Source organism: Leopardus geoffroyi, chromosome B2 (genome assembly GCF_018350155.1).
Source record: "Leopardus geoffroyi isolate Oge1 chromosome B2, O.geoffroyi_Oge1_pat1.0, whole genome shotgun sequence".
In the NCBI taxonomy this organism is placed as follows: domain Eukaryota; kingdom Metazoa; phylum Chordata; class Mammalia; order Carnivora; family Felidae; genus Leopardus; species Leopardus geoffroyi.
The window spans coordinates 92289519-92361607 of record NC_059332.1 but is presented as its reverse complement, the minus strand read 5'-3'; the positions used below and the strand labels follow the sequence as shown (position 1 = coordinate 92361607).

At 34.6% G+C, this 72089-nt stretch overlaps 1 non-coding gene and 1 pseudogene across 1 annotated transcript; one reads left to right on the top strand and one right to left on the bottom strand.

Annotated features, from left to right (window-relative positions):
• The first annotated feature begins 36427 nt into the window (after positions 1 to 36427).
• Positions 36428 to 50097, top strand: LOC123609936 (annotated as a pseudogene).
• Positions 39568 to 39674, bottom strand: LOC123609981. The gene has a single exon (XR_006718023.1). It is a non-coding gene; the product is annotated as a U6 spliceosomal RNA (small nuclear RNA).
• Positions 50098 to 72089: the final 21992 nt, after the last annotated feature.

Genomic DNA, 72089 nt, shown 5'->3' with positions numbered 1-72089 from the left:
TTATAAATCTTGCCCCATTTTTTAACAGCATTGTGATGTTTGTCCAGTGACTTAATAGGTAAATATGTCAAAACAAGGAAAATAGCATTATGTCATTACAGGCTCATTTTGATGAATAAAAAATTAATGTATATAAAGAATGTAGCCCAATGCTCATCAAAAAGAAACACTTAAAAAATAAGCAAATAGAAGTTCCTATATTATTAAGCAACTGTAAAAATCCTGGAATTAAGTTTTTAATTACATCAAGATGAATGATAGTATAAACTAAGGCTTCTGGGAAGTCCAGTTTTATTGAAGTAATCCATAGCAAATATTTCATTATGCTCTGAACAATGAACTATAAACACGATTCATTCATTGATCTTACCAATACTATGGTTCCTTCTATGAGAAGCCATCATGTACACACTCCTATGGTGTTATGAATTAAATTGTGTCTCTCTCCCACCACCCCAAAATTAAATTGAAGTCCTAAAACCCAGTGCCTTAGAATGTGATCTCATTTGAAAATAGGGGTCTTGAAAATGTAATTAATTAAATTAAAATGAGGTAATAATGGAAGAAAGTGGTCTCCTAATCCAATATGTCTTGTGCCCTTCTAAGAAGACAACTATGTGAAGAGAGAGGCAGATACCACACAGAAAGAATGCTACATGATGATGAAGATGGACTGGAGTCATGGAGCTGCAGCCCAGGAAATGCCAAAGACTCACAGCATGCCACCAATCTAGGAAGAGGCAATGAAGAACTTCCCTACAGTTTTCAGAGAGAGCATGGCCAAGGAGACAACTCGATTTTGGATTTTTACCTTCCAGAACTGTGAAACAATACATTTCTGTTGTTTCAAGCCACATGACTTATAGCGCTTTGTTTCATCAGCTCTGGAAAACTCATAAATATGGGAAGCTGTTCTGTGTGAGGAGCACCTCCATCACAAAGGACAATTCCAATTCATTTTCATAAAGATAGATAATCTATGGGAAGAGGTTGGTCAATGATGTGTGATGAGAACAAGTAAGCAACAATGAATTATAGTAATTGAATTCTCAGAAAATTCCAGAAGAATGGGACGTATGATGGTAATAGCAAAAGCTGAACTTGGAAAGGAGAAACTTGGGGTACCTGGATGGCTCAGTCGGTTAAGCATCTGACTTTGGCTCAGGCCATGATCTTGTGGTTCATGGGTTTGAGCCCCGCATTTGGCTCTATGCTGATAGCTCAGAGCCTGGAGCTTTCTTCAGATTCTGTCTATCTCTCTCTCTCTCTCTCTCTCAAAAATAAAAGCAAGTTAAAAAAAACATTAAAAAAATTTTAAAAAGTAGAGACTTGAGATCCTAAAGAATAATACATTAGCTGAAGTAATAACTAAGATAAAATTTTAAATAAGTTACATCACAGAAATAACATAGACAAAGTAGAGAGAGGTAAAGTCACATGTTAGTTGAAGGGTTAGCAGAAAGACCAGGCTAGAGCTATATGTGAAAGGAACAGCTGGATCAGATTAAAAGCAATATTGCTTGAATGAACATTGGCAGATTCTAATTACTGAGGTTCCAGGATTTCTCAGATTTTAGAATGACCCTTTAATCTCATACTCTCTGGGGCATAAAGTTCCTGTTGAATTAGCCTGATCTGGGTTTGATTACTCTCCACATAAATCCTTATGATAACTATTCTTTTCCTGACTTCTTAGCTGAATAATCTACATTTCTTGTGGAATAGAAAGTTAGTACTCGCAAAAGTAACTGTTTTTCTAATCAACATAGAAGTATTTTTTTAAACACTGATTTATCTTTGCTTTCATAAGTCTTTATATTTGTTCTTCCCTGCTCAATCCTCCTTTTGTGTCTTCCCTAAATCTTTTCTTCATCTATAAGACCGCAGAGAAGCAAAGGGCTGGGAAAAAGCTCACGTGTTAAAGTGAGCTAAGATGAATCCCATGATTAAGAAGTTAGGTATAGTAGGTAGTCAGAAGGAGACACACACACAAAGAATGGGGGTAGACGTGGAGAATGGACATAATAGAAGTAAGAGATTGGGAGAGTTTAAAAGATAAGAGATTGTGATAAAAGGAAATGGGTATTGGCTTAGGGATAAATAATTGCTCTTATAAAAGTAGTAAAATTGTACTGTAAGCCAAAAGTATATATTGTTAAAATTTTTAATCTTTCCAGATTCCTTTATGGGTATATCATTAATAATACATGGGTATGGATAAGCAATATATATCATACATACAAATATGATATATTGGACTATACTTGTGAATATATATTGGAGATACACATACACATATATAGGAAGCATTTATCTGCCCAGTGTAGTGGAGCAGAGTGTTATAAATATCGGTAGAATCAAAATGTATGAATTTGAATATTTTTTCACAACTTTCCAGCTATATGACTTGGGGCATTATTTACATTCTTATTGCTTCAGTTTTCACATCTATAGAAGCGATATATAACATTATCTAAATAATATATTTGTACTAAAAATTAGAAAGAATAAAGCATACATTATTCCTTAGAGTAATCATTCAACAAATCTTACCTCAATTTTAACTACATATATCTGGACCTGCTGCCATCTTTACACAGCGGGATAATAGAATTTAATTTAACATACTGTAAGCTTAAAGTTTAAAATCCATCTAAAATCTGATTTCCTAAGGTTTTCGCTGATTAAGCCATTATGTTGCCCTCTATTTGATGTAATAACGCTTGACTGAAACTCTTAGACTTAACTGCTTAAGATGTAGAGTGACTTATTAGGCTTTAGGAGTTCTTTACTTCATGTATGTTAATGAACTTCCATTGAAGAGAGGTAACATTAAAAATGCTATATAAGAAATCAAGTGATTTTGCTTTTGTTTAGGGTTTAAAATGACACAGGAGGGGCACTTGGGGGGCTCAGTCAGTTAAGCGTCTGATTTCGGCTTAGGTCATGATCTCACGGGTTCGTGGGTTTGAGCCCCTCATCGGGGTCTGCGCTGACAGCTCAGAACCTGGAGCGTGCTTCAGATTCTGTGTCTCCCTCTCTCTCTGCCCCTCCCCTGCTCGCACTCTTTCTCTCTCTGTCTCTCAACAATAAAAATTGTTAAAAAACATTTTTTAAATGACACAAGGGAAAACCATTTCTATCTTAAAATTGATTTTAAAAACTGGAAAACCTTCAAAATCATAATTTTTTGAGCCTATTGGAGTGCTAAAGTCACAAGTTTACTAGGTGAACTGAATTCCAAATGATGACAAGCCTCTCTATGGAAAGAGACATGCAGACCTTTTCACTTTAGGAAGATCATGGAAGGAAGAAGGGCTGAGTGGTCTAGGAGTTCCAGAGAGAAGAAGGGTGTGTGCCAATTGCCACTATTTGCAAGACACTTTCCTCTTAGACTTTATTTACATTTGTGCCACTGAACAATCCCATTATTTCCTATTGTAGCTAATAGTTTACTTCCAAGGTTTACATTGCTGATCACTGAATCACAGAATATTTTCTAATCATGCTCCATTTATTTTTTTAAGTGATGTTTATTTCTGAGACAGAGACAGAGCATGAGTGGGGGAGGGGCAGAGAGAAAGGGAAACACAGAATCTGAAGCAGGCTCCAGGCTCCAAGCTGTCAGCACAGACTCTGACCCGGAGCTTGAACTCACAAACCATGAGATCATGACCTGAGCTGAAGTCGGTCCCTCAACCAACTGAGCCACCCAGGCGCCCATGCTACAGTTATTTTTACATCATCCTGTGTTGTGATCCAAGGAGATTTTAGGAATTGAGGCTTAAACTTTGAATCATTATTAGCTTGCAGCTAACAAACTCAAATTTTCAAGTTTATTTTTCATCAGGTAGTGAAATAAAAACACTGGAATTTTATGATAGTAGTTTGTAGACTTATAAATGTTACGATATTATTTTTAGGTCATAAGAAGAGGGCATGGTCTGATAGAGGACAGATTTGGGCATTAGACAGATTTGGTACAAAGCCTTACTCCCATACTCATTGTGTGATCTTTAAAATATTACTCTAATTTTAGCTCATGGAGTCTCATTTTCCCAATCTATAAAATGGGATTAATAAAATAGACCTTATATGTGTTGAAGATTCAAGATAATATATGAAAAGTCATTATATAAATGGTGGTCATTATAAATTCTAGTTTTATTTGTCAACACTACATCTATTGTTAATAATAACCTTTGGATTTTCAACTTTTTGTTTATGTTAAAGGATTTGTGACAGAGTTGGAGAGAATTATTTTGTTAAAATAAAATTATCTGTTAGTATTTTATATGTCAATTAACATTTCTAATATTAGCATAATTTCCTGTCAGTAACCTACATTATCATCATCATCAAATCTGTCCCCAGTAGCCTAATGGTAAATCCATAATTATCCATAAATCTGCATGAAAGCCTAACTATGTAGAAGCTATTAATATTTTATTAGCAACATAGCTGCAGCTGTCTTTACAAAAATTTGATTTTAAGAAAAGTTTTTGAAAGATTTTTCTCCATTAAACAATTAAGGATATATCTATTTTCATTTTTTAAAATATGGTTTTTAACTTCAGCTGTGTCATTGGATTCAGAAAGGAACATTCAATCATGTTTAATGGAAATGACTTATTAAATATTGTAGAGAGATGACTTTGATGATACTTTCATTAATTGAAGGTTGCCATAACAACTGAAGGTCCACATTCACCACCTCACAGTTACAAAGGGAACTAGCTGTCCTATATCACCTTTATTATAATTCTTAATACTTGCACATGTGTGGCATGCCTAATTTATCTCAAAATGATATTAAGGTGAAAAGGACATGACAAGAATGCAAATACAGGGATTCATGTCCATTTTTGTTAGCACAAAGTATCACAACTTAACTAATTTTTTCTGTGTCTGAATATCTTAGAATGTATTTACTGTTTTCAAACAAATTACTGTACCAAGCAATACTCCTCAAATTGCATCTTTGTGAGATTTTCTAAAATGTTATTTATAGGGGTGCCTGGGTGGCTCAGTCGGTTAAGCGTTCGACTTCAGCTCAGGTCATGATCTCACAGTTTGTGAGTTCAAGCCCCATGTTGGGCTCTGTGCAGACAGCTCAGAGCCTGGAGTCTGCTTCAGATTCTGTGTTCCTCTCTCTCTTTGCCCCTCCCCCACTCATGTTCTGTCTCTCTCTCTCTCTCTCTCTCTCTCTCTCTCAAGAATAAATGAAACATTAAAAAAAACATTAAGAATAAAAAAATAACATTAAAAATAAAAAATAAAATGTTATTTATACATTTATTTATATATATCAGATAGATCTTTTTATCCTATGTAACACTTGCACTAGTCAAGCAGTAAATACGTGTTTGTTGAATGAATATCACAGTAGAAAGTAAATAAAGGATTTAAACAAATACAAAAAGTTAATGTCCTCTAGAAAGAAACATAAAGTAGGGTTGTAGTAGTATGTATGTAGGTCAGTCATCATATATATTATATGTATATGTATTACATCATATGTATTATTATATGTATATGTAATACATCATATGTATTATATGTATATATAATATACATGTATATATATTATATATATTATTATATATACTTATATATAATTATAATATATATATATATGTATATATATAATATATTAGATACAATATATTCTGAATCCAAATTCTCATTTGGACCAACTGATTTAAAATGTAACTTCAGCACTTTCCAGGGCTCTTTCTCCTATCCTTTGTATTAATAATCATATTTGATTATACAAAAAACTAGCTAGTATTTTTATGGAATAAGAAATTTTCACTGTCGTTCTATTTTAGTATGGTCAAAGGCCTTGCTGTTACTCACAATATTTACTAGCTGCTATTAGCAATCCAGAGTTGTCCCATTACTATACTATTCATTTAGTTGGATTTTATTGATATTTTTAAAATTCTAGGTAGGAAGGCAATATTAGTCATTCACATCTTTGCTCAAACATTGTAACAGGACCTACATTCATCTGAACCACCAGACCTACCTACCTTGCCTTAATATTTGAACTAATTTTCCTCTGCCACTATAGTTTCAGACATACTGAAAAACATATTCTACTTTTTTCTGCCTTAATTCCATCTTACATGCATTTCTTCGATGTACACTGTCCTCATCTCAGTGTGATAGAGGCTTTATCCAGGCATATGTAGCTAAGAATGTGGGGTTCCCTTCCCTCACAGCTTCCAGTCTACAGGGATGGCTCTTATGGGAGGGGCAGGTGACAGCATGTCTTATCACCCTCGGTCCCATGTTGCAGAAGCATTACTGTAGGAAAGTACAGCTGAGATGTATGAGGCTTTCTTCTTTCACCCAGCTTCTACTTGTAAGGTAGAAGCTCTAACCTAGACAAAGCAGGCCAAGAACACCAGGCTTTGCTTGGTCTCAGTCTATCTGACTTTTAGGAAGGGAGTTCCAATCCAGAAAGGGCAAGCTGACATCAGGACTACCGTTACAACTCAGTGCCTCACTAGTGGAGCAGAATAGTCACTCTGAGGGGAAGCAGGCAAGAAGACAAGAGTTCTTAATCCTGGGATCAGATGTATCTGGCAATCTTAATGCAAGTTCAATTTTTTTCCACATGTTCCTTTTATAATGTCATTCAACTCAGACTACTCAGTCTGGGTTTCCAGAAACAGTTCCTCCTGGTTTCTTTCTAGTATTCTAACAATCTTTTTAAATTTCTTGTTTCTTCTACCTGTTGACATTTTTATTGCTAATGAGAAATGAAATTTCTTATTTTGTTTATACGTTCATGGATCCAGAGCATCTATTAAATACAGATAAATTGTGTACCATTATGTTTTCAAGGAAAAGAGAAAAAATGTGTTTGAAATACTTTTCAGTAGTATATGTAACACATTAAGCAACATTTGTTTAATTTTCTAGGATGGGTAGCACAAAAATTCTGAATACATTTATTATAGCTGGAAATCAAGGGTTTGTATTGGTTTTGTTTTACCTACTAATATGTTTAATTTTTAAAACTCAATCTTAGTGTAATTTATTCTATTAGTCGGCTCAGACTGCCCTAACAGAATACCATAGATGAGGTAACTTAAACAACAGAAATATTTTCTCACAGCTCTGGAGGCTGGGAAGTCCAAGATCAAGATGCTGGCAAATAGGTTTCCTCTGAGGCCTGTTTTCTTAGCTTGTAGATGGCTGCCATCTCGCACTGTGCTCAACAGCCTTTTCTTTCTGCATTGGTGAAGAGAGAGATCTCTTCATTAGTCTTCCCACAAGACCACCTATAGGATTATAGCTCCACCCTTATAACCTCGTTTAACCTTAATTACTTCTTAAAGGACCCATCTCCAAGTACAGTCACATTGGAGGTTATGGTTTCAACAGATAGATTTGGGGGAGGCACAATTTAGCATTTATATTGGGCTTGTACTGTGAATATGTACTGGCATATTCAGCCATTGCAACAGTAGAACTCTATTTTGATACTTTATTTTCATTTCCTTGAAAATGTTTATTGGTGACATTTTCTAGTTTCATGTAGTTTAATATTTGACCTCGCTTTCCTTTTAGGATGGTTGCCAAATGGTCTATAACCTCTGCTATGACTAATTTTATAGTCGCTTTCATAGCAAAGTCATTATCTACTAGCAGTTTCTGAACGATTTTCCAAGGATATTTCACATGTTGAGCCTGTAAACATTCCAGTGTGATGTTTGCTTCCAATTTCATTGTAGCATTTTCAAATATGACTGCATAAAATAGATTGGCTAAGACTGAATTTAATACACAACTTTAGTTTTTGCTTTGGCAAGTAGAATAGATCACAAATGGCAGAAATCTAAAACATATTTTCCAAATAGTAGATAGTAGCCTAAGGATACTATGGAAATGATCTGAATTAAAATATTTAATTTGATGCTAATGTAGTTTATATGTGCAAAATGTCAAATGTTTTAATGATGATAATAAATGCAATATTGAATTGTTACTATTTTCCTCTAAACTGCTGCAACTGATATTCACTGGAAATATCAACAGGAAATTTTCAAAAATTGTTTCATTAAAAGAGTTTTATTACCACTACTAGGAAATAGAAATAAAAGCAATAAAAAGATAACATGGCAAGAAGATAGAAGAGAACAAGCTGCTTTGGGAAAATTTGGGGGTAAATTAATTTATAAATAACATGAAGATAATAAATCTGGCTTTTGATCATTATAATTAGCAAGATATTTTTATTAAAGAATGACTACATTGCTTAAATATTAAATAGTTGCAGCTAAAATATTTAGCATCTATAAATTTGATATTCCAATACTTTTTTCCTTAACTAAATTTGTGATGCTAATTAGGAAATTATTATTTTTCAAATGTGTTGTCATGAGTTACAAATGTTTTCAAGGAGATAATCCATGTTATCTATTCAGGATAAGTGACAGCTCTTTAGTTTTGCCATTTATTGTATCAAAATGCATTCAGACTGATAAAAGTAATCCATTTTAACCTTACTTTGTTATTACAACTTAAAACTGCGTCCTCCATGGCAATGAATCAAAATATATACTTTAATGTTAGAAGCAAAAACATCTTCACATGACTTGATGTTTTAAAACATTTTTATACATTACTATTTTTAGTGTTTTCAACTTGCTGCTTTTTATAATAATTTTTCTTAGTTTGGCTCATGAACATGACAAACATAAATATAACTTGTTCTGTACTGGAATATTCAAAGAAACATATATAGCCTGTTTTGATCAAACCAAATTGCAAGAAGACATTTCTCTTTACTCTAAATCACGTGTTTGTTTAAGTTCCCTTTCATTTCAAAAGGTATAATTTCTTATTCCAACCTTCAGTGAAGAGGGACATGAGTTGGAACCTGATTGCTAACTACTTACTTTCTGTGGCTTACTTTCTAGTTAAGTGTAGGAGGGCCATAAAGTCTACATTGAGACTTATATCCCTATACCTGGACCTTAATAGAAAATAACAGTTGTTCCATAAAAAGAGCAAAATATAAGGGAGATAGAACTATATCACATGGAAGAAGGAAAAAAGGGCATACCCTCATAATTCTTCATAGATGAAGGAGCCAGTAAGCTTCTAACAAAAGAAATGTAGTTTTAAAGCAGGAGATATCCTAAATCAAAACCCCAGATATTTTGTAGATACTGACATGTGGGTTCAAAACTTATATGATCTTGGTATTTATATGATCTTTATATGATAATGCATTTATTATACAGATATCTATATTTATAAAGATCAAGAATAGCCAACATAATACTGAAGACCTAAGTTAGAGTACTAACACTACCTGATTTCATTACTTATAAAGCTGTTGTGTATCAATACAGCTTGGAATTGGTGAAAAAATAGAGAAATCAATAGAATCAATTTAATAGCCAAGAAATAGAGTGGCACAAATTTAGTCGCTTGATCTTTGGAAAAGGTACAAAGGCAATTCAATGGAGAGAAGACACTCTCCCAACAAATGGTAATAGGAAAATTGGAGACCATATTCAAAAATAAGAATGACAAACAGGCGGAATGCAACTTATACAAAAATTAACTTCAATACGTTATAGCTGCAGTAAGCAACAGATTATAACAGTTATGAAGTATTCACTATTAAATAGTGACATCTATTTTTTGTTTGTTTCTAATTATATATATCCAGGTTTGCCTAATCTATGGATATTAAATGAAAAGTCAGTGATTAGATTTGTTAACTCTATTGTTTTACCAATGAATTGATTTGTCATTTATTTTTGAACATGCACTAAATCAAATTTACACATTTACCTCTAAATATTTTCCTGATATCCCTTGAATTTAACTATTAGTCATTTTTTTTGCCATTTAGTTTTAATAATGTTTAATTTCCATTATGATATTCTTTTTTTACCCATCATTGATTTTATTATTTTCAAACCATTTACTTCTGTTTTTAACATTATTGCAATTTTATTGAAATATTTCATTTAATTGACTTGAATTATGTATTTTCATTGTTTTTCTCATTGTTCTTTGTCACTTTCATTTTTTCAGGTCCATGATAATTATGGTAATTATTGTTTCTAAATTTCAAAATATGGAAAGGGCTTATTTACCTAAGGTATAGCTGTTTTAGAAAATTATCAATGTAAATGTAATTAGGAATATCAAATCAGTTTAATAAATATAGAATTATGAGCACACATATTAATATGTCATTTAAATTGCTATACCTTTCATGACTTCTGTTGTCTATTAATATGTAACAATAGAGACATATTAAATATTTTAAGTGCAATCAGATTTACCAACTCACTCTTGTGATTTGGTTTATTTTTTTCCAGCTTTATTGAGATATAATTGACACATAACCTCACTAATCATCAGGGAAATGCAAAATAAAACCACAGTGAGATTTCACCCCACACTTGTTACAATGGTTGTCACCAAAGAGAGAAGACTTAATAGGTGTTAGCAAGGGTGTAGAGAAAGGGAACTCGTATGCCCCATTGGTAGGAATGAAAATTGGTGCCATCACTATGGAAAACCGTATGGAAGTTCCTCAAAAAATTGGAAGTATAATTACCACATGACCCAGTAATTCCATTTCTGGGTATTTATTGAAGGGGATAATATTATTATCTAAAAAATATATCTACATCTTTATGTTACTGCAGCATTATTTGTAATAGCCAAGACATGGGAACAACCTAAGCATCCCTCAAAGGATGAATGGATAAAGAAAATATGACATATATTGATGATTAGTGATGTTGAACATCTTTTCATGTACCTTGATTATTTCTTCCCTTTTGAATACTAACATATTATGTTTCACATTTACTGTTTCAGGTGCAAAAACATTTGTAGCAAACATTTTGGTAAGATTGGGAAGGAAGGAAGGAATATAGGAGTTAGTATGTAGTAAAGCCTTTTCAGTTTATGGAATTATGTACTATTGTGTTCTAAGCAAAAAAAGGTATTATCAGGTGATAAAGATTTTAACTGTAGGGAGAAGAGATCTTTATGTTGTGATAATTTCTATACCAGGTCTGGATGTGAATCTTCTTTGTATAGAAATCTATGGACAATCTGCTCCCAATTCCTACCCATTCACACAAAGGTAGCAGACAGGCACAGATCACAACAGTCTCATTTATGGGAAACAGGACAATTCTGAAATCCTCTTACTCAGAACAGACTGTGAAGACTGCAACCCTGTAGCAGAAGAATGATCCTCGATTCCACGCAACTTCTGCTTTGTGTGCTTCTTTGTTCATTTTTCTGTGGTTCCTCTGGGGGAACTCCTTTTTCCACTAACTGTCTCAAACTGGGCCATGGGAATGTGTACTTTTTGAATGGCCTGCATATATGTTTTTTAAGTTTTATTTTATTTATTTTGAGAGAGACAGAGAGAGAGAGAGAGAGAGAGAGAGAGAGAGCTCAAGTGGAAGAGGGGCAGAGAGAGAGAGAAGAGAGAGAATTCCAAGTGGGCTCCATAGTGTCAGCATAGAGCCAGAGGTAGGGATTAATCCCACAAACCATGAGATCATGACCTGAGCAGAAATCAAGAGTCAGATACTTAACCTACTGAGCCACCCAGCTGCGCCTGGCCTGCCTATTTTAATTTGTTTTAAGTGTATTTATTTATTTTTTGAGAGAGAGAGAGAGGGAGGGAGAAGAAGGAGAGAGAGAGTGCACATGAGTGGGGGGAGGAACAGAGAGAGACAGAGAGAATCCTGAGCAGGTTCCACACCATCAGTGTGGAGCCCCATGCAGGGCTAGAACTCACACCATGAGATCATGACCTGAACCAAAGTTGGACACTTAAGCGACTGAGCCACCCAGGCACCATTGCATATTTTTTCAGATTACTTCAGCTTGAAGGAAATGGGAAGGCCAAAGTGCTAAGTCTTAAAGTCACAACCACAACTACTAGCCTGTTGTTTCCTAGAAATACAATTCTCACACAAATATTGTAGAATTTATATCTCCTTGATTCCTGGCATCTGCATTTGACAGGAATGACCCTTACAGTTGTCTTCACACCTTAGTTCTTCTATGGTTCTCCTATTTTCTTGCTGCAATTTCACTCTTTGTCAATTTAAATAGGACTACCTTGATGCTGTTAGGATTTTGTGGGAGAGGCTTAATCAAACATTTGTCCTGAAATATTTTATTCAGTTAAAAAGATAATAACAGATAATCTAACAGATTATCATGATTTTTGTCTGATATCAGTTCTTTTTTTTTTTAATTTTTTTTTAACATTTATTTATTTTTGAGACAGAGAGAGACAGAGCATGAACGGGGGAGGGTCAGAGAGAGAGGGAGACACAGAATCGGAAGCAGGCTCCAGGCTCTGAGCCATCAGCCCAGAGCCCGACGCGGGGCTCGAACTCACGGACCGCGAGATCGTGACCTGAGCCGAAGTTGGACGCTCAACCGACTGAGCCACCCAGGCGCCCCTGTCTGATATCAGTTCTGATTCAACTTTACTTATTTAAAATTTTACTGGGTGTTTGTCTCTCAAAGATATTCTCAATAATTTGGGGGAAGCTTAGGGGTCTCAAATCAGTTGGCTTTTTCAGCTTTGAAAAGCTCTAAATTTCTGCAATTTTCTATTCCATTTCATTTTTTCTTTCAAAACTACCAATTATTTCCTTGACTAATATTTATTTCTCTAACACCTTTCCAAGTACAGCCAATAATAAATATATCACTTATATTCTGTTTGCTGAACCCTTTTTCCTATAGATACAGATTCAGAAGGTGAAATCTATGACTTTTAAATTCTCTCAAGTAATAGTTATGTAAAATGTTTTGCCACTGTACAATGTGGATTGCCTTTTTTCCCATTTCCGAAATGCTTCTTCAGCATCTATTTTCTATTCACAATTTTCCTAATTATGACCCTTATTTCTTAAGAGTTACATTATTCAAATGACCTGATTTTTTAAACAAGAAAATAGTGTGTAATATATATTTAAAGACTTATTTAATAACTGTTGAGTTAAAATTTAATACATTACATAGAGACCATTATCAAAATGTATCAAATGATTATCAAAATTTCAGTAAGGTAAGGTAATTTCTTCCATAAACATCAGATGCCATATCTTTATCTTTGTTTTTTATAGAATGAACTAATAAATTCTACATGATGATTGCTCATTTATAGCTCTAAGAATACAAAAGACAATTTTAAAAAATTCTAGTAAGTAGTTGAAGTAGATTAGATTGCAGGAAGAAGAGTGATAAAATTCTTGAACAATTTTAATCTTTGTAATAATGTACATGACAGTAGTTGAGTGGTAAAAGTGAGGAAGTGGATGTGTTTTTGACAACAAAGAGTTGGCAATCACTTACTGAGCCTGACCACAAGTAGAAAGCTCCAGCATCCAAAGGTTATACAGGCCAAGAGCCACAAGGATGTCAGGAGGAGAAACAGCATAGATTCAGCTAAGCAGGAAATACATATACTGATTACGTCTTAATCAGTGAAGGTACAAGCTCATTCAGTGTGTTTGTTATAACCAGTAAGTTAGTTACATAATCATTGTAGGAAAAGATATCAGGGGTAATTAAAAGTTAAGCTATTGATAAAATATTTTTAGATTCTCATTATCTATTTTAAAAGTTATCATTGAACTCATAAAGAGAACAGATTGGTGGTTGCCAGAGGTGGAGGTGGGGGAGGGGGTGAAATGGGTGCAGGTGGTCAAAAGGTACAAATTTCCAGTTACAAAATAAATAAGTTCTGGAACTGTAATGTATAGCGTGGTGACTATAGTTAATAGTACTGTATCGTATATTTCTAAGTTGCTAAGAGAGATCTAAAAAGTTCTCATCAGAAGGAAAAAAAAATGTAACGACGTGTGTTGATGGATGTTAAGTAGACTAATAGTGGTGATTTTTTGCAATATATACACAAATGCCAATTCATTATATTGTACACCTGAAACCAATATAGTGTTGTATGTCAAATACATCTCAATTCTGGAAAAAAAGTTATTAAAGTCTGGGATGCATATCAACTATGGGTGGGTATTAAGTGGTCAAGACTAAAAAAAAAATAGTAAGATATGGAGATAATGAAGCAGATGTATCATTATAGTAGTCACTATTTTTATTTGTAGCATTCATCATTTTAAAACACTTTTTTCTATAATAATGTTTTAAACATATAATTAAAACATAATAATGTTTTAAACATATAATTATGTTTTAAACCAAATGATCATATAAACCAAATGATCCATTAATTTTCTTGATTATCATAAATAAAAATAAAACACATGAGGCATTTTTTATAACTGAGGTATAATTGACATAGAATATCCTATTAGTATCAGATGTACATTATGGTGATTTGATAGTTTTATGCATTATGAAATGATCTCCACAATAAGTCTAGCTATCATCTGTCACCATGCAAAGTTATTCCAATATTATTGGCTGTATTTTCTATGCAGTACGTTATATACCCACGACTTATTTATTTTATAACTGGAAGTTTGTACCTCTTAATCACCTTTACCTATTGCGTCTGATTCCAAACTTTTCCCCCACCTGGTAAACAACGATTTGTTTTTTTGTATGTATGAGTCTGTTTCTGCTTTGTCTCGTATGTACATTTGTTTTATTTTAAAATTTCAAATATGAGTGAAATCATATGGTATTTATCTTTCTTTTTCTGACTTATTTCATTTAGCATAATACTCTCTATGTCTATCCATGTCACAAATGGCAAAATCTCATTCTTTTCATGGCTGAATAATATTGTAAACATACATTCCACATCTTTATCCATTCAACTATCGATGGACACTTAGGTTGTGTCTATATCTTGACTATTGCAAATAATGCTGCAATGAACATAGGGGTGCATATATCTCTTTGAATTGGTGTTTTCATTTCCTTTGGATAAATATTCAGAAGTGGAATTGTTGGAACATCTGGTACTAGGAAACTCCATATTATTTTCTATAGTGGCTACACCAATTTTTTACATTTTTACCTACAGTGTACAAGGACTTCCTTTTCTCACATCTTCACCAATTCTTATTATTTTTGTCATTTTGAAAATGGCCAAACAGACAGATGTGGGGTGATCTCTCATGGTCATATTGATATCATCTCCCTGAGTATTAGTGATGCTGAACATCTTTTCATGTGCCTGTTGGCATGGGTATGCTTTCTTTTGGAAAATGGTATGCTAGTCCTCTGTCCATTTTTTAATCAGGTTGTTTGTTTTTTAATAGTCAGGTGTGTAAATTCTTTATATATTTTGGATACTAACTCCTTATCAGATGAATGATTTGCAAATACATCCTCTCATTCAGTAGTTTGCTTTTCCATTTTGTTGATAGTTTCCTTTCTTGTGCAAATTGTGTAACTTGATGCAGTTCCATTTGTTTATTTTAGCTTTTGTTGCCCTTGGAAACACAAAGCTGGAACATAATAAAACACAAAGAAGGTGAGAAAGGCGGAGCCTAAATATATGCCAGGAACCACTAGATGTTTTATTCATATTATGGCATATAATCTCAAAATATGATTTATTATTATTATTCTATAACATTTTCCACAAATATGTTCAACCATAAATTAATTAAGTGCTCACACCTCTGGGAAAATTGCTAAGAGTTATGATATGAAATCAAATCACAAATATATACATACATATTGTACCACTTAAGGTCTCTATTGTGAGCTTATAAAATATTTCCAGCTGGTAGGTAATGGTAGTGTGCTATTATCAAACACTAATATATTAAACAATGACACCTTTAGTACATGTTCCAGTGGCACAATAAGCCACTCTTATATAATAAACCCCTCCAGTTTTATTGTAAAGCCGGGAGCTGTTTCACTATTGTGAAACACACGAAGTAGAACATTTATTGCTATTATGCCAAATAAATGAAGTGAAACAACAAAGAGGCCTTTAAATGAACTGTGTTTTATGGCTAAAGCACACAGAAGATTAAATGAAAAACCAACTTGGAATTCATTCAGTCATTTTACTTATTCGTTTGTCTGTGTGAGAGCACAGTCCATTCTGAACAGGAAGAGAACCCCTAAATTCTAGTGCTCTCTTTATTATGGCAAAATTATGAAAGAGTGTAAACCAAGAGTGAAGAAAATAGGCATAGTATATAATCTGAATTTTTTAATTTAAATACAGAGATGGACAGGAATAAAAATTGGTTATTTTCCAGCTTCATACGGATACAATATAGACAAAGAGGTTTAGATTTCACTGGGAAAAATGCTAATATTTCAGTATAGAGCACAACCACAAATAACATATTTTTAAATACCCTATTTAAATCCCAAATTCTTGGGGCACTTGTGTGACTTAGTCCATTGGACGTCTGACTTTGGCTAGGGTCATGATCTCACGGTTCATGGGTTCTAGCCCTGTGTCAGGCTCTGTGCTGACAGCTCAGGGCCTGGAGCCTGCTTCACATTCTGTGTCTCCCACTCTCTCTGCCCTTCCCCTGCTTGTGTTGTGTCTCTGTCTCTCTCTCTCAAAAATAAATAAACATTAAAAAATTTTTTCAAAATTAAAAAAAAAATTCTTAAAACTTTAGTTTCCAAACGTTTAAAAATGTAATTTCTTTGGGGGAGGGGGTAAACTGTGATTTTTTTTAATATCTTGATAAATATCTTCCTATTTCCTTAATTCATGTCCCATATTTTTTGCATTATTCTTATTAGCATAAAAGGTGCATGCTCCCATAAAATAAAGTTGCTAATATGGGAATATTAATTTGTGTGGACCTGTGTCAATGTTGACGCTAAAGAAAGCAGTATATACTGTCATAAGCAGTTGGAAAAAATCAATTGTCAGACATATTTAAAATCTGTACTGGGGCGCCTGGGTGGCGCAGTCGGTTAAGCGTCGGACTTCAGCCAGGTCACGATCTCGCGGTCCGGGAGTTCGAGCCCGGCGTCAGGCTCTGGGCTGATGGCTCAGAGCCTGGAGCCTGTTTCCGATTCTGTGTCTCCCTCTCTCTGCCCCTCCCCCGTTCATGCTCTGTCTCTCTCTGTCCCAAAAATAAATAAACGTTGGAAAAAAAAAAAAAAAGAAAGGTTATTTATTAAAAAAAATAAAAATAAAAAAAAATAAAATCTGTATGATGTGAGGATGGGTTTCAATGCTGTTATTGAGCTCTCTTTATTTATTTATTTTTAACCTTTATTTATTTTTGAGACAGAGAGAGACAGAGCATGAACGGGGGAGGGTCAGAGAGAGGGGGAGACACAGAATCTGAAACAGGCTCCAGGCTCTGAGCCATCAGCACAGAGCCCGACGTGGGGCTTGAACTCACGAACCGGGAGATCATGACCTGAGCCAAATTCGGACGCTTAACCGACTGAGCCACCCAGGCGCCCCTTGAGCTCTCTTTAAAATATAACAACCATAAACCAGTTTTCTGGGACCATAGCATTATCTATACATGAGGCCAGCAGCAGTGCTCATTAATATCTCTGCTGATTATTCTCTAATCCTTTTCTTTCACAATAACAAAATTAAAGCAGAAATTTGTGGGCCATGAGGCAGCAAAAAACATCCATTCTTCTCAGTGCTGGCTGGGGTTTGTTGTATCTGTAAGTCTGTTTAACCCCTCCCTTTCCTGAGCCACTAGCCTTCATAAATGCACAAGAATTTGAAAAAAATGAAAGAAAGAAAGAAAGAAAGAAAGAAAGAAAGAAAGAAAGAAAGAGAAGAAGAGGAGGAAGAGGAAGACGGGAGGTAGAAAGAGAGAGCAAAGGAGAAGAAGGAAGAGGTAGAGGAGGAATGGGGCAGAGGGAGAAAGTAAGGGAGGAAGTGAGAGAGGGAAGGAAAGGGAGAAAGGAAAAGAATGAATGTATCTAATCCCATTGCTAATTGTATATTTTTCTTTTCTCATTGCTAATAGTCTTGGGGGAAATGTGGTTTATTTTAAATATCTCCATTCTTCTTTCAATTCCTTTCTCTTCCCACTGTATAATTGTCCAGGATATCTATCAACCTCCCTCCCATGGAATTTGTCATTACTTTGGCTTTGGGTACAATATATTTTCCTAGTTCTTTGCCTTATTTATAGTAGATGCTTCCATCTCACTCAGTGTTTCATATTCTGATCTAAGGTTGATCAAAATAGTCGATCAACTTTATTCTCACCAGTGTTTGTATACCCCGTATGAATAGTAAACAGGTTTTAAATTTTATTTTGATGTTTATTTATTTTGGGGAGAGAGACACACAGAGTGAAAGAGGGGAAGAGGCAGAGAGAGGGAGACACAGAATCCGAAGCAGGCTCCAGCCTCTGAGCTGTCGGCACAGACCCTGACACTGGGCTTGAACTCAGGAACCGCAAGGTCATGAACCTGAGCCGAAGTCGGACGCCTAACCAACTGAGCCAGCCAGGCACCCCAAAACAGGTTTAAATCTTTCCCTTTTGTTCTCTTTTTTCCATATTTTTTTTCTCCTAAAATAAAGAAGAGCATATATCCTGAAAAGAGTAGTCTAGTACTGGCCTCATTGCTGGAATTTTTCAGTAGTAATTTAGGTAAAACAGTGTGAGGATTATGTACTTGTCCTATAGGAGCTAGAATCCAATCAGGGTTGTAGAGATGTACCTTATCCACTAAGTGACTGCAAACATGCCAGTTGAATAATTAAAAAAATAACTTGGCATTTTGCCCACCGAAAATCCACCTTAATATGGATTCTGGGTTCTCATTACTTCCATGAGAGCTCTATATGAGCCCAAATCTAGCAAAAGGATATATATTATTTGGAATAAAGACACTACAGTTTTCTGGGGACTCCCAGGGAAGGAATAAAAAGGGAAAAATAAAGGGAATTGACTTTTCCTTTATCTAGATTGCTTGAAAATAGGCTATTTTAGAGGTCTCCATTCTAAAATGGTATGGGTGGGGTATTTTCAGCTGAGCCTGATGTTTACAGCATACCATAAAGTGTTTGGAAAAAAAAAAAAAAAAGATACAGCGTGAATGTGTGTGCTGTACATGAGCCGAGGGAGAGAGCAAAAGGGAAAGAGCCATGGAGAGAATAAAAACCACATGCTACAAAATTAAAGCAATGTCTGAATCAGGGAAGGGGGTTTTTGGAACTTCTTGTACTATTCTTGCAACTGTTCCATAAATTTGGAAATAAAATGACAACAAAAATTTATCAACACATAAAAGTTTTAAAATATGGAAGGAAAAAGAAAAGCCACGATGACTTTGGAAAAATGAAGAGGACCGGATCATTTAGGGCTTTGTGTCCCTTCCCCCCCACCATGGGCTGGGCTTAGATTTTACTCCGGCTTTATGAAAGTCATTAACTGATCTGTAGTGAAACCTGATTTGATGGACGAGTTTCAGATCATTGAGCTACAACTTAGATGCAATTTGGGGGGGGATGGGGTTTGGCTATTTGGTTTTCTATTGTTTTCATTTTTCCCTAATAATTGCTATCAGCTGTGTAACATGCACCTTTTTTCCCAATGGAAAGCAAGTTTACTTGTTGACATCTAACTAGTTTATAGGTTTTCAATTGCTTTTAGTTTTTACGGCTGTGCACTTAGCAAAGTTTCTTCCTGCCTGCAGGACAGGCTCCAAAAGAGTTGAGTACAGGATTGGAGAAGTCTCACATTTTCCATCCTTCCCCTCTTTGTTTGATTTTCTGCTCTAGTAGCTGAGAGAAAGGATCTGAGAACGAAGGCAGTGCCTTGTTGGCAGCTTTTGGGGGATACTTGTGTTTGTTTTTTAGAATCGGTGTTTCTAAATGATAGCAACAATATATCCATGGGAGTGAACAAGCTGACCCCTTCAGGCTACATCTCCTTGCTTAGTTTAGGTTTTAGTGCATGGCTAAGAATTTGACTTTAGTTCTCATTTAAGTTGTCTTTGTTAAGCCAGCTGGATATTTTCATCATTAGTTAGTTATATTTAAATATATTTATCAATTTTAACTGAAAAGCACTGGTTTAGAAAGCAGCATAATTAAAATAGGCATTTGCAGGGCCCCTGAATGTCTCAGTCAGATAAGCATTCCTCTTGATTTTGGCTCAGGTCATGATACCACCGTTTGTGAGTTCAGACCCATGTTGGGCTCTGCACTGGCAGTGCGGAGCCTATTTAGGATTCTCTCTCTCTCTCTCTCTCTCTCTCTCTCTCTCTCTGCCCCTCTTCCACCTGTGCTCTGTCTCTTTTTCTTGAAATAAACATTTAAAAAATAAATTAAGTAAAATAGGCATTTGTTCACATAGATCTTTTTTTAAAGTTCAAAAACATTTATTATATATAAAAATAAGACCATGTCTAACATATCATATATACAATTATGGATACAACTGATAGGAAAACATTTAAATAGTAAGAAAAGTAACAAAATTATACTGAATTTATATTATGAGAGAACATATGTAGATGGTTGATTTTTTTTTCTTGCTATTTTTTTCCTAGAATCCTTTGTTTCAAACAAAATGTCACACGGAATGCAATCTAAAATAGATGAAATATACTATGTTCTGGTACTATGTTATTGGTGGTTAGCCTGAAGCCCCACCTCTTCAACCCTTCCCAATATCCATCACCTGCACACATGCCTCAAATCACTTCAAAGCTCTGCAGAATAATCTTCAATACTTGTCTAGATAATACTCAGTGTTTTCCATAGCTCTCCTTTTTCTTTCTTAGAAAACATGTCTAAAAATTAGTGTAATCATTGATTAATGTGATATTATAATTAAAATAACAATTTTATAAAAACAAAATTGCCATTGATATTATATTTAAGAAAAGCATGATATAAAATGTTTGCAATAGGACTTCAATTTTCTAAAAGAATAGAAATATAAAATATATTGAAGTAGACAAAAATATTAGCACTTTTGTTTCTGTGTTGTGCGATTTTGGAGTGCGTTTTACTGTATTTTGAAATGTGTATGTTTTTTCAATTATTTCGTAATATGTCACATAACCAAAACAATATCAGGAAAATAATGTAAACTTAGATCACTCTCAAAATCACTGTGAAACTTGTGTTTAAATTTTATTTAAATTCTTTAACCCACGGGGACCTGGGTGGCTCAGTCGGTTAAGCAACCAGCTACGGCTCGAGTCATGATCTCACAGTTTATGAGTTCAAGCTCCACATCAGGCTCACTGCCATCAGCACAGCACAGAGCCTGCCTCAGATCTTCTGTCCCCATCTCTCTCTGCCCCTTCCCAGCTTGCACTCTCTCTCAAAAATAAATAAACCTAAAATATATATACATATATATAAATAATAAAAGCTTAAGTTAAAAAAAAAAACTCTTTAACCCAAACTTTATTCTAATAAAATTGGTTTTGGAATTACAAAATATTATAGTTGAAGGACACAATGTAGATCTTCTACTTAAGGCTGTATAAAATCAGTGCTTTTGAAAACATTGCCATGTCCTTATATAATGAAACACTTCAGGAAATACCACATAGTATCCTTTGATTTTAGATATTTATAATCACATTAGAATTTTAAAGGATAAAAAATTAGAGATTTTTAACTGTGCTTCATCAATTTTCCAAATTTGTTTTCATTTGACACTCGTACTTTTTGGTAGACAAGATGTGGTATTAGTAATATTGCTATAAACTGTTCATTTTATAGGTGAGAAAACTTAAATAAAAGAATGAGGTTCCCTTTTACCACTGTGGCCTGGGTTAAAAAGAAAAATATGTATTTTAGCTTTTTAGCTACATTTTTTTTTACACTTTTACACTTTTTAGCTACAATTGTGTACCACGAAGGAAAATTGATAGATAACTAGACATCTTTTTTTTACTAAAAAAAGAAAAAAAAATGAGGCTCCCTGCCAGAGATTACATAATATGGGTGGAATAGGAATTAGAACAGAGGCTTTTAAATTAGGGTGTATAGTCTGTAGATACAGTCTCATGCTTAGTACTCAGCGCCAGCAGTTCCAAAAAATCTAGGGCCACCTGGGTGGCTCAGTCAGTTAAGCCTACAACTCTTGATTTTGGCTTCGGTCATGATCTTACAGTTTGTAAGCCCCTCATTGGGCTCTGTGCTGACAGTGCAAAGCGCTTGGGATTCTCTCCCTCTCTGCCTCTCCCCAGCTTGTGTGAGCTCTCTCTGTCTCTCAAAATTAATACATAAACATTTAAAAAGAATCCAGATCCTGAATATTTAGGACTTAATTGAAGGGACACCAAAAAGTTTATTGTATTTAGACAAATAGTTCAATTTTATTTAAAAAGTTTATTATATTTGCCACAGGCATCAGGAATTATCACAAGTTCATATACTGTCATCCTATTTTGAGTATTAATCCTAAAGAAATGGCTTTCATGCTACATAAATAAGCAAGAGTTGGTAATTGGGAAAGAGAGAAAGAAAAAAAGGTGAATATAAAAATCAATTTAAAAATAATTATAAAGAAAGCTTATAATGTACCTGCATATGTGCTTAATTCAAATATATTTTTCTTTACCTTATTCACAATATTTCTTTATTCAAATATTTTTAACTCAAATTCCAGAAGGACATTCAAGAGACTGAGATGGTCCCTTTATTTTTTTCTTTTTTTTTTTTTTTTTAGCAGTGTTTGATTACATAGATACCATGATGTCCTAAGGAATTTTGTTCCTGACATCTACCATTTTATGGGAAGAAGATCCCCACATGCTTATGAAGGATTTCATAGCTTATATTTCCCTGTAAAATCATCATTTATATTCACTTTTGTTTAATGTAAATAATGCTATCTTAATGATGTCTTTACCTTCAAAACAAATGGTTTTGAAAAAAATAATTCATATAAGGAAGAAAATATATGAAAAGAAAAAATGTTGGATGAACAATTTAGATAAAATTTGTCTGTTAAGAATCAAATTGAATATAAATTGACAGAGCCATTGTTAGAGTAATCTTCAGTTTGTGTTATGGTTCAGTTGTATTAGTTAGATAAAGTTACTATGACAAATGTATATTGGCTTAAATGTAATACATACTAATTTTTTACTGATATTGCCATCCAGTTTTGGTGTTATTGATCAGTGGGTGGCTCTATTCCACATATTGACTCAAGGATACAGATTTCTTTCTCCATGCAGTCTTTTTTTTATTTCTCAGTGCCCTATTATCAGCACGCAGCTGTGGGGAAAAGACAACTGTCCCCTAAAAGTCTTAGACTGAAAGAGCACATATGATTTCTACTCATATTACAGCAATAAGAACTACTCACAAGGGGAGTACTAGCCATGGGAACTGGAGGCTTATTCGTATAGTCCTTGGCTGGACGGACACTTTTTCGCTATAATTGTAACCATGAAGGGAAGATTGCAAATTGGTAGACAACTAGACACACTTACCACTAAAAATATATACCAAGTTATGCATGATAATTGCAAACAACCCTTAATAAACATTGGCTTTTTACTAATTATGGTTATTTATGTTCTAAAAAGCTTAACTGACACCATGAACCATTTTTTCTAAGTTTCAGATTTTCAGATATTAATAACAACATCTACCTAAAATGCATGTATATGTGCATCATAGCATATCTGGACTAAAGTAGAAGTTATTGATCGTTCCTTTAAATGGTGCCTAAATGGACTTATGTGTGACCTTCCTAGCCTCATTTTTCTTTACTGTGGACAGTCACCCTTCTCTGAACAGGCCATTACTCTCTCACAAATGTACAGGATGATAAAATGAATTCATTTTCTTTGCCTGATAAACTCCACGTTACCCTTAAGTAGACCACTCAACTATTACCTACTCTATAAAACATTCAATGGCATTAGACAGAATGGATGCATTTCCACACTGCACTCCTACAGCACAAAGCATTAAGTAACTAGTGGCAAAACCTAAAAGAAATTAACCTCCTAAAACAACTCTTTCTAAGGAATACTGCTTAATAGCACTCACTGGGGCAGATTACATTTTTCAAAAGTGGCCACAGGAATATTGTGATCTTACATAATCTTACAGAAATGGGGCAGAATCTGTGCAGAATTCTGTGCTTCAAGGACTATATAGAAATGATGTTGTATTACTTCCTAGTTTAGGTCATAAAGATGGTATGGCTTCTCCTTCCCTCCCTCTCTCTTTCTCTCTTGAAGAACATTTGTCCCTGGAGATCAGCCACCATTCTGAGAGAAAACCCTAAGTAGTCCTCCCAAAGAGAACATATGAAATGAGAAACTGGAGGGGTGCCTGGGTGGTTCACATGGTTAAGTGCCTGACTCTTGATTTCGGCTCAGGTCACGATCTCACAGTTCATGGATTGAGCCCTGCTTTGGGCCATGGGCTGACAGTAAAGAATCCTGCTTGGGATTCTCTGTCCCTATGTCTTTGCCCCTCCCTGGCCTCTGCGCACATGGGTTCTCTCTCTCAAAACAAACAAATAAGTTAAAAAAAAAAAAAAAAGAAGAAGAAGAAGAAAGAAGAAACTGGGGACTTCTAGCCAATAGCACTAACACTTAGACATGTGAGTGACATTGACTTCAGATGATTCCAGCCTCCAGGCTTCAAGTCTCCTATCTGTGCCCCAAGATTTTGTGGAATAGAGACAAGCAACCTTGCTATACCTTGTCTGAATTCCTTACCTTCAAAAATATGAGCATAATAAAAAGTTGTTTTAGGGGCACCTGGGTGGCTCAGTCGGTTGAGTGTCCAATTTCGGCTCAGGTCATGATCTTACCGCTTGTGAGTTTGAGCTCCGCATCCGCGTGGAGGGCTATGCTGACAGCTCAGAGCCTGGAGCCTACTTCGGATTCTGTGTCCAGCGCTCTCTCTGCCCCTCCCTCGCTCATGCTCTCTCTCTCTCTCTCTCTCTCTCTCCCTCTCTCCCTCTCTCTCTCTCAACAACAAATAAAACATTATTTTTTTTAAGTTGTTTTATGACACTAGGTTTTGGAATAATTTGTTAAATAGCCAGAATTACTGATATACCCATTTTAGACACAAAACCAGATAGATTGACACGCTTTGGATACTTATTAAATATCAAGAAGAATTAGAGATATTATGGGATCAGTAAAGAGCTTAGCTAAGAACGACTAACACATACAATGGACTTAAGCCATAAACACATTACAATATTGATAATATAAGTATAAAATATCCCAAATCAACAAATTTAAAATCTTTGTGTTCTAATAATAATTTATCTTCTCAATAAGGAATTAGCAAAAAATCCCTAATGTGGTTCATCAAATGAATATGTCTTTATTCTGATCACATTCAGGTATTTTCTAAGTTTTGTTCCTTCTCTATATGTCCATTCTTTGATTTTTTTGACCACGTGTCAATTTATATTGGGATATCCCTCTCATGTATAAGACCCATATCCTCAGTCTTCATTAATAAACATCACAAAGTTCACTAAAAGTACCGTTTCAATCAATTAATTGCAAGCAAACTGACTGACTGCCTCTAACAGTTTCTGTGAAATAGCTGGCCACTTACTACCAGTTAGCCTTCGAGTGGTTCTCCTTTATATCTTTGTGACCTGGCGGCTTTCAGATCTTAGTTCTAAGCCCAGGGTCAGGATACCATGTTCTGCCTATGCTGTGCTGATAGTCAGGATTAACTCTCATTCTGTTCAGCAATGAAAAGTACCTTCCTGTGTTAGAGGCTAATGATTGACTTTCCCGATTGGACAGCGCAGAGATGCTGACCCTGTCTATAAGGCATTGTTAAATACCTGTCCTGGCTGAGGAAGCTTTGGAAGCCATCTCTTTCACTCAGTCACCTCCTCTGCAGTAGGGATCATCAAACCCAATTATTTTTTATTTTGTTGTTATCCACTTGGCTAGAATCTCAGCTTCGCAAGAGCAGAAAGCCTGTCCCATTATCATGTCCACAATGCTAAGAACAATGTCTCTTATACAGGAGATACTCACTAAATATTTTAAAATGAATCTTTCATATGGAAATCATAAAGTTAAAATTAGCATCTGGTAATAGCACTGTTCTTTTAATTCTCCCCAATATATTCAGTCTGTAGTTGTTTTTTTTTTCAACGTTTATTTATTTTTGGGACAGAGAGAGACAGAGCATGAACGGGGGAGGGGCAGAGAGAGAGGGAGACACAGAATCGGAAACAGGCTCCAGGCTCTGAGCCATCAGCCCAGAGCCCGACGCGGGGCTCGAACTCACGGACCGCGAGATCGTGACCTGGCTGAAGTCGGCCGCTTAACCGACTGCGCCACCCAGGCGCCCCTGTAGTTGTTTTTTAATCTTTTCAGACATCCAGTTTTTAACTTCTCTCTTTTCTCTCAAACTATAAACCCTGCCATATGTTCTTTTTTTTTTTTTTTTTTTTTTTTTTTTAAATAGGCTGTTCTCCACATGGGCCGCTTCAACCAAGCCCCTGTATCCACCCACAACTACAATATGTAAAACAGAGAAATGTGTCATTGAATACATAAAGCATTGTTAGCTCCCACATTCCCAGTTTCCAACCTTCATGACCTTTTAGAGTTACCAGACAATTGTTCTGTTTTCCCAATAAGTCCAATCTGCCATTTTCTAGGCTATTTCAAGCCTTCTGCACCTACTCAATTCCCCCCTACATACACCATTTCTATTCACTCTGGATAGATGAGCCCTAAATGACTGACAAGATAGAATCCATCAGGCTCTTCATCATTTATCTGTGCTCTTGTGGAAACTTGTTGCTATCCTTCCATCCATCTGTCCAACCATCCTTTTTTCATCCCTAACAGATGAAAATGTGTCTCCCATCACATTTGCTCCAGATCAAACCTACCATCTTACACCAGCCTCTTCTTCACTACAGAAATCTAACAAATTAATCCAAATGTTTTACTGTTCAACCTTTCACTTTTTGTTGGCTCTTCACTTCAACATTTAAATACAAACTTTCTTGCAAATTTTGTGAAAAAACAGATTCTTTCTTCCTTCTGTACCTCCCTGTAAATGCCAGCCTTTCTGTCTATCTGCTTTCAGAAGTCAGCTTCTTGACTTGAGGTTTCTAATGAACCCCTCAAACACTTCACTCTCCTTCTTCCTTTCATTCCAATATGACCACCTCTTCATTGAGATAGTCACCTACTTATGGTGAATGTGGTTGGCATTAATTGGTGTTTTTATATTTTATCACTGGACCACATGGTAAGTTTTGATAGTTTTAATTTTGCCTTGATGTTTTCACTTCCATTGATTCCAGTTATACCACTCTGTTTTTCCTGTTACCTCTCCAACCACTTCTTAATTTTCTTAATAGGTTTGATTTTTTCTTATTGCACCTTCAATGCTTGCTGTTTCTTTGTGTCTTATACTATTTTCCTCTCTCCATGCTAGATGTTTCTCTGGGTGATATTGTCTGTATCCTGTTTTAATTATTATATCTGAATGCTGTGAAATTCTAAATACAAATGTTCATCCCAGATCTATATAATGGATTCCAGACCTCTATATCCAACTACCTAATGGACATCTACAGTGGGGTTTTCCACAATTCTTACAATTCATCTCAGTTCTCACAAGTTCTAATTATTACAAATTCTAAGATGACCTCATAATTTATATATCTCCTAAATTCTGTTCATGCCTCCATGCCTTAAATAGTTAAAGCATTTAAAAGATCTTTCTGTGGTTATGATATTTCTAAACCAGACTTAAATACAGGAAATTTTGGTAAAATTGTGCAAAATGCATTCTCTACATATGTTGCCAGGAATCAAGGCACAGACTCCCATCTGTCCTAAGGAGCCACTGACCTTGAACCAATGTGCAATCAGTGAGAACCTTTAATTCCTACTCTCAACTCTCAAAAAGAATCACCACCAATTTATTCACTATATCCCTGGGATCTTCAGCATATTTCCAATGCTATTTTACAAAATGCAAAATGTTTCCTAAAAGCATCTTTTTGTTCAGTCCTACCATATATTCCAGAGGAAATAATCTTGATGAGGAAGAATTCAGAAAGGAGAAAATAGAGGGAGATCAAGCAAAATGTAATTTATCATTTTAATTAATTGTTATGTCGTATTTACCCAAACTTAATATTTTAACAAAAATCTTTTTTATTTATTTATTTTGAGAGAGAGAGAGAGAGAGAGAGAAAGTGCACACATGAGAGCAAACAGAGGGAGAGGAAGAGAGAGAGAGGAGAGAGAGAACTCCAAGCAGACTCTGAGTTGTCAGCACAAAGCTGGATGTGGGGCTCAAACTCACGAACTGTGAGATCATGACCTGAGCTGAAATCAAGAGTTGGATGCTTAACTGACTGAGCCACCCAGGCACCCCAACAGAAATATTTTAAGTTAACATGGAAGCCTATAATAATTTTATTGTTTCTTTAAAAGGATCTTCTAATCACTGATGTGTGAGAAATATAAATACACTTTCTATTTCTTTCACATGAAAGATTTTTGGAAAGGACTGTAAATCACCAAAGACACACTCTAGACCTCACTGATCTCCCATTCCAGGGCACATGAGCCAAACTGCAGCTGTAGATTTGCTTTTCCAAGGCCACAATCTATTACCCAAACCACATACAGACAGATATTTTGGAATTCGATTTTTTTTTCAGATTTTACAAAGATAACATGGTTCATACACTAAAAATTATTACTAAACAACTCTGACAATATCTGAGACCACACTCTATAAATATAAGCATTCATGGGACTTCAAATGAGATAAGTAAAGACTTAAACAACTACCTGTAAATTCAGGTCATGTTTTCTAACTAAATAGAATTATATCATACTGAAACACAGTGCATGTTATATTTTGGGGAACTTTTAGACTTTGAGCTTGAAGAAAAAAACATGTGGATCTATAATGAAAATGAAGATCAGGAACTTCAACATATAATTGGAAATGTACGTATATAGTCTCTGTACTGCATAAAATGTGCTAAATCAAACTAGAAACAATTACCTTGTCAGAATTTACTTTTAAAGTCACAAGAAAATGGGACAAAGAAAAAGAATTTACTTTTAAAGTCACAAGAAAAATGGGAGGAAAGAAAGCTAGAGCACATTCATATAAGTTCAAAGTTGTTAGTTCTTGAGTATAATCCTGGTTTAGATAAAGTAATCAGCTGTTTAGTGTTTCACATGCCTAATTCCTAAAATGGAAAACTATCCTTGTTATCTTTTACCTCTAGGAAAAACCACCTAAGCTCAAAGTATGTATAATTGAAGGTGAAGATCATGGATGAAGGGCAGCAATTTTTACCACCTCTCTGGGCATCTCTTAGTCAAGTTGACACACAAAATTAAACATCACATTTTGAAAATCAGAAAAACAAGATCCATTTTGCTTTAAAATATTTAAAATATTAAAAGAATTTAGGGGCAGTTGGTTAAGTGTCCTGGCTCTTGGTTTGGGCTCAGGTCACAATCTCATGGTTTGTGAGTTCGAGTCTGCTGTCAGCACAGGGCCTGCTTGGGATTCTATCTCTTCTTCTCTCTCTGCCCTTTCTGCACTCTCTCTCACTCTGAAAATAAATAAATAAACTCTAAAATAAATAAGTAAATAAAACTTAAAATATTAAAAAATTTGATAAATTAAATTTGAATCAAATTAATCTGAAATTGTAAATTCATTCCGGATATTGTCTTGGGCAGATCAAACACAAGAAAACACATGGTTAATATCAAGAGAAAAGTGCATTGTGACAAGAGAACCGATAGATGCTAAAATGTTAGTAAGGCAGTATTAACATATTTAAATTTTTTTTTCAACGTTTATTTATTTTTGGGACAGAGAGAGACAGAGCATGAACGGGGGAGGGGCAGAGAGAGAGGGAGACACAGAATCGGAAACAGGCTCCAGGCTCTGAGCCATCAGCCCAGAGCCCGATGCAGGGCTCGAACTCACAGACCGCGAGATCGTGACCTGGCTGAAGTCGGACGCTTAACCGACTGCGCCACCCAGGCGCCCCGTAACATATTTATGTAAATAATTTCGACAACCTGGAACAAAGACAGCTCTAGGCCAAATGTACCCACTGCCTATTTTTGTACAGCTTACTGGCTAATGTGAAGTGATTGAAAAATAATAATATTTTGACCCATGAAAATTACATGAAATTTAAATTTTGGTTCCCATAAGTACAATTTCATAGTACACAGCCACATATGTTCATTTATATATTGTTGATGGCTGTTTTTATGCTATAATGGCAGAGTTGAGTAGATGCTGCACAAACATTATACGGTGGTTTCTTATTGTGCTCTTACACAAAACACAGATTTGTGAAACAGTTGTCACTTTACAGTGTTTCAAGTTGGACTCCAATTAAGTGAAATGTAATCTTCCAGAAAAGAATTTAATGCTTCTCATTAGTCAATTTGTGTTAAAAAGTGTAGTAGAACTGTATTACAAAATAATAATCTATTGTTAATATACTTCGAATTTTTCTCTTGTTATTGAAGTATTTAATTACTTCAATGTTGAATCTTGGCCTACACAGCCTAAAATATTTACTATCTGACCCCTAAGAGAAAAAAAATGCTGACTTCTGGGAAAGATGAAAAAATTACTTGAAATACACATATTAACAAACAAATGTGATAAATAGAAAATTGGAATAGACTTCTATCTCTCAAATAAAATGAATTTATAATTTTAAAATTTTTCACAAAGAAAATTTTAAGCAAAGATGGCTTCACTGATAAAAATGTCGTGAAACAGGGGCACCTGGGTGGCTCAGTAGGCTTAGCATCTGACTTTGGCTCAGGTCATGATCTCACAGCTCCTGAGTTGGAGCCCCAGTCGGGCTCTGCGCTGATAGCTCGGAGCCTGGAGCCTGCTGCATATTCTGCGTCTCCCTCTCTCTCTGCCCCTAACCCACTCGCATTCTGTCTCCATCTCTCTCAAAAACAAAAATGAAACATTAAAAAAAAATCCGTGAAACATTTAAGGGAAAATAAATGTATTTAAGAAAAATATATTTAAGGGACTCCTGGGTGACTCAGTCGTGAAGCATCTGACTTCGGCTCAGGTCATGATATCACTGTTCTGTTGGTGAGTTTGAGTCCTGCTTAGCACTCTGTGCTGTTATCTCAGAGACGGGAGCCTGCTTGGGATTCTTGGTCTCCCTCTCTCTCTGCCCCTGCCCCACTCATGTTCTGTTTCTATTTCTCTCAAAAATAAATAAACATTAAAAAATAATTTAAGGGGCGCCTGGGTGGCGCAGTCGGTTGAGCGTCCGACTTCGGCCAGGTCACGATCTCGCGGTCCGGAGTTCGAGCCCCGCGTCGGGCTCTGGGCTGATGGCTCAGAGCCTGGAGCCTGTTTCCGATTCTGTGTCTCCCTCTCTCTCTGCCCCTCCCCCGTTCATGCTCTGTCTCTCTCTGTCTCAAAAATAAATAAACGTTAAAAAAAATAAAAAATAATAATTTAAAAAGAAAAATATCTTTGGGGCACCTGGGTGGCTCAGTCGGTTAAGCATCCCACTTCGGCTCAGGTCATGATCTCACGGTTCATGGGTTTGAGCCCTGTGTTGGGCTCTGTGCTGACAGCTCAGAGCCTAGAGCCTGCTTCAGATTCTGTGTCTCCCTTTCTCTGTCCTTCCCTTGCTCATGCTCTGTCTTTCTCTCTCTCAAAAATAAACAAACATCAAAAAAATTTGAAAAAGAAAAATATCTTTAAGAAAAAAAATACATGTTTGTGTGAAATTATCGACACAAACTCTCTCATAAACTAGAGAAAAATGGATCACTTCCCAGCTCATATTATAAGGCAATAACTCTCTGACCAGACAAAAAATTACAAGGAAATAAAACTAAAGAATAATAACCCTTCATAAATCTCAACCAAAAAATCAAAAATAGCAAATGAAATCCAGCCATATATAAATGGATAAGATATCATATCCAAGTAGGGTTTATTTAAGGAAAGCAAGTTTGGGTTAACTGAAAAAAAATTAATGTAATTTACCATATTAAAAAATAAAAGAGAAAAACTTGATGGCATTTTCGTTAAATGAAAAATTTTTGATTAATTTAATACTCATTCATGATAAAATCTCAACAAACCATAAAGGGGCTTCCTGAGTCTCATTAAAGATGATCATATATGAAACCTATCATCACACTGAGCGGTGAAAGGCTAAATGGTTTCTCCTTAAGATTGAGAACAAGCTAGAAAAGCCTACTCACACTTCTTTATGTTCTAAGTTGTTCCATACACTTATATGATTCTTCTTATGTTAATACAACACTGTCTTGATTGCTGTATTTTTCTATATAGCACACCTGCAAATCAAGTATGAATCCTCAAATTTGTTATTTTGTTAAAAGTATTTTGGGGGTCATTCTAGGATACTGTCTTTCTGTATAGATTTTAGAGTAAGATGGTCAATTGCTTAAAAAAAGAAGGGAATTTTTTAATGGGAATTTTTACTGGTATTTTGTTAAATCTGTAGATGCATTTGGGGAGAATTAGCATCTTAACATTACTGAGTTCTGATTCATGAATATAGGATCTCTTTCCTTGTATTTATCTAGGCTTTGAAAGCATATAATTCAGAAATGTATAGTGTTCAGTGTACAAATCCTGCACATATTTTGTTAAATTTAATGCTAAATATTTCATGTTTGGGTATTGCTCATAGTATGTTTGTTTACATTTCATGCACCAAATTTTTCTTTGCTGGTATTTAGAAATAATGACCTTTGCGTAATAGCCTTCTATTTTGCATTCGGGCTAAATGCACTCATTATTTCTAGTGGTATTTTTTGTAGGTTAGTTAAGATTTTCTAAATGTGAAATTTTTATTCTGTTCCAATTCTTGTTTCTTTCATTTCTTTTGGTGCCTTATTGTATTGTCTGGGATAATTATATGGCACACAACAATATTACATTCTATCTATATTTCTGTCTTCTTTAGTATTCCATGTAGCATACAAAATATTTTCTCATGTTTGTGGACTGTTGATCTCTACTCTGATCCCACATATTTCCTTACTGTTTACTATTTTTACTTCTTAATTGATTCTATTTTTTCATTTATTTTATTTTTATATTTGAGAGAGAGGGAGAGAATATGAGTGGGGGAATGTGATGGAAAGAGGGAAGGGGGAGAGAGAGAGAGAAAGAGAGAGAGAGAGAGAGAGAGAGAGAGAGAGAGAGAATTATAAGCAGGCTCCATGCTCAGTGTGGACCCTGATGCAAGTCTGGATCCCACGATCTTGGGATCATGACCTGAGCCAAAATCAAGAGTTGGACGCTCAATTCACTGAGCCACCCAGGCATCCCTTTACTTCTTATTTTAAAGACAATGTTTACAATTAAGGGAGATTTGAACTGTCAAATTTTATTGTGGTACTTACTATAAACCCTCTACACTCAGGCCTCATCTCCTACCACTTTCCTCCTTGTTCTACTTCCACAGTGAATTTGTTGGTGGTCTAAACATGCCATGTACTCTCCCAATCCTGTCTTCACCTTTGCTGTTCTTTCTGCATGGAGCACTCTTACCCTAAATAGCCATACAGCACATTCCCTTGCTTCTTTCTGGTCATGTTTCCTGCTCATGTTTCCTTATCAGTGAAATCTACCCTGACTACTCTATATAAACATAGCAATCACTTTCCAGAGGCTCACTTAGACCCCTGACATTCCTGGTTTTTCTCAATGCCATTTATTAACATTTAGTATATTGTTACATTTATTTTCTCTCCATGTTAGATTTGAGCATCATAATAGGGACAACATATATTTTGTTCAGTGGCATCCTCATCAAGTATAATAGTGTCTGACAAATTATGGATACTCAATAAATATTTTGTGGAGGAATGAACAAATGAATAATGTATCTATCATTTCAATGAGAACTCAAAATACATTTTGTGTGTTTGTTCAATATATTAACAAGTGCTAGTTATGGTCAATGCAATGGCAAGATAATTTTAGGATTTATAGAACCATTTTTGAAAATACAATATTTTGAACATTAAACATGTACAGAAAGTGTATAAAGAAAATGAGGCATAGAACACTTATTTTAAAAAGTGGAACTGATAGCATGTATTTCATGAGTTGGTAGAGGAAAAGATAACAAAAGAAATAAGTTATTTCTCAAGTCCTTTATGAAACTCAAAGCCATTGCTTTCTATGGGTCAAGTTTTGACATATAAGAAAGCGTATTCCATATTTTCCAATACTACAGGAAATTTTTTTTATACCTTATCTAGGCCAGAAGAAAGGAAAAAACTCACTTAATTCTTTCAGTGAGTAACTGAATATGATACACCCCACTTTCATTTTTACAACTCAGTTTAATTTAGATACCATAAAAGGACCAGATACTTTAAGCTATCGAAGTGATTACATGGTCATCGCAGTGGTGGAGTAATTACAGAGAAATACAAATGGGTTTAAAGGAGATAGCATTGCTGCATGGGGATGGATCTACTCAGCAGAAGACGGTACATTTCTGGTCAGATTTGCACTTTTTAAATTTTTAAACTTTTTTTAATGTTTATTTTTGAGAAGGGGGGGTGACAGAGCACGAGAGGGGGAGGGACAGTGAGAGAGGGAGACACAGAATCCCATGCAAGCTCCAGGCTCTGAGCTGTCAGCACAAAGCCCTATACCGAGCTTAAAGCCACAAGCCTTGAGATCATGACCTGAGCCAAAGTCAGATGCTTAATGACTGAGCTACCCAGGCACCCCTTTGGAGGTCCCCCAAGGTTTTTACAAGATCACACAGTTGCTGCATGCTGTGTGGCAAATTCCCTCCAAGCTCCAGGATGAGTGTTGGCTGTATCATTTCTCGTTTATCATTATTTAAGAACTGACATAGAACTAACATGTAGATTTTTAAGTCTATGTAATACTTTTTAACTAAAATGTTAACAATAGTAGGAACTTATCAACAAGGACACATATTTTTCCCTGGGCATGGGAAGAGAGGGTGGTCCAAGAAAATCTACTTCCAATTAAAACATGTAAACCTATAAGGAAAAAGACACTGCAAGGATGTACCAATAGTAAGGTCTATGCATATATGTTTGCCCAGGTAAATATTAAAATAAGACATGTTAAATATATAAAAGTAGAAAACAAGATTTTATTTCATTTTGATTTATATTGCAAAAAGAATGAACCATGTTAAAAGAAAAAGAAGCAAAAAAAAAAAAAAAGCAGGCATGAAATTTCTTACCACTGTTATTACACTGTTTCTGGGTAGGAAAAAAATACATGTATACATGTATACATGTATACACACATGCACACACACACACACACACACACACACATTCACCAACATACAGAAGGTAAGAAAATATAACAGAAGGTAAATTGTTTTTTCCAAAAACTGAGGTATTAATTTACCAACATGAAGAATTTACTTATTATTTTCAAATATAGTTATAGCTTTTTTCTAGAGTTAGCCCTACATGCTCTTGTTCAGTGTTGCCTAAACTAACATTATTCATCACTTTTCTGGGTATAATATTTCTATGATAACTATGGACCTAGAGTACTTTTTACAGGCTTTTGTCTCATTTTTGATACTGTTCATTGAGAAGTTCTAGTCAATTCTATGTTAGAACTGAGTAAAAATTAACTAAAATTGAAAATAAAAGTAAAATTTCAGAGTGACAACTGTCTGGTTTTCAAGATACAAATATTTTCAGGGATCTTCAGGAAACATATTTTTCTTAAAAACACCTGTATGAGATTATCTAGTATAAAAAATATTAATACAGGTTCATGTAAAGAAATGTATTTTGCCTTTATAAAGGAACCAAAGGTCTTTGAAATAATTATTATATTCTTATAACTCCAATAGTATATTTTTATGATTAACAATTTTTATGAACTATTTAAAACCAGGGAGATTAGAAAAATAGAAATAAATCTCAATGAACAAGTTGGTAAACAAAGAAGCAGAAATATAAAGGTCAACATTAGCATTTCTGGATAGATATATTAAGATCTTTTATTCTTTTACTCAATTTGTTTAAATATTTTCATGCTAAAAAAGTCAGAGTGATTCATATTAAAATTTCGTAGCAGAGTTTATCTTCCACAAGCATGGGCTAAAAAATCACCTAAACCATAGAGAGCAACCAGAGTTGACAACGAAATTAGATTTTGTAAATGAACTATGACATGTTCATCTTTGATAATCTAGATTTAAATTTCAAAGAGTAAACTCATCTGCCCAATACGGTAGGCATATTAATGGCCTCTCAGATATGTCCACAATCAAATCCCTGGAACCTGTGAATGTTACCTTACACAGCAAAGGAAGACTAAGTTAGCAGATAGAATTAAGGGTGTTAATCAACTGCTTAACACAAGGAGATTATCCTGGTGGGTCCAATGTAATTAAGGGTCTTCAATGGAAAAAGAGAGGCAGAACTTTCAGTGCTTGAGTGATGCTAAATGAGAAAGATTCCACCAGATATTATTGACTTTAATGCTGGAAAGAGATCAGAATTCAAAGGTAGGTGAGCAGCCTCTAAAACCTGGAGAATACAAGGAATTGGATTCTTTCCTAGATTTGCTACAAAGAAATGCAGTCTTCCTGACACCTGGATGTTAGCCCCATTAGACCCATATAAGACTTCTAACCTACAGAACCATAAGATAATAAGGATACTATAGGGGTGCCTACGTGGCTCAGCTGGTTAAAGTCTGACTTTGGCCCAGGTCATGATCTCACAGTTCGTGAGTTCAAGCCCCACACCAGGCTCTCTGCTGTCAACATGGATCCCCTTCAATTCTCTGTCCCTCTCTCTCTCTGCCCCTGACCCTCTTGTGCTCTCTCTCTCTCTCTCTCTCTCTCAAAAATCAATAAACATATACAATTAATTTCAAAAAAAGGATAAAATATTTTTGTTACTGAGTTTATGATAACTTGTTACAGCGGAAATAAGAAACTAATGCATTTATCAAAAACAGATATTAAAGAAAAGAAAATATTTACAGGACACCTGCATTCATCAGTCAGTTAAGCATCTGACCTTGGGTTTTGCCTCAGGTCATGATCTCGTCACCATGAGATTGAGCCCCACATCAGGCTCCAAGGAGACAGCTGGGGGCCTGCTTGGGATTGTCTCTCTCCCTCTCTGTTCTTCCCTTGCTTCCATGCTCTCTCTCTCTCAAAATAAATTTAAAAAAAATGTTTGCTATGAGCTAAATTTATATTCTAATTTTATTTTTGTATAAAATAATATATAAAATATAAGACTTAAATAAAATATAAGACTATTATGTATTTTTTAAACTTTTTTTAATGTTTATTTATTTTCAGGAAAGAGAGAGAGAGGAGAGAGAAAGCATGAGCAGGGGAGGGGAAGAAAGAGAGGGAGACACAGAATCCGAAGCAGGCTCCAGGCTCTGAGCTGTCAGCACAGAGCCTGATGTGGGGCTTGAACCCAGGAACCATGAGATCATGACATGAGCCACAGTTAGAAGTTTAACCAACTGAGCCACCCAGGCACCCCCCAAATATATTTTTATATTCAGTCATGTTTTAAGACTCTCACCTCCTTTATCAGACCTTTCCTGAAAAACTCAAGATAAACCTAGTGTTTCACATTTTCTAGGTTTACATGAAATTAAAAAGAAAATTTATAAGTGTAATACATAATATTTGCATAATCAATCACATAAGTCTTAAGTGAATATTCAATGAATCCTTAAATTTTGAATCATTTAGAGCATTAACTGTTTTTTAGAACCTCAGCTACATTTAGAATATTATCAGAAATCTCAGAAGCCTTTTACATTTTTTTTCCAGAAGATATTCTTGCCAAAGGTAACTACTATGAATTTAGGACCTTAGATTTGTTCTGATAGTTTTTGAACCTTATTTACATAAATAGAATCATATAGTATGTACTTTTTTTTTAACCTGGGATCTTTTACTCAATATTATAAGTATTAATCCTTCATATTGCTTCATGTAGTTCATTTTTTTATTGTTGTATGTTATTTTGATATATGAATATATCTGATGCTGATGGAATTAAAGTTGCTAATCAATTAACTTTAACATAGAAAGATTATCCCAAATTATCCAGTGAGCCCAGGGTAATCACAGATCTTTAAATGTGGAAACAAACACATGCACATACACATGATCTATTGAGATCATTAATGAATCAAATCTTTAGATCATTTTGGGGAGAGTTGACATCTTCACAATATTGAGCTTTCTAATATGTGCCTTCTCATCTATGGAACTCTATAACCATACCTCCAATTATTTAGGCTTTTAATTTTTCTCATATATCTTTTATATGTGTGTGTGTGTGTGTGTGTGTGTGTGTGTGTGTGCTTACTGTTCAAAAGAAAACACAAAGACAAAAAAAATTCATAGTCAGAGAAGACATGTTCCCTTAGATTTGTAGATTTTTTTATTTGGATTTACAGTATTCTGTCAAATACCATTCCCTGTGGTAATAAGAAAACTATAAATAAACTGCAATTCAATATATATATATATATATATATATATATATATATATATATGTATACATATGTATATATCTCAAGTGGCAAATTTACTCTTTTGTGATATCCTTCTTTAAATGTAAAGGGAAAACATTTTTATAGTGTAAATTAAATTTTCCCTCCTAGACTATCTCAAACATCTGCAATGTAAACTTTAGCTTCTATGCTTGACATAGTTGCTTGACAAATAACATCAAGTTGTAAAATGTATTTTTATTTTATTAAATTATATGATGAAAAGGTAAACAGCATAAGTTTTTTGCTTTTTACTTCCTGTTTTTGTCCTTCTAGCTCAGTATATGTATATATATACTTTTATATGAAAAATATGGTGACAATATTAATAGTCATTTCTGAACTGATCTTTCATTCTTAACAACATATTGTTTTCTTGGAGTTAATAATTCTTTTACTTCCGTTTACTTATTTTTTTTTTATCAATTACTATTTTTTCCTTGATTTGCTGCATCAGCTTTTCAAATTCATAGAAATATCTTACCTTTTTACAAATGCCTAATCTTATGAGATAATCTGTCCTTGCAAGGCCCACAGATCTCCTGTTCTAATCTGCAACAGGAAGTAGATTTACAAGCCTGGGGCTAGGTTGTGGTCTGGGATTCCTCTCTACTATTCTCCCTTGTTGATTGCTTATTTCTTTTTGAAAGAAATGTCCTATTTTCTCTTAGTTTCATGCTTAATTTTCTGAATCAGAATCCTTCAGTTGATTCATAAGGAAGACTACATAGGATACAAAATTGACAGTCTTTTCACATCTTAAAAATATTTTTATTCATCTCTTGCTGTTAATTATTTGGACTAATATTTCAGTTTATGAAATACATTTCTTTTAGTCACTACATATTAAATACACTAAATGTATTTATTTTGCTTTTTGTTCCCCATTTTGGTCCCCTTGGGTGTTTTTGTGGTTTTTTTTCTTCTTTATTTTCCATGTGTTTTTTTTTTTTTTTTTGCTCTTTTATCTTTGAGCCCTTCTGCTAATTTTATTTCTAAATTTTAGTTACCATATTTTTATTTATTTTTTTAATTTTTTTTGTTTTTGTTTTTATATGGAATGCTTCATGAATTTGCGTGTCATCCTTGCACAGGGGCCATGCTAATCTTCTCTGTAGCGTTCCAGTTTTAGTATATGTGCTGCTGCAGCGAGCACTAGTTACCATATTTTAAATCTTTCAAGGTGTTTCTTGCCCTCAAAACTTTAAAGATGGCTTTATTTTCTTGTTTTATGGAAACAATACATCTTATCTGTCTAAATATGGTCGGTATATTGTTTTGCTCTGCTTCCTGCACCAGCTTTCTTCCTTCTACATGTGTGGTTTGTCTCTTTATTTTAGTTTGTTCTTTATTCCTAAAGATCTATTTAAATGTTTGGTAGTCTTTGGCTCTCTTTGTTTAAGATAAGGCACTGAAAAGGTGAGGGCGGTGCCTATGTGAAAGAGTACATGAAGGACATGTCTGTGACTTTACATGGGATCCAGTCTTCTCGTTTGGAGACTGTCATATCTCAGACATGATGTGATGGCCTTTTTCCTGGGGCAGTTGTTTTGCAAGATTTGGGGATGGGGACCATGAACTACCTGTGTATGCCTACTTTTGTTAAGAACGTAAAATATATTTGGAAAATGATGCCAAAGTTTAATAGCTAAATTTGTATTATATCATTAACTATAGCTTCAAACCTCATGTCCCATGCCTCTGAGTTTGGTGTCCTATGATGTCTGGAGTCCTTTGGTTCAATTTCCCTCTGTGAGGAAAACTCACATTTTTTTTATGGAGGACACAGAAGTTTAGGTATCTTGTTACTTGGTGTGTGATACTCTGTTTTCTTTAAGTTTGAAATATCTTAGGGATTCTATAAAGGATCTGATTTCTATGTTAGTTTCTCCCTTTTCCTGCTTAGAATGCAAATTCTTTCGGTCTCAAAAGTCAATATACATTCTTTTTTTCTAGTTTTTATCTTTCAATAACATTTTAAATATTTTATTCACTTTTTTCCTATCTCCAGTTCACTTTTACTCCTCTAATGCCAATTTATTAAGGCTTGGGAAAGAAGAACATATAAAATATGTAATATGTTTTTCTTGAGATTGCTGTCTTTCTAGTCACCTTAAAAAGAGATCTCAGCCATTACTGTGGCTTTAAAATTGTCAAATATGCAATCAACTCCAAAAACAGTCACTTTATTTATGACATCACCACTATCTCCCAGCCTTCAATGTCTGTGGTATACCTGACATCTCACTGAATGGTGTATTGCCACTGCAAATGCCAATACCAGCTTTAACACAATTTATTAATTCTCCAGCTTCCCACTCCTGTTCATGTTTTTCCAGTTTGGGTTAATAATATCACCTTTGTCTTCGTTAACTACATAAAACATTGTGTGGGAAACTTTGTTTTTACTCTTACCCCATAGTCACTATGTTTTGTCAGCCTTCACTTCTGTTCTTATTGTTGCTATTTCGAAGATCTCTCATTTTATACCTCCTTGACTACTTAACCTTAGATTTAATGTCCTTGTTTATCAAATATAGAGAAGTGAGAAACAGAAGTAGTAAATATTCCTTTACTGGTATATATTAGTATATGTTTTTTTACCCACAATCAAATTTAATGTTCACAATATTCTTATAATGTAATTGTTCTTATTTTTAAACATTTTCAATGAAATATTACAAGGATATGATAAACTGAATTAAATGTATTAGTTTTAAGTATATACAGCTCAGTGGATATTTACTTATACACATACCCAAGAGTTCCCTTGTGCCCCTTCTTAGTCAGTCCTGACCCCCAAGCATCAAACATAACCATCATTCTGACTTCAAACACTATTTAATAGTTTTATCTGTACTTAAACTTTGTATAAAAAATCATAATACATGTACTATTTTGCGTAGAGCCTCTTCCACTGGAACATAATGTAAATTTTTCCATGTTTGTGTACTTTTTAGTAGTATTATTTTTAAATTTCTTTGTTATAATTTATCTGTTCTGCTGTTGGATTGACATTTGAGTTGTTTTGATTTTTAAAATATAATGAGTAATATTAGTATAAATACTTTGTACATGTGTTTTGTGAGACATAAGTAATATTTTAAGAATTTATCAAGAATGAGATTACTAACTTAAATGTATAGTTGTGATTATTGCTGCTGTCTTTAGATTGTGTCTGGAATCATCTAAAGCCTCAACTGCACTAGGTATTAAGAATGACTCAATCATAACAGACAGTTACTACTGTTTGTCAGTTGGGACTTATTTCAAACAAATCATTTACACATTACATTTGCTTCTATATGTTGTTTGAGATTCTCACAGAATGGACACTGGGATCTATGAGGGAATGCCCAAAATAAGCATTCCAGGATATCCAGCAGATTATTGCAAAGGCTTCTGATGGCCAAGACTTGGAAGCCTCAAAACATCATATCTGCCTACTCAACTGTTCCAACCAGTTGCAAAGGCCAGGCCAATTCAAGAACAATGAAGATAAGGTTTGAATGCTAGGATTAGGAGACCGTCTTTGGAGACCAGCTACCAAATGTATAACATTTTGTAAACACCCAGTTTTCCAAAACAGTTACACTAATGTATAGACGCTCCAAGCCCTCCACACCGTCATTAATACTTGAAACTTACAGTACTTTTAATTGTAGCCATCTTGGTGAGTGTGTATAGGCACATAATTGAGATTTTAATTTGCATTTTCCTAATCAGTGTGTTACTGAGCAACTCTAAATCTGACCACTTGAATGTTCTCGGATGTAAAGTGTTTATTTAAATTGTGCCCATTTTTTATTATGATGTTTTATTTATTTTTTATTTGTAAAGATCTTTATCTATTTGAAGTACATATTCTATGTCAAATATACCTATCACTCATACCCTCTTATATGTGGTTTGTCTTTGCCATCTTGGTAATGTCGTCTATTTATGAAAAAGTTACTAATCACAATAAAATTCAAAATACTTTTTCTTTTATATTTAGCGTTTTATATTCAATTTAAGAAATTTCATCTACACCAAGGTCATAACAATATTTTAGAAAGTTTAATTCTAGAAACATTGTATTTTATGTTTTTTATTAAGGTCTATAATCCACTCAAATTATTTTTTCTATTTGAGTTGTAATAAAAGTTCATTACATTCCATACAAATATTTAACTGTTCCATGACTACTGAAAGAAATATTCTTTCCTCTCCAAATTTCAGTGGCACTTTTGTCATAAATCCGGTGACTATATATGTTCGGTTCTATTTCTAAAGTTTCAATTATCTTTTTGTGGTCTGTCTATACGCTTTGCCTATGTTTTGTTATATTTTTCCTAGGTACCTATGTTGGTGGTTTTTAAACCTCTAAGGAAAGTATATATGATAAAGTCTAAGTAATTTGCACCAAATTAATAGCTGGCAAGTGATAGAACAAGGAATTACATCCATCCCTGTTTGCCTAAACAGTTTGTGTTATTGATACCTCCTAATACAAATTTCTGTGATAATAATATCACTTTCACATAGAATTAGAGTGTAAATTAAACACAATAACAAAAGTGAACCCTCTTTACTAGCTGGAAAGCACTAAAACACCAAATAAATTATTAAAAGATAGATGTATTTTTTACTGGCTCAGAAAGCATCAGTTGTGAGTCCTGTCTATATTAGCTATATGACATTGAGTAAGGTACTTACATTTTCTGTGACAGAGAATATCTGCCCTCAAACTATGCTTCTTAAATCCTTGCATAAAGTTAGACCATACATTTTTCTAACATCCTTTGTAGGTACTTATGACTATGTGGTTAAATTTTGGTCAATGAAATATGGGCAGCAGTGATCTACAGCTCTTCCAGTTCTGTCCAATAAAAAATTTCCATGCATTTTCATTCACCATCTACCTTGCCTAATGTGCTGGTTGGATATTAATACACAGGACAAATTCAGAATTCACAAGCTGAAAGAGCCTGAGCTTTCATCAGCCTGCATTCCAGGATGTCTATGTAAACCAGAAAACTTTCCCACATACTTGATTCCGTAAACTTCTATCAGAAACACCATGAACAAGAAACAAATGTCTATCAAATCAACTCTTTCAGATTTCAAAGCTTACCTGTTTTAGAGCATACACTATATAATATTTTGCATTTGATCTGTGTAGTATTTTGCATTTAGTTTGGTACCCATATAAAATCTTTTTTTAATATTTAAACAATGTAAAATTTACCCTAAATGTAAAATTTAGCAGTGGCAAAATAAAAAGAATAAAAAAGGAGGGAAACAAGCTGATTTAATGAACAAGTAGTTGCTTATAGTAAATTTTAGATAAAATGCATGTTGAAAAATACTCCCTCATCTCTGTCTATTGCATTTTATTACACACTATAAATCCTAAAATTAATTAGAACTGCACAAATGATAAAAATAAAATCCCCAAACTACAAACATTTGTTTCAATGCCAACCAAGATACACTAATATGAAATTTTATAATGCACTTTCAAGTTGAAAATAGCTTCTCTGGTATTGGAGTTTTATATTGGGGCTCTTTTCTGGGATAAAAACTATATATTGTTTATAGTAGCATTCATGTGTAAAATGTAGTTCAGAAAATATTCTATAAACTTAATCAAGCATACAATTTTGCATTTTAAAATTACTGGTTCCATTTTTTTTTTTTTTTTTTACTTTGTGGAATGGTTAAACGGCTAAGTGTTCAAAAAAACTCAGGAAAGTAGCATATTAATTCTTGGTTTATTTAAATCATTTTTCCTCTTTCTCTCCATCAGTATCAGAGTCATAAAAAATAAAAAGAAACACATAAGAAGTAGTTCTGTAGCTGTTACATCTCTCTCGTCAGGAGTACAACTGACTGTGGTGCCAGCTTCCCAGCAGTCGCCTGGGGCTCTGTCAAAGATTTATCTGTTGAAGGATAAACCGTCTTTAATACATTGCTCTATTCATAATCTCTTAGATTTCTGTGATATTACATTATATTACAACTCCTACTTCAAAGATCTCAGAGTGCCTCACAGATGTCATATATTTCAATCTCAAACTCTCTCCAAGGTCAAATCTGCAAAAAATTATTTCTCCTTTTTTGTGACAGGATTTCTCTAAACATGCAGCAACCATAATGAAGTGTTCAGCACAAACAACTTTCTACCTGTAATCACAATTATGTGGTGGAATATGCAAAAGTAAAAATAATCATAAGATAACTGAATTTTTAGTTGTAATAATTTTTCTGACTTAAATTATTTCATCATGATAATTAACACAACTGATGAGAAAACTTTACAAAACCTTCATTATTCAGTTATATGCATACTTTAAAATTTATTCTTGCAAAAATAGTGTTGCTAATTTTTTTTTCAAAATGAGGCAGTATGTTTTGATGGAAAATGAATTTGATTTGTTTTGAATTAAAAATCACCTTTCTATTTTGATTCTTCTTATTTTTTAACGTTTATTTATTATTTTGAGAGAGAGAGACACACACAGAATCCAAAGCAGGCTTCAGGCTCTGAGCCGTCAGCACAGACCCCGACATGGGGTTCGAACCCACGAACTGTGAGATAATGACCAGAGCTGAAGTTGGACGCTTAACGGACTGAGCCACCCAGCTGCCTCTCTATTTTGATTCTGACACTAATTAGCTATCTAATGTTACTATGAGAATCATCAATTAAATATTGGAAGTTTTGTGCACTCTATTACTGAACCTAACCAAACCCAATGGATAAAATGGGAAACAGGAAAAAATATTTATGTATACATGTGTATATTTTTTATCTTAAAATTGCAGAAAACTAAGATCAGTAGATAATAGCTACCACTTGATGAGCATCAACTAAGCATCAGAATGAATCAAATAAACTCTATTTACCAGCAAAGATAAAAGTAATATTTTGTAGGTCAGGATATTGAGAATCAAGTGGGCTAAGTAACTTTTAAACTCATCTAGTAAGTGGATGAGCTTAAATGTGAATCAAAGTTACTAAACTTTAAATTTTGTGTGATACTGTAGTGACATGTGCTATTTGGTGAATATCTCATATAATTTAGGAGAGAAAGCCAGAAATATTTATAAAATCACCTTCAAACTAATGACATATATGTTGAAATGCCCACTATTCTCTACCAGCAGCAGTAGTCTTGGGCTTGAACAAATGTGCACACTCCTGGGACACAGTAGACCAGGTTTATGTAGTTTTAATGAAACATAGAGGACAGCCAATATGAGCACACACAACAGAATGGCAGATGTGTCCTGACTTTCAGGGCAGCTTCTGATTGTCTTCATTACTTGGCAGTGAGACACACCTGATCAAGAGAGACGCAGCCAAGTGGATAAGGAACTCCTCAGTTTAGGGAATTGTCATCTCCGGCATCTCTTTAGGTCTTATGTGGGCACACAGCCTTCTAATAATGATATGACTAGCTCCTACTCTCTGGTTTAGCAACATTCCATCAGTTACTGGTTACTTGTCAATTCTACATCGTAAATTATCAATCTGAGCAGCCAGATGGCTACATGGCAACCTCAACAGGATTGTCATTTATTTTGTGTCTGATACATTCCTATATATTGCATGAGTAAGGAGTACAAGATGGATTATAAGGGAAAGTCAAATTCTCAGGCATTCTTGAGGTTAGAGGAAGACTGCAGGACAGTTGTTTAACCATTCATTTCAGATCCTATCAAGCTCATGCACCTGACTTAAGTGGAACTATATAAAGCCAATTCCTTTCTGCCAAAGGCTCCCATACATGCTCCTTCTAATTCTCTGTTGAGGTGTTAGTTTTCTCTTCATACAAAGTCTTTGCACATATATGTCTAATCTGCTCTTTTCGGGTTGGAAAATGTTCTAAGGGCAAAGATCTTGTGCAAAGGAAAAAAAAAAACATTTAGAGACAAGGAAACTATGTTCTAGTCATACTATCCCCTGACATGAGGACATCAAGGAAATATGTTTAATTCTCTGATTCTTAATCATGAATGTGGGATTGACTAGATGGTATCAAAACCCATTTACAAATCATGGGGCACCTGGAAGGCTCAGTTGGTTAAGCGTCCGACTTCGGCTCAGGTCATGGTCTCACAGTTCATGAGTTCCAGCCCCACATCTGGCTCTCATTGCAGAGCCTGCTTCAGATCTTCTGTCTTCTTCTCTCTCTCTCTCCTCCCCCCTCAAAAATAAATAAATAAACATTTAAAAAAACTATTTACAAATCAAATATTCTTTATTTCTGTGAGTCTAGCAAAACACTTAAGTTGGGTAGGAGATTTGGGATGCATTGTATATAGCAGTATGAATTTTTGTTGCTGACGGCAGAAAGAGAAACTTAGGGACCAAGAAAGGCAGCTTGCTTATATTTTAATTTTCTATTATGTTTATTCTGAGATGATTGCACATCGCTGCCCATTGCCATGTAACTTGCAGGGCTTTCCTGTTCTTGTCAGGCTTGGTCATGAGAATTTGTTTGGCGTAAGAATTTGAGTAGAAGTGACATATGACAGTTTTGAGGAGAACCTTTAACACTCATTACATGTTTCAGTAGCTTACTTGAACTTTTCCATCTGTTCCAAAGCCAGCATGCCTCAATAGTGTTGATCCCATTGAAAACACATAGCACTAAAGCTCAGCAAACTTGCAGTCTAAATGTAATGAGAGAAAATATATCTTTGTTTGAAAGCCACTGATAATACAGTCATCAATTCCAGATGATTCAATAAACAATCTCAAAAACCAGATTTCTACATAGCAATATCTCAATACCTTCCATCTCAAAAGTGACTCATGTATGTATCTCATTTTGCAGACATTTGTAAACCTATGTAATTTAACTTCCCCAGAATATTTGTGTGCATGTATCTGAACATAATAAAGCAATTCATCCTGACACAAGAACATAAAGTAAAATATTATTTGATATTTTAATGCATCAGATGAAAGTAAGATGCATCAGCTGACTGTAATTAAATTTATACTACTTATCTATTTGCATTTGGTGATTATCAAAATACCACATACTAAATTGTTAAAATTGGATGGTTGAAATAAACAAACTCATTTGGCAATCTCTTTACTTCACAAACTCCCTAATAACATCCTCCAAAATTGTAATTAGCATTGTTAGTGCCAATGGTTCATCAGAATTGATTAGTAATAGATTGTAATAAAGGAATAAATGATATATTGAGTGTTTAATCAATTTCAGAAATCTTTCTATGACTTTAAGCCTTACTCAGATACAATATAGAAAGTAACATTAAGTAAATATTAGCTTACTTTACTTTCGAAATCATTAAATCATTTATTTAATGATTTTGAAATCATTTATTATTCATTTTCAGATATTTTTTCCGGATTGGTTAGAAAAATATACGATCAAGACACTATATGCAATAAGTGTTAAAAATATAGATATAACCATTTTATTTATTCACCTTATATAAAAAGAATTAATAAAAGAAACATTGAAATATTGCTAATTAGGCTGGTTTTAGGATTCCCTCCACAATGTAGGGCAAGGTAGCCCAGCACCCCCACACTTTGCTGCCTCCAGCCTTAGACTGTCCTGCAAGCTGAGCCCTAGGCCCACCGCTTCTTACCTCAGCTCCCAGCCTCTAAGTGGTGGCAGGAGACAAAGCTGTAGATAAAACTTGCCTACTGTTCAGTTAGTTACACAACCAGCGTATTTCCTAGAGAATATATCCTCGCTGTCTTTTACAACTACTCAGCTAGTGTATGGTAGATGGAACACCGGTGAAATCTGAGTTTATGGGATACAGCTGGACAGTTAGATTATGACCGATTATGTCCCCGATCCTGTCTGCAAAAAGATGAATTCTTAATTTGTTTTTGTGAGTGCTGCATCTTTTGAAAATGTTCAAGCAAAGTGGTACCCTGAACTGCGACACCACTGACCCAACACCCCCATCATCCTGGTGGGGACTAAACCTGATCTCAGGGACAACAAAGACATGATTGAGAAACTAAAGGAGAAGAAGCCGATTCCCATCACCTACCTGTAGGAAGTGACCATGGCTAGGGAGATGATGTTGTAAAATACCTGGAGTGCTCGGTTTTCACACCTGTGAGGCCTCAAGATAGGGTTTGGTGAAGCTATTCTGGCAGTTCTTTGCCCCTCTCCTGTCAAGAAAGAGGAAGAGAAAATGCCTACTGTTAGAAATGTCTGGCCCTTCTCCTGCTCTGTCCTCCTTGGAACCTTTTTACACTTTGCTCAAAGACAGTGGAGCTTTCCCACCCAATGCCAAGTTTTTGTTATAGTTTAGTTTTTCTCTAAAATCATTTTGAACCAATCAGTAATTTTTAGGTTTTCTTTAAAGTGTAAGACTTTACACTTTCACATTACATTAGAATTTAGCCCTAAAATGGCAAGCTTCCTTAAAGCCTTATTTTTCAAAAGCTCTTATTCTTGCTCAGATTGAGAGCTGCCAAAACACCTTGTGAACTAAATTGCATTGTTGTGCTGAGAACACTAAGCACTAAACCATTAAAGACCTCTTTGTCTTTAATTTTTTATTTATTTTTGAGACAGAGAGAGACAGAGCATGAGCAGTGGAGGGGCAGAGAGAGAGGGAGACACAGAATCCAAAGCAAGCTCCAGGCTCTGGGCTGTCAGCACAGAACCTGACGCAGGACTCGATCTCATGGACTGTGAGATCATGACCTGAGCTGAAGTCGGACTTTTAACCAACTGAGCCACCCAGGAGCCCCAAGACCTCTTTGTCTTTAAGAAGAGACTGCAGAATCTAAAGCTTGGAAATGCAGACACTTCCTAACTAGTTTCTGCTAAGAAAGTTTAGAGCCTCCTTCACGAAATGTTACCATTTAATGCACCCATAATTTATCAGACTGTGTCCACTCCCTAACACTTACTGTAGGTCATAATGGAATGAGTGTAATGACTCAACTCTTTAGATCAATCTTTTTGATTTTGCAGTGAGATTTAAAACAAACAAACGAACGAACAAAAACTTTAGTGTATTTGTTTTTGCTGATATTTTGAACAGACCTCACTCCTGCGTCCCTCTGAGGAAGTATCTGCTCTAGCCACGCGCACGGGGTGGAGTGGGCTTGGCACCTGATGTGATCAAAGAATAAAGACAATATTTTGACAAAATCTGGAGATTATTTACACTATAATTCATCAAAAAGTGTAATAATTAAAATGTGTAAATGTTTCGCCAGTAAAATTTTAAAAGGTTAATCTCTGTCAAATGCAGTAAATGAAAAAAGGTAGGTATTATCACTAAGTGTTTTAAGCTTTTCGGTTTTTCAATAAAGTTGCTAATCAGCTAATCTTAAAATGGAGGTTATCTGGAATTATTTTTGTGGACCTATTGTAATCACAGGGTCCTTAAAAGTAGAAGAAGGAATTCGAAGGGAAAATCAGAAATGGCAGCATGAAGACTGGCACAATACAGCAAACTTTGATGATGAAAGGAGGGGCCATGTGTCAAGGAAAATGGAACCACTAGGACAAACAAACAAGAGACAAAGAAATGGATACTATAGTCTCACTCCAGAAAGGAGTGCACCATAACAATGCCTTAATGTTAGCCTGTGAGATCTATATCAGACTTCTGATCTACAGAACTGTAAGATTTATGGTGTTTTAAGTCACTAAATTTGGTATAACTTATCACAGTGGCTATAGAACGTTAATACATCTACCCAATACATCTCATTGCAGTCTTGAGCAGTATGAAATTTTATTATATTCAAATTATATTGAGAATAAAAATAGAAAAAGAAGAAGAAAATGGAAAAAACTAAGAAACAAAATTGAGATTATTTACATCCTATCTGTAAAAGGGTCTCCCTCTTCACATTGTGTCATAGACTCTAAGGATAAAGTTCTCTTTTGGCTAGCAAAAGAGCGGACACAGGATTAAAACAAGAGATGGCTAATGTCCAGGAAAAAGACAAGAGCCCCAAATAAGGGTCCTTGCCCCATATTTATTCAGATCAGAAGGCTTACAAACATGATGGGGGTGCACAAAGAGACAAAGAAAGTGTGAACATTAACTTGGGGACATGAAGGGGGAAAGGGGGTTTTGAAGATATACAGTGTTTGGGGTTTGGGTCAATATAAAACAAAATCTGGGTGCCAGGCAGATGGGTAGATGGTTGTTAACAGCAGACAGGAGGCGCCATGCCTGTTTATCTTTGCTAGCCTAGGGGTTGAGACAGATGGGGGAAATAACCTCAGGGTTAATAAGACACCTTTTCTTTTGTTAACCATCTCCACCCCAGGCTGCTTTGCCTACAGTTCAGCAGTCCATAGTCCAGTTCACCAGTTTACCTAACCTGGCCCTATTCTCCTATGAAAGCAGCTTTCTGCAATAGTACTAAATTGGGGGTGCTTTCACCCTGAATATCTAATCTTGTTATTCCTATGTATTGGACACTTTTGTGCCATTTCTATTTCAGGCCTTTGCCTCTCTCTTTATTTTTGGGGGCTCTATATCCCTTCCCTATTTTGGGGTACCTTTGCACCTCCCTATCCCTGGCACTTTTGTGCCTCCCTATTCTCAGAGTGTCTTTACAACCCCCTATTCTTGGAGTGCCAATCTGTTTTACCCAAATTCAGGTGTGAGCATTTTATGACTTTGTAATTTCTTTATGCCTTGTTAACCCGTTGGTGTAAGCCCAGGGGATTCCTAAACTTATCCACCACAACATTGTTATAACTAGATATAGTCACCTACATTTTGCAAATTACAATAAATGTAACTGGTATAATTTAAACAACCTTCTAAATTCCAATTCATTCAGTAAACTGCTAGCAAATTACTTTTTTAAAACACTTTTTATTTTATTATTTCCTTCTTTCTCAGAAATATTTGCTAGCATTACATTAGCTAAGGAATAAAGTACCTATGCTTTAATATGGTACTTTATACATCTAACATCTGGAGTTAGCTTTTTAATATCTCTTCTAGTATTCTGACAAGAGAATTTTCTGTTCTAGTTGATCTGGTCTACACTTATCCAGGTGTTGTTTTTTTGTTTTGTTTTGTTTTTTAAACTTTCATATTAGGTTACTTTTTCTAACTTTGTACCTCTATACAAATCTACTGTTTATGGAAAATTTTTGAATTTCTGATGGCCATTCATTGACTTATTCAACAAACACATATCCATATAGTAGTATAGATATATGATAGTGTGTATCTATAAATAGTATGTCTATAGTATAGCTCTATATCTGCATATATAGTACAAATACATAGATAGCAGTAACATAAAGAATCACTTGTGAGGAAAAGACAGAGATCAGGAGACCGGTTTTGAGGCTAACCTTTTTCCAAAGAAAGGAAAATGCATAAAGATTCATACTTATTTACTACTGCATTTTTAAGTAGTGATGAATGTACCTAATGTGTTTAGATATCTGCAACATATGTATTGTTATATCAAAATACCTATGATTTCTATTGGTGACAAAGCATTAGTTTGTAATCATATTACTGTAAGTTGTAATCATCATAATGGAAAGAGTGCTAAATTTTTGTTAGAGATTGGTGAAAATGAAAACATAATATTTCCCATCCATGTTCAGGGATCCTTCGAGTTAGATCTACAGATCTCAGTTTAAGGACCCTGTGGTCCAGGCCTAGATCCAATGATCCAGGATTAACTTTCCATAAATGCCTTTCCTTAAAGTGCAAGTCATGATTTTGTGGTTCGTCAATTTGAGCGCTGTGTCCAGCTCCTTGCTAACAGAATGGAGCTTGCTTAGGATTCTCTTTTTCATTCTCTCTCTGCCCCTCCCCCTCTTGTGCTGTCGCTGTATCTCAATGTAAATAAACTTAAAAAAACAAAGACTATGAAGAACAACAGTCATTAAGTATAGATTTATAAGTGATCCAGATAATGCAATCGTTCTAGCAGACTTCAGAATAAATATGGTTAATATGATCAAGGAAATAAAGGACAAAATAAAAAATTCTACCAAAGGACTTGAAACTATAAAATAAGAACCAAATGTATATTTTAGAACTTAAAGCTACAATAACTGAAATTAAAATCACCAAAGCTCACAGCATCACTTTATTGAAAAGACACTTCTCTCTTCCTATTTTGAGTTTCCAGAGTAATCAAAATCATTGAGCAACTGTCTCTTTTAGCTCTTACTGCTTCTTGTCACTTTTCCCCCAAGAATTCTTTATCTGCTCAGTCTCTAGAGTCTGCACCTCCTAAAACTCCTTCTATTATATTACTTCAGCTGTTACACCACCCAAGATTTCCAAATTAATGTTCTATGTCATCCTTCACAATTTCTGATCAATTGCCTTTGAATGGGTATAGCATTCACAACAAATTTGACAAGTATTTTCTTATCAACACTTTTCTTGACCTTTTAAAAAATTGTTTCTCCAAAAAAGAAACAAGCTCCTTGAGTATTTGTGTTCCTTTGAAACCGAAAGTATTCAATGCTGTGATTTTCATATGGTAGACATACAAAATATATTGACAAATACAACTTTTACGAGGATCCTTATTTAGTTTAGTGACACATTATTACAGTTTCAGAACAAATGCAAGCATTCTTAGTATTTATGAAAGGATCAGGCTTTCAAAATTAATCTTTAATAATCTTTTTCATTATGATGACATCATTTAAATTGTTAATGTTTTAGAAATGACTTACTTGGGAAACTAAAATGTCAATTTTAAAGATCCTTTAGGCAAAGCAGATTTTTTTTTAATTTATGGTCCTTCATTTTGAAGCTAAATAGATTATTTTTTCTCATGTTATTACATTTCAGCATTTTAATTATTGAATGTGTTCAGAGATGAAAATGACTATGAAAAGAAATGCCTGCCTTTTTTTTTTCTTAACAGGCATCACTTACTGATTAGTTTGCTCTAACAGGTACTTTGGGAATGAAACACAGTTATTCTGTGCTTACAGTCTATTTGTCTTCTGAATTACCAACATAGTCACTAGGCATCCACTTATGCAGCAGAGGAACTAATATTCCTGATGAGGGCAATACATAAGGCAATCTATGCTCCTAGTATGGAATGTGTATAAACAAAATGCAAAAACTAATCAGGCTAACTAGAGTATGCAATGATGAAATGAGATGAGGTATATGAGTTCACTTTTTAACTGGGAAAGCAAGGCACAAATGTAAGCTACTAGAAGCATAATTATTCTCATAACTTCTGTTTAATGGTTTGTTGAATTTAAAAACACCTCCAAATTTCATATTAAATGTTATATATTGATAACAATTGTAAAAATATTTCACATGAGTGAAAGCTCAAAGGAAAATGGCAGGCCAGAATGTTTAGCACCTCAAAGACAAAGAATCGTAAAAGGGTGGGGGAAGAATGTGAGAGAAAAAAGAAGGGGGGAAGGGATAAAACAATTCTCACATAGGATAGTATGGCTGAAGTTGAAAAGCAAAGTAGCACAAAAATATTTTATGTAATTATTATTATTATTATTATTATTATTATTATATAAAGCCATCAGAGTTGAGCTCTGATGAGCTTAATATGAATAGTTATATTTCGTACAAGTCCCAGTGTACCTCAGCACTCTGTAATCAACCACATCACATTTCTCTACTGAAAGATGAACAGCATTTTCACAGCTGTTTAAATGCTGGAAAAGAGTATATACAGTTATACATTGGGAATACCTTATTCAAAATCATGAATTCGAAAGAAATCCTTTGAGTGTATCTTGAGATCTATGTTTGAGATTATATTATGAGGTAAAATAGGGTCAACTGGCCTGTTTTGAAGAAACAGACCCAAATATATGTGCTTTACTCTTCTTTTCTCCATGTACATTTCCCTGCTTTAATTTCTATCAGATTGTGGATTTTTATGTAGGCAGCTGCTCATCAGCAGCTTTTTAAACCACAGGATGATAGGAAGCATATCAGTTTAAAAACATGTCAACACAACTTTAATTTCCTCCACGCTTTATTTACCCTTCCATTCATATTGCTTCATAATATTAAAAATCCCAAAAACCTTGTTTTATAATATGACCCAACTCAAAAGTACACAATGGGAAAATGCATTCTCTGGTTTTAATATCAAGACGTCTCATGTTAGCCCCAATGGTTGTTCGTTGCTTTATAATAGAGATTATGACAATAACAATTTTACTTTTATTTTCTTGGTCTTCAAAGGTTGAATATGAAACATTAATATTTTGGAAAGTCTGTTTTCTTCCTTCACCAAGAAATTCTAAGATTTGTCCATCCAAATGATTTTTGGCCTTTAATGTAGTGAATATATTTCAACCACTTTAAAAATATTTATTTGGGAGTGGTCTAAGGTAAATACATCCAGTTAAAACGGCTTAACTATTGTATATTACCATTGTCTTCAAACTTGTTCTTTTAATATGCTTTAATTTTGAAGGATTGCTTTTCCCTGAATTTATTGGGGCTTTAGCTTTTTTTTACATTAGTGACCTGTATAAGTGCTAAAGGGAGGCACAGAGACATAATGTCTTTAGGAAAAGAGTCATACATTTGGAGTGAAATGTGTTTGCCTCTTTACTGTGCAACGTTTAGCTTATGAAATATACTTAAATTCTAAAAAATCAATTTCCTTAGTTAAGACATAGCACAGTTTACAGAAGAAAATGTAATCATATGCCTTCTTTATAAATCACTAGCTTAATAAGCACATAAGTTTTACACATGAAAGCATTTTTAATTATAAAAGCCTTAAAGTACATAAAAAAGTACTTTAATAGACTAGGCTGTAGGAAGTATATTTATACATCCAAAGTTTGTGCATTCAAAATAAAAGTGGATAGTATTGGGCATTAAATGTGAAATGATAAAATGGTTAAGAGTCTATAAATTAGTTCATACTGAATTCACTAATTGACAAATAAGCATATTAACTAATTTCCACTGTTTTAGGAATACTAACCACCTTGCCAAGAGCTTTATTTTTAATTTGTAGTTAAAATAATGCAAGTTTGGAAAATTTCATTTGAAATGTGAAGCAAGATACAATTAACAGGGGAAATGCATGTGCAAATTAATGGTTGTTTTCATGAGGGGTTTAATCTTCATGTTCATTGAACAGTAGGTGTTACTATAATGAAATCTTGATCCTAGGTGTATAAAATAAAGAATACATACTGTTTAAAATATTTTGATTTACTTTTATACTGACTCTCTTCCATGTTATATTTCTGACTTTTGTATGAGAAAGTCAAAACTCATTTCAGGCTTAAAAGAAATTCAGGTGGTATTAAATAAAACTTCAATACTTTTTAACATGTCTTGTAGGTAGATTTTATTTAAAAGGAAACAAATATTTAGAGAATTAAAGAAATATATTGAGTTTACACACAGATACTGCATCAAAATTAATTCCATGGAGTGACTGAATATTGAAAATACATAGAAAGAAACAATAAAATGAGGTATGTGTAAACATCCCAGGTTAACCTATAGTAGATGCTATTTTTAATAATGTCACTAAATAACTTTCTCTGCCTGTACCACTTGCTTTCAATCTACAAAAATTAAAGACAATTTCATGATTAATTCAAAGGAAAGTAGCATAGTCTGTCAAAATACATTAGAAGATAAGAGCATCTAAAATTGTGGAACAACCTTACTTCTTCCTTAACAACAACAACAAAACACATTCATCAGCAACATCAATATTTTAAATGGTAGTTTTTAAATATTTGCTTTTGCTAAAACAGTATGAAGATATACATGTGTTGTTGCTTCAGTAGGAATACTTCCAATAAATTAATTTAGTCTGATTTCCTTATCAACATTTGTAAGGTAATTAATAACCCTTGTTAATAAGGTAAAAGTATAGAAGCTAACACATATTGGTAAATTCATTATTTAAACATAATGGATGACATTTAAAATTATATGGTACAATAAATCACCTGGATATTCTTTTCACTGTAAACTAACTTTAAGTACACAATTTGAAACACATTTTGATGAATATTTTATCACATTGCCATCAAAGGAAAAGCTTCTTGGTGTCAAAACCGCTGTTTCATGTCTATGTAGGATATTTGTGTCTGAGCAAACTCATTTATGAGTTTCGGGCAACTTTGTAGGTGAAAAACTGTTTTATGCCATGAAATTATGACTGATTTCAATATTATTTTTGTTCTGTTTTGGGCATATATACAAACTATCTCCTTTAGTTTTTTAAAATTAAACCAGCTTTTAGGTATATTATTAAAATATTTAGATTTAGATCAGAACTTGATTTTAAACTTTGAATATTCACTTTATTATATAAAATGTTTTATATTATGTTTGCCTGCCCAAGGCCACCTGTACCGAACTGAATAGATGTGAATAAGATGCACAAATTGTATTATTGATCAGAGAAGAATGGAATGTGATGGACCTTCATGATGGGAATTATCAGAAGAACCCACTCTGTGACAGGGCAGGATATTTTTATCAGTTGTCACTGTGGTCTGTAAACTTAAAGCGAAGCATATGAGAAAGCATATGCTTTCTCCTTGGAGGAAGCAGGGCACATAGACAGTTTGTAAAAACCTCACAGTTGGTTTCAATATTTCTACACAATGAGCCATTGACCTAGAACACTAGTTTTCAAAATACTAGTTTTAACACTACTTAGTAGTAAAATCAGATCCATTTGGAGGACATGGTAAAACACAGAGTTGTGGCCCAACCCCAAGATTCTGCTTTGGTAATTCTGTGGTGGAGTCTCAGAATTCACAATTCTAGTAAGTTCCCAGGTTTTGTTGATGTGGCTGGTCCAGGGCCCATGCTTTTGAGAGCCACTGCCTCAGAAGGTACTGTCTTTCTAAGGCACAGCCATCCTTGTGACACAGAGTCAGGGGTGGAGGATGTTTTTGTTTTTTGTTTTTGTTTTTGTTTTTTCCATTGATGATTCTACTCTCAATGATGATTCTACTCTCTGGATCTTCAACTGATATTAGATACCTAGGTCTGACTTTTTCTATACCAGAAAGATAAAGGGCTGACAATTTTTATATTTTTCTACTATATCTATCATATAGTAGACATGAGGATACTAAAGTGGGTTAGCTGGGGTATTCTAACCTAGTATAACCTAGAGTAACCTAGTGGAGTTGTAAAGAGATAATACATGATAAAAATGTTAAGTCCGTGGTAAGAAATGTTCAAGGAATATAGAACGTAGAGGAAAGGCAACTAATGCAACAGGGGAATCTGAGTCAAAAAAGGCGTTGTGAAGTTGCATCTTAAAAGATGAATGGCAGTTGCCCAGTGAAATATTTTTAGCAATGGAATACTCTGTGATGTAACCTAGCCCACTTTTTCTGATATGTGTGAGACAAGTAGGATGAAAAGAAATTTTCTTTAGAATCTCCCCACAAAATGATTGACTCTGGGCTATGCCTTGTTCTTTTCTTCCTCTTTATTATCTTGCCCCAGTTGGAATATGTTTTTTGTTTGTTTTTGTTTGCTATGTTTGTTTTTTTTAAGTTGAATTGGAGTTGTATTTGTATTCCCAAACAAATTCTAACTTCATTAAAAAAAGTTTAAGATTTCTTGACTCACACTTGGAAAAATTACATCTTCAAAAGTTCCAAATAAATTTGTAGGTGTTATTTTTTCAATCATAGAAAGAAATAAAAATATAAACACAAACAGGTTCACTCATATCTCCTACCCAAGGAATAATGGATCACAGGAAGGATACAGACATGAATCTGGTTTCTTGTTGCCCTGTGCTTGTGCACTATAGGAGTTAATATGACAGCAAGACTGGCTCTGTCTTTTGTAGAGAAAAATCTTAGCCATTCTACAAGAGTACTTATTGACACTTCTGTCTCTTCCACCACATACTCCTTAGGAATTTGATGGGATTTTTTGTGTAGGAGAAAATAAAACATAAACGTTTGCTAACTAGAGATAATTCTAGCAAGATATTTACTGGAGTCATACTGGTTTTAGCCAAATCAATTTGAGTTTAAAGCAATTGTTCTTATATATTTCATTACACATAGAAGAAAAGATTACAGAAAAAAAAAAACATTCCAAGCAGAGGAACTATCATGTGTAATAGCATTTAACCATAAATCTGAAGATAAAGAAACCCAAGTTGTTATTTTTCCCAGAACATAATATTAGGATAGAAGCAAGGCTATAGTGAAATAGAACAAATCATACTGAGGCCTATGTATCATCAATTGAGACATTGATGAATTCCTCCTATTTGTGTTCATGGTGTGTGTGTGTGTGTGTGTGTGTGTGTGTGTGTGTGTGATAATTCCATATAATGCATCACTACATAGTTATTAGAGATACTAAATTTGAATAAAAAAAGTAAATCCTGTGTTAAAATAAATGAACACTTAGGTTGTAAAATTGTATATATTATCTTCACTACATTTCCACTCATTTGTTCATAAAATATTAATTAAGAATGCTATCATGTGTCAGGCACTGTTTCATAACACTGAGGATACAATGTCAAATAACACAATTTCTTGCCCTTACCTAGATTATATTCTGTATCAAAGAGATGGCAACTAATTTGGAAAAGAAGAGGAAACATATAGTGAAAAGCATCATGTAGAGAAATAATATAAAGCCAAATGATCGCAAGTGTAGGTGTTTGGATAGGAAGATCAGGAAAAGGGTAACTCAGGAAGTGAATGTATTATTTATCTATTACTGAGTAACAAATAACCTAAAATGTAGTGCCTTAAAACAATAAGCATTTATTTTCTTAGTTTCTGTTGTTTAGAATTTGGGCATTGTTTAGTTGGTTGCTTCTGGCTTAGAGTTTCTTCACAGATTATAGGGCACATTTCAGCTAGGACCCTGGCCTCATCTGAAGGCCAACAGCAGAGGATCACCTCCAGGATTACATGCTTGTCAGCAAAGTACAATGTGTCATTATGTGGGATTGTATACATGGCTGTCTCACAATATGGCAGGTGGCTTCCTCTAGGGCAAGAGTTCCAAAGGAGAATGTGCTTAAGTTGAAAGCCACAGTCTTTGTAACCTAATTTCTTTTTTTATAACCTAATTTCAAAAGTGACGTCCCATATAATTTCTGCCATATACCTATGCATTCTAAGCAAATCAGTATGTCCAGATGGACTCAAAGGAGTAGAATTACACAGTGGCATGAATACCAGGACGTAAATATCACTGAGGGTCACTTCAGAGCCTGCCTAACACAGTAGCATATAAGCTGAGGTCTTATTGCCAAAACAGAAATGAGCCATGACAAAACCAGGGACAAAAATTCTTCAAGTAAGGCAATGATATCATGGATTTTGTAATACCATTTTAACACAATTGTATTTATAGACCCAGAAAACATACACACACAAATATTTTTACCTGTGGCCCTGCCACCCTGGGGTGGCCCGCCTCAAGGTCTAATATGTCTTATTATTCCGTTCACCTTCCTCCCTGGCAGTCCCCCCTGACATAGCCTCTTTCTGTTCAAGTCACCACAACTTCCCAGGTTACCTTTTAAGTCAATCTGAGCTGTACTACTCTCTTTGCAGTCCATTTGGCATCTTTGCCTTTCTAAACTCTGAAAATGCCGGCTGCACTCCAAAACCACATTTTGCACTCTTCTCTGTTAGCACTGTGTGGTGGTCCTACAAGTGTTTGCAGCTGAGTGATATCTGGTGCATCAGCTGTCTCTATGAATCATTCTCTTAAAATATCCCTTATTTGGAACACAGGGAGAGAAGAGGAAGTACCACAGTGTTGCCTATGGAGAGGGACATCAACGTTTCTTAAAGAACCAAATTATTTTAATTTTTTTTTGTATTTATATACATAGACGAATGGTGAATGATAGAGCAGGAGAGAAAAATCAGTTTTCCTAATTCAGAACATATCCTATAGATGTATATTACATCTCTATTTGGAAGGAGGAGGTACTAAAACACTAAGACAAAAATATTCCCATGTAACCTCCTGTTACAGTATCATAAATAAAACCTTGATGAGAAACTTTGGTATAGGTAAATGATAGATAGATGGCCAGATATATAGAAGGATACGCAGATACACAGATAGATAGATTAGATGATCTAGAGATTTATTTTCCATATTTAAGGTTATTTAAAAAGAATTGCCTGTGTAAAGAATTACTGGATAATACATATGAAACATTTTAATTCTCTTCATAAAAATATTTTTTAGAAGAAACACTGGAAGATTATCTCATGAATAACACAACTAAAAAATAAAAACAGAGAATAAGAGAGAAATAATGAAATCCAGGGTGGTGTAGCGTCAATATTCCTAAGACGATAAAAAAGTTCAACAGGGCATGAGATAGGAAAGGATAATTCAGCTTAAGATACCATTTTTAAAGATCATAAAATTGGAATATAATATGTAAGAGCAACCCTCATACATTTCAAGGATGAACTTCCTTCAGCATTGAGTGAGAGAGCCAATACTTGGGTCATAAATTTCTCTTCAAATGTCCTCTTGGAACATTCTCTTCAGCATTACAGTTTGTCCTATTTCTTCTCATTATGATGCAGTCACTGTTCATGTTGTTGCTGGTCACTGCTTAGAATGATAAACTTTGCCCTTCAGAGGATTTAACTCCTCTCCACAAGTGTCTGAGTGAGTTGGGTGAAAGGCAGCTTTCCTTTTCTGTCCTTTTTCAGACATTCTCAATCTTCTGTTTACTTTTCCAAATAATTTCATTTTTCCTCAGTCAAGATTCCATATGCACATCAGTCATTTTTTTTCTTGACATTCCATGTTTTTGTCCACAGAAGTATTACTAAGACATAAACAAAAAATAATAGATTTCCTAAAACCTTATTTCATCTCCCCGGTGTAGGCAACAATGTTGAATTTATCGTTGTCTACCAAGTGTTCCTGCAAATTTAAAAACCATAACAAAGCAATTTCTCATAACTGGGAAAGTAAGCATGATTTATGATCATACATTTAAATATGAAATCCTTATATCTGAATGAAAACAATTTGGAAAGATTCAAAAAATTTTCTGAGAAGACTGACAGCTAACAAGTTTACATGAGGTTGTACATAAAGAGAAGAAACATGTTCTCTAAAAGAAAAAAAAATGTTTAAGTATGATCAGTAAGAACAACTAATGTTTCGGGAAAAAGAAAGCCTTTAAGTTTTTTCTCTACACGTTTAAAAAAAAAGAAAGAAGAAACTGGGATCTGGATATTGCACATTAATAAAATGAACATGTAGAATACTCCTGATTTAAGCTTTGGTTATTTAGCTAAAATAAAATTGTGAAACTTCTAAACATTTCATAAAGCTTTTAATTATATAATGTTAAAAGTATAAAGTACAAAAGACATATGATTCTGTATTGCCTATAAGAAACTAAATTGGTTGAAATTTCTAAAAAAGGAAATTAACATGGGAATACCATCTGGCTGGGTGATGTACTTCCTGTTATATGAATTCTAGAAAAATTAGAAAAGCTGACACTAAAATATGCGTAATGCAATATTGTTTTGAACACTATCATTATAAATGATAGTTAACGTTTTTTTGCCCGTTTTTTGTTTTTTGTTTTTGTTTTTGTTTTTTGCATAGCAGGAACCAGGGTAAGTGTTTTATATGTAAGTCTTGGGAATTAGAAGATCTTAGATTCAAACGTCAGGTGTGCCACTCATTATATGATCTGAGGCAATAACTTAGTCCTTGTAAAATTCATCTCTAATGTGTGGTGATAATAATAGCAAATACCAAGAAGTGTGGTATATAAGTTAAATGACACAACACACATGGAAATCGCTGGTAAAAAAATTGTTCTCTTTAATTGGCATTTCTAATCTGCAGGAATATGATGAAGCCTGGTTAATTTTTAAAACTCAATAGTTTCAATATTTATACTTATTTTACAATTTGCTGCTACACTAAATGTTAAAACTAAAACAAGTTTCAGAAAAAAAAAAACAATTGCTAAAGGTTACTCAAAGGGAAATTATATAAGCAAGGATATTAGTTTATAACTATGCTACATGTATTAAGTCAACACTGAATGCCTGTCTAAAGAGAAAAAAAATATAGCCCAATCTCAAAAAATGTCTCCTATGATTAGGAGTGTTCAAGACAGTGACAAAACACTTCAAAAAAAAAAAAACAAAAAAAACAAAACAGCAAATGGATGCTGTCTGCAATTATGAGTCTTTTGTTCTTTTTTCTTGTCTCTCAGAAGATTAGGCACTGGGAAGATGAAACTCCATAATACAGGAAAATGTAATTGAGACAGCAGGTTTAGAAAAAAAATATATAGAAATAAGAAAAAATGATTTAGGCCGAATATAACTCTCTCTCTTGAGTAAGGTAGTTCAAGAACAGAGAGTTCCTGTGTGGAAACTCTTAACAGAGAGAATAAAGGGACAAACCCTCTTTTAATTCATACAAACAAGAAAAATACAAGGAAGCAATTTTAATGGCAGTAGCAGATATTATTTCAGTTATTGGTATAAAAATCATCCCAAAATGAATGCATAAAACAACCACCATTTTATTGTTAGGGCAGGAATTCTGCTAGGGCATACCTGGGAAGACTTCTCCTCATCTCATACCTGGGATCTCAGTTAGAGAGACTCAAATAGCTGTGGGTGACTTGTACAACAGAAGGCAAGAGTTATCTTCATACTCCATTCACATTTCTGTCATTTAGGCTGAGATGATTTATAGATCGCAGTCAACTAGGAATGGTGACCTACCTGTGGTTCCGCCATGTGACTTAAGCTTCCTCACAGCATGGTGACCACTGAGAGGTTGGACTTTTTACATAGTAGCTGAGGGCTACCATGAGTGGGTATTCATGAAAGCACGGCAAAGACTAAAGGTTCAGGTAAGGAGACAGAAAAGTCACCCCTTCTTGGAAGAAGACTAAAAGATATAGTCATGTTTTTAAAACATCGTATCGCTATGTGCCACATTCCCTCAGACTACCTCTGATTTCAGATTTATGTGCAAAAGGCATAGTCCCTGTGTTGTGGCTTCCCAAGGGTATCCTCAGGTTTGGTGATTTGCTAGAAGAACTCACCGAACTCAGAAACACTATAATATTCATGGTCATGGCTTATTACAGTGAAAGGATATAGGTTCAAATAAGCAAATGCAAAATATGCATATAGCAGAGTTCAGGAGGAAGCAGGCATGAGCATCCAATTGTCTGCTCTCAGTGGAGTTGAACAGACAGCCCTTAATTTCTCCAGAAATTAAGTGTGATAACACTTATGGAGTACCGCCAATTAGGGAAACTCATCTGAGCTTTGGTGTCCAAGGTTTTATTGGGGGTCAATTACATAGGTATAGAAAACCTGAATGACCGACCTTAACCAGTGTCCAGCCTCAGCCTGCCCAAATGTCAAACTGATACATTGTGTCCTAGAGCCCCAGAAGAAAAAAACAAACAAAAACAAAAACAAATTCACCATAAATTGCATTGTTAGCATAAACTATCTGCATGGTTCAAGGGCTCAGTACAATACTAATCAGGCAGGATATTCCAAGGGTTTATTGGTTTTCTCTCAACTGCTGGTAAAGATTCAATCATTTCTTTAAAATGAGCCATGTTCAAACAGCCCAGACTGTTGAACAGCCCATTACCGCACAGTAGCTATATCCTTTTGTGTTTGTGCCTTACTGCTTTTGAGTTTGTAATATGGATTTTTAAATTATCACAGTCTACTCTAGGGTAATAGTATACTTTTTTACATGTAGTATCAGTAAAATACAAAAACATAAAACATTCTATTCAAAACAAAGCAACTGACAAAATCTACCTGACAATATTAAATATGGGTAAAGATGAAATAGACAAGTGGGAATATAACATAAGAGTGTAGGGGCACTTGGGTGGCTCAGTCAGTTAAGTGTCTGACTCTTGATTTAGGTTCAGGTCATGGGATTGAGCCCCACGCTGGGCTCCACACTGAGCATGGGGTCTGCTTAAGACTCACTCATTCTTGGGGCGCCTGGGTGGCGCAGTCGGTTGGGCGTCCGACTTCAGCCAGGTCACGATCTCGCGGTCCGGGAGTTCGAGCCCCGCGTCGGGCTCTGGGCTGATGGCTCAGAGCCTGGAGCCTGTTTCGATTCTGTGTCTCCCTCTCTCTCTGCCCCTCCCCCGTTCATGCTCTGTCTCTCTCTGTCCCAAAAATAAATAAACGTTGAAAAAAAAAAAAAAAGACTCACTCATTCTCTCTCCCTAAGCCTCTCTCCACTGCTCATGTTCTCTCTTGCTCTCCAAAATAAAAATAAAAAAAATAGTATAAACTGGTACAACTGCCATGGGCAATAATTTGTTATTATTTTATAAGGAAACATAAGCATAATTTATGACTGGGTATTCCCCTATTATAGATACATCGCAGATGAACATATACGGATACATATGCTATATGCTCATGGTAGCATTGTTCATAGCCGCAAAGTTCTCTTTCGAAAATATAATGGATAGGGGTTTCTGTGAGTTACATACACATTTGAATGTGCAGGAACACAGGGAATAATGTACCAATGAGTCCTTATTTAGGAATCTAACCTAGTGCCTACAGTTTGGAATCTATTGCCCGTTCTCTAGTAAAAGGGACTCCAGGCACTAGTAACTGATTATGGGATCTGGGGCATGTAAATTAAAGGGGAGCCTGGGATATTTCTTACTTGAGAGCAAGTAACAGAGCGGAGTAGGGAGGACATATATAAAGGATATAGGATCAAGTTGGAAGGAGTTCATTCATGCAAAATTTGGGACAATTTGAACATTGAGAAGAGTAATGTTTTCAACGGACTGTCACATAGGAATACATGTAAAAGACACAGTGAGTCCATATTGATATACAGAAAGGGAAAAAGGACAGAAAAAAAACTTCCCTGATAGCATTTGTAGTGATTATTATATCATCTCCTTACTCTGAAAATTGTTATTTAAAAGAAACAAGTCAAACTCTAATTCTCATCCTCAGTTGATGAGAACAGTTCTTCTAATGGAAGAATGCCAACTAAGTAATATAGAAAGGATAACAGAATTTTTTTTAAAAAAAAGCAAACATTGTAGCCCCTGGTAAGTAATTGATTCAGGTGATGATCATCAATAAATGTTGAAAACATTAGATATTCACATAGTGCTAAAATAAAACCTTATACAGTTTTTGCTATTCACAAATTGGAATACACAGCAGTGTAGCATTATTAATACATGTTCTGCTGGCCTGATGTGTTTCCTGATGGCAGGACACCTGTGAAGAGTCCACACCAGATGAAGTTTCACCTGAACCTAATCAGTTCTTCAAATCTACCTTCCAGTTTTTCGGATATTCAAGGGATGGAGAAATCAGTTTAGTACCCAAGTGCACAATCAGACAAATCCAGACTACGTAACATTCTACAAGACAACAACCCTTGTTTCTTCAAAATGAAATGCCATGAGGAAAATGTAACAGGGTGATCTCTTTCTTGATTAAAGAAAGCTAAAAAGATATACAGTATACAATGTGTGTATGTTGAAAAAAGCTTTTAAAAAGAGATTTCTGGGGTGTCTGGGTGACTCAGTCAGTTAACCATCCAACGATTTCGGCTCAGGTCATGAACTCACTGTTTATGGAATCTAGCCCTACATCGGGCTCTGTGCTGACCGTGCGGAACCTGCTTGAGATTCTCTCTCTCCCATTTTCTCTGCCTTTCCCTCACTGCCACTCTCTCTCTAAGAAATAAATAACTAAAATAACTAACCAACCAAATAAATACATAAATAAATAGATAAATAAATAAAAATAAAAGTTTAAAATACAGTTTGTAATTATGAAGAAATTTAAATATATTTATTTTAAAACATTGAAAATAAAATATGCCTACCTCTAGCTTCTCTCAGTCTCCATACATTCTTCACATTGCTGTCAGAATTAACTTACCAAAACACAGGTCCGACTAAGCTATTTATTTCTCAAGCCTTAATTTAAATAGCACCTCTTCTGAGAAGTATTATTTAACTCCTCAGAAATAATCCATTGCTTTGTTGTTAGTTAGTTTGTTTTTGTTTTGTTTTAATATCCCCAACTACACAGTTGATACTCTCAGTCTGGTTTTATCCTCAATTTAAAAATTTTTCTTTTCCAACTCTAATTAATGTCTTTTGGTATACAAATGAATGCCTGAGATTTTGTCTGCTAAAACTCAAAACTTAATTTTATAATATCCAAGGTTATGAAGTTAGAAATGGTAAAAATTATGACATTAATATTAATATGTAGGTGTTCAGTGTTTTGAACAAACATTTCATACTTTATATATTAAAAATAATAAGCACATTTTAATAAGCACATCTAAAATATTTATTCTTAGACGCTTCAGCATTTTATTTTTAAGCATGAAATCAAATAAAAATACAACTTAATTAAAAATCATTGGGGCACCTGGTGGCTCAGTTGGCTAAGCATCTCTGACTCTTCATTGCTGCTCAGGTAATGATCTCATGGTTTGTGAGATCAAGCCCAAATCGGGCTCTGCGCTGACAGCGTGAAACCTGCTTGGGATTCTCTCTCTCTTTACTCCTCCCCCACTCACACTCTCTCTGTTTCTCTCAAAATAAATAAACTTAAAAAAAATCATCATAAGGGGCACCTGGGTGGCTCAGTTGGGTAAGCATCCAACTTTGACTCAGGTCATGATTTCATGGTTCATGAGTTCGAGCATCACACAGTGCTCTGTGCTGACAGCTGGGAGCCTGGAACCTGCTTTGGATTCTGTGTCTCCCTTTCTCTCTGCCCTTCCCCCACTATCTCTCTCTTTCTCTCAAAAATAAATAAACATTAAAAAATCATTATAATTAGCCATTGTGTAAAATATGAAACATAAATTTCATAATTTATATTTAAAAATAAGCATTGCCTAGAAGTCACATATATTACTTTAAAATCAGAAATATCTACATCAAAGTTACTATCAAACAACATGATACAGCCTAGTACATACATTTTGACAAAAACTATGAAAATTGATACTCAGGGTCACCTGGGTGTCTCAGTCGGTTAAATGCCTGACTCTTGATTTTGGCTTTGGTCATGATCTTAAAGTTTGTGAAGTTGAGCCCTGGGATTCTCTCTCTCTCCCTCTCCCATGTGCATTTACTCTTTCTCTCCCAAAATAAATAAATAATTTTTTTAAAAAAGTAAATTTATATTTAGAGAAGTTTAACCTTTAAAAAATATTTTTTTAATGTTGATTTATTTTTGAGAGACAGAGAGACAGAATATGAGCTGGAGAGGGGCAGAGAGAGAGGGAGACACAGAATCCCAAGAAGGCTTCAGGTTCTGGACTGTCAGCACAGAGCGCAATGTGGGGCTCAAACTCATGAACCACGAGATCATGATCTGAGCCGAATTGGATGTTTAACTGACTGAGACTCCCAGGCACCTCTAAGCTTTTTTATTTCAAAATGCCTTTGTAATAATACAGTAATTTTATGCTAAAATCATAAAGATTTTAAAAGACCTTTTTGGCATTGTTTTCTTCCTAAGCTGTTTTTAAAATAATGTATAATAGATGTGAGATAAAATCCCTCAATAATAGAAGAAATTTTGGACATCTAAGCTACTGTAATATTATTTCTATATCTGGATCATTGATTCCATTTCTGTTGGTTTCTTAGGTTGTTACTATTAGTGACATTTTAATACCATCCTTTGTTGAGAGAAAATTCAGGTAATGAGAGTTTTGCATTTAATTAGCTCTCATGGATTTTATAGTCTGGATGACAAATCAATTCCCTTAATACACAAAACTAAATGAAAAACAAACACTACCTCATTTAGGCTATTGATTTCCCCCATGTTTTTGCTGTCTCACTTTTATTTATTTATTTTTTATATTTTTCTTCTCATGCTTGAATTGAAGCCTAAGCTTCTTGCCACAGTTGCTACCATTTGAGTTGTCCTAAAAGTGATATAAAGTACGCTCCTCTTGCTGACCTTCCTGGCCTTAGCTTAGAATTAGATAACTTATTCCCTCTCTTCTACCAATGGCAGTGCTACTCTCTTCATGAAAAGCTACTACATCCATATGTATTAGACAAGGCATAAAGCACTGGCTGCTATGTAATGCTTTTCTAGCACATAGAGCTTGCTTACTGCTTATATCTCAGCTCAGGGGACAAAGAAAAGGCTTGAGAAGTCTTCCATTTGTTCTGAGGTCTTAGTTTATTCTGCCAAGTAGAACTACAAACAGCCTTCTATTTATATATAGTTTTTGATGATGAGTCTACAAAGGAAATGATTTAAATGGCTTCCTTCTTGATATATTTCTCCTTACTCAAAAGAAATACACTTAAAAATAAATGGTATAATTAAACGAAACACTAAAATACACTCACAGACTCTAGCCTCTGCTTGAATCCTCTGTCAGGATTCAAGGGTGGTGTCACAAAAATAAATATTATTTTCTAAATAGATACTGAAACGAGAAGGCAGTTGTCTTTTTTCTTTTGTCAAATTGCGTTATCCACCACCGAGAAATAGCACAGCGATTCTAAAACATTCCCCTTGTTGTCAACCGCAATAATGAGAGTAAAATGTGACAACCTTTTCTATAATCCCATACATTTACCAACATATCCTGTGATATTCATGCACATTTAATTGTATATTTATATTTGAGAGACATCTTGTGTCAAGTATGACTTAACTGACAGATCACTCTTATATTGCAGGATGCCATTTTCTAGAGGCAATATATCATAGTGGTTAAGAACTTGGATATTGTTGTGGCCATTTCTTCTGGAAAATACGATTTGTGATAATATAGAATATTCCCTTCATCTCAGTACATTTTAATAGTCTTAAATTATGTTGTTTCCTAAAAGGAAGTTTTAAATTCTTACCTAGTTATTAATACATTTTAAATGTACAAGACATAAGTGATTCTTAACATATATGTAAATATTTTTGACTATAACAAGTAATTTTCTTGACAAACAATTGGTTTGAAAATGAGAGAAGCTTATGAAAATTCAATGTTATTCATGCGCACAATGACTCTTAAAATTGTGATAAGATAATAAAATACAGAAGTCACTTTGGCTAACTTCTTTAGCATAATTTTTTAAGCTTTGTGATTTTTCTTATAACCAGACAATAAAGGAGTCTTTCTGGAAATCTTTAATCACCCATGCTGAAATTAATTACTTCAAACTAAAGATTAGCCATGAGCTGGGTAAATGGTTTCAGAAGATAATGATATTATGAAACCACATAGTACTGACAAGAGATACCTAACATAGTAGAGAAATTAACATGGTCTGTTCTCAGTGAACTAATAGAGATTCAGATAATTTGAGTAATAAACACTTACATACCTGGAAACTTTATAAGATGGTAAAGGCAGCTGTGGTGTAGAAAATTTGACTCCCGGGTCAAAATGTTACACAGTAACATTTTGAAATTGAAAATTAAACAACAAAAATTTCCTAGATGACACAGGCACATTTTTCTACATGAAGAAAGTTTATCTAACTGTGTATTTTCAGTGGAAATCATAAAAAAAATAATATGCTCTAATCGTTTAGAATGATGTTTTATTTCAAATGGCTTAATGATTTCCCACTCTAAGCTAAAAACACAAAGTTCCGGGTGAACAGGCTGGCACTCTGTGGAAAAGTTACAACTTTATCTTATATAATATGGAAAAAAACACAACAGCAACAAAAAAGGAGATGCTTGCCTTTTATGATAGTTGAAACCCACGAGTGAGAAGAAGCTGATTATAGATACCGAAGTTTAGAGCTGGGTAGTTTGAGAAGTTGAGCAGACGCCAGAGGTTTAAAAAATAAATTAAAAAGGCTGGAGAGATGAGAAAATTTAATAGCCGTTTTGAGAGCCTTTAAAGCTCAGAATCAGCAGCAAAGGTATACTAATAAGTTACTTAATACCTTTATTCCAACTCTTACTAAGCATACACAAAAACGATGGTTAGAAAAAGAGAATGGACTGAGATTTATCATAGGTAATAGGAAAGATTTAAAAAACACAAAAATAAGCAATAAAACAGATTAATGGAAGTGAGAGCTGTGGTTAATGATATAGTCCTTCCGTTTCAAATTGGGTTTGTATTTCTTTTACTACTTAATTCTAACATCTTCCATCAGTTGCTTAAAAAAGAGAATTAAACAAGTGGGGAGACATTAGCTAAAGAAAGACTGGTATTTTTATGTCTTAACAAGCACAATTAAATAAGCTAACTCGTGTTTAATTAAGTTAGGTATCTTGAGTTTCCACTTCTATCCGTGTTGGGCACAGATCATTCTACTCATCCCAATTACTCACATCTGATATGACTGTTCAACTGATAGCAAATTACAGAACTAAACACAGAAATGAAAAGAATTGAGGGGCGCATGGGTGGCTCAGTCGGTTAAGCGGCCGACTTCGGCTCAGGTCACAATCTCGGAGTCCGTGAGTTCGAGCCCCGCGTCGGGCTCTGGGCTGATGGCTCAGAGCCTGGAGCCTGTTTCCGATTCTGTGTCTCCCTCTCTCTCTGCCCCTCCCCCATTCATGCTCTGTCTCTCTCTGTCTCAAAAATAAATAAAACGTTAAAAAAAAAAAAGAAATGAAAATAATTTGTTACTTGCGCCAATAGCAAATGTAAGGTATTTGGGAAACCTTCCATATCCTATTTCTACATGCATAGCTGGTTCTGTTATTTATCATAGAATTTACCACACAATAAATAAATAAATAAATAAATACTTGTTACTTTCATGTCACAGATTGTTTTTAAATACAGCGTAGCTGGAGCTGGGAAAGAAAGGAGAGATAAAGCTACAGTTTCATGAACTAGGTTAAAAAAATCCGTAATCTCCTACATCACCATAGGCATGTGACAAAGCACAGAGTATGCGCTTATGCAGTGCTGAATGCATTTACAAATTTATATGGGTATATATTAAATGTTCCCTATATACCATCAATCTATGGTTCTGGTAAGAGTTGCCTTAATAGTCCATCCCTAAAGCTCTTGGCTATTTAAAGACCTTGGGCCTTTCCCTTCCTTGCACTGTGGCTTGTTAAAAATGAGAATAAGGATGAGGTAGAAAATGGATCAAAGTAACCCCAGATGCTTCTAGCAGTTCTGCAGAACTTCTCACACACTGGTGGTGTGCCTTGCTTGAATTCCCCCACAAAGTCCTTGGCCTAGTAAAGAATCAGAGTGGCCCACTCCTGACTTTTTAAACCTGTAATTCAATAGTATTGTCACCCTCCCAGGCTCCAGCCATAGACAATTGAAAAAGCAAACAGACAGGGGCACCTGGGTGGCTCAGTCAGTTAAGTGTCCAACTCTTGATTTCTGCTCAGGTCACGACCTCACATGGGTTCAAACCCCGTATCAGGCTCCATGCTGACAGTATGGAGCCTGCTTGGGATTCTCTCTCTCTCCTTCTCTCTCTCACTCTGCTCCCCCCACCCCCAACCACTCATGCATGTTCTCTCTCTCAATCTCTCTCTCAAAATAAATGAATAAACTTAAAAAAAAAAAGAAAAAGGAAACAAATAAAAAG